The sequence below is a fragment of the Pseudophryne corroboree genome, chromosome 3, assembly GCF_028390025.1.
Source record: "Pseudophryne corroboree isolate aPseCor3 chromosome 3, aPseCor3.hap2, whole genome shotgun sequence".
NCBI lineage: Eukaryota > Metazoa > Chordata > Amphibia > Anura > Myobatrachidae > Pseudophryne > Pseudophryne corroboree.
In genome coordinates, this window is record NC_086446.1 from 253,033,311 (window position 1) to 253,105,399 (window position 72,089).

General features: G+C 44.4%; 1 long non-coding RNA gene and 1 pseudogene across 1 annotated transcript; both read right to left on the reverse strand.

Annotated features, from left to right (window-relative positions):
- Window positions 1-20,489: 20,489 nt before the first annotated feature.
- LOC135057667 (uncharacterized) lies at window positions 20,490-56,121 on the reverse strand. The gene is made up of 3 exons (XR_010244285.1): window positions 56,042-56,121; window positions 52,615-52,666; window positions 20,490-20,528 (listed from the first exon to the last, which is right to left on the reverse strand). It is a non-coding gene; the product is annotated as an uncharacterized LOC135057667 (long non-coding RNA).
- On the reverse strand, window positions 32,315-32,433 carry LOC134896220 (5S ribosomal RNA; annotated as a pseudogene).
- Window positions 56,122-72,089: the final 15,968 nt, after the last annotated feature.

Sequence of the window (72,089 nt, forward strand, 5' to 3'; positions counted from 1 at the left end):
TGGGTCTTTATAGAACTGAACTACGTCCTCCAATCAATCAGTAATTGTGACAGTCGTGGCTCACAGATTGCACACAGAGGGCCCTTGATGGCTCATTTCCATTACCCGTTAACACTAGTATACATTACTCATTTCCCCCTTCCTAGAGGTGCCAATGCAATCTGATAAAGTATGTTTGCATGTTTATGACTTTTTCAGGAATAGCCTAGAGTACCATAATTATCCAGCTGAAAAGATTTTTACCACTACATTTTTATGAGTTTTATGGACTAGAGGTCTCATAGTTGCTTATGTCAACTCTAAATTTGACTTTAGTGCTAAAATATTCAGCAGTTTATTTAAATAAAAAATAATAAACCCTGAAAACTCCAGCTGTGATGTGTGCCTTTGGCTTTTGCACAGAGTTCACCACTTATGGCGTCATTTATATTTCATTGTCACTCGTCCCTGCCAGAATGAAATCTTTGCAAAGAAAAAAAAATAGTAAAGTTTCATACCTTGCAAATGAAACAGTGAGCCTCATATACAAAGTACAAATGGTGCAGCTCCAATATTCTTTGCAGTGACATGGTGGGTGGGGTGGAGGCATGATTACAGTATATGAATTGTGTCATGGCGGCAATTGGTGGGTCTATAGCTGCAATTTGTGGCCATGATTATGTGATTCATATCCAATAGCAGAGGCGTAACTATGGTTTTTGGAGCCCAGGGCAAGATGTAAAATGGCGCGCGCGGTGAAAAACGGGCGTGGTCACACACCAGAAGGGGTGTGGCCACGCTCCAGAAGGGGTGTGGCTGCTGAAAATGGTTCACAGTGCCAGTTACATTGCCCCACAGTGCCAGATACAATGCCCCACAGTGCCAGATACATTGCCCCACAGTGCCAGATACAATGCCCCACAGTGCCAGTTACATTGCCCCACAGTGCCAGATACAATGCCCCACAGTGCCAGTTACATTGCCCCCCAGTGCCAGATACAATGCCCCACAGTGCCAGTTACATTGCCCCCCAGTGCCAGATACAATGCCCCACAGTGCCAGTTACATTGCCCCACAGTGCCAGTTACATTGCCCAACAATGCCAGATACAATGCCCCACAGTGCCAGTTACATGCCCCACAGTGCCAGTTACATTGTCCCACAGTGCCAGATACATGCTCCACAATGCCAGTTACATTGCCCCACAGTGCCAGTTACATTGCCCCACAGTGCCAGTTACATGCCCCACAGTGCCAGTTACATGCCATACAATGCCAGTTACATTGCCCCACAGTGCCAGTTACATGCCCCACAGTGCCAGTTACATGCCCCACAGTGCCAGAGACATGCCCCACAATGCCAGTTACATTGCCCCACAGTGCCAGTTACATTGCCCCACAGTGCCAGTTACATGCCCCACAGTGCCAGTTACATGCCCCACAATGCCAGTTACATTGCCCCACAGTGCCAGATACATTGCCCCACAGTGCCAGTTACATGCCCCCCCAGTGCCAGTTACATGCCCCACAGTGCCAGTTACATGCCCCACAGTGCCAAATACATGCCCCACAATGCCAGTTACAATGCCCCACAGTGCCAATTACATTGCCCCACAGTGCCAGTTACATGCCCCACAGTGCCAGTTACATGCCCCACAATGCTATTTACATTGACCCACAGTGCCAGTTACATGCCCCACAATGCCAGTTACATTGCCCCACAGTGCCAGTTACATTGCCCCACAGTGCCAGTTACATTGCCCCACAGTGCCAGTTACATGCCCCACAATGCCAGTTACATTGCCCCACAGTGCCAGTTACATGCCCCACAGTGCCAGTTACATGCCCCCCGTGCCAGTTACATTGCCCCACAGTGCCAGTTACATGCCCCACAGTGCCAGATACATGCCCCACAATGCCAGTTACATTGCCCCACAGTGCCAGTTACATTGCCCCACAGTGCCAGTTACATGCCCCACAGTGCCAGTTACATGCCCCACAATGCCAGTTACATTGCCCCACAGTGCCAGTTACATGCCCCACAGTGCCAGTTACATAGCCCCACAGTGCCAGTTACATAGCCCCACAGTGCCAGTTACATTGCCCCACAGTGCCAGTTACATGCCCCACAATGCCAGTGTCAAAGTCAGAAAAATAACTCTATGCACACTACCATATTTGCACCTCACACAGGTCCGTGCTGCGCATGCGTACGCTCTCCCGTACGTGCGCATACTCACAGTTGCGGGCACCCGCAGGCGCACGGTATGCGTATTTACGGTAGAGTTTATGTGATCGTAGCGTGCGACTCAATCGTTACATATTTTCACTATATAATGTATTTTGTAGATCATGGTCCCTTTGATAGATTCTGAAAGTTTAGTTAACATAGCATGTTCCTGAACAGAGAGATCCCTCTTTGTATTGTACGAAGGGTCTAACAGGGGTCATACAGTGGTGTTTGGTACCCATCGGAAGAGTATTTAAATAGCAATATTCCGGTGTTGGTTTGGAGCGGATTAATCGCTCGTGCGAATAGTTATGGACATAAGAAGTTTATGTCCATTTACTATTATTTGTTCTTATTTAGTCATGCGGCAGGAAACTCAGTGTCCCACCCACCTGAACAGTTGGAAGCAGTCACAGCCCACCTGTATGAATCAACCTATGACCTTTGGTTATAATGCGAAGCCGAATTCCTGTGTCCAATGAACAATGAGATTGTAGGGACCATTGAATTGCATTGTGTGTGGGGCATAAATAGGCAGGCCGACCATATCCAGTTCACTCTCTTCAACGGTTCTCATTGCTGATAATCGGGAGCTGGATATCGAGGCGCATGCGATCGTTTCCCCTTGTGCGTAAGTGTTTCTCCGCAACTATATTGATCTTCTTGTTATTGTGGGACAATTTCTCTCTCTCTCTCTCCCCTCCTCTTTCTCTCTTATTTTCTCTTAAATAGTAATTGTATTATATTTCCTGTGTAGTTATCTGGTTAGGTAGTCTATGTTATATTGTAGTGTATGATTTGTATTTGTATTAATTCTTTTGCAAGTATATCATTCAAAATATATATATTAGGCGTTGGACCCTAAGCCCAGGTATCTGTGTAATTCTTATAGTGTTTAGTATTCTCAGAGCGTTGGTGACGCTCAAACAGCTTGTAAGTTAATAAGGTTACACTAGGTTGCATCTACACCCTATCTCTACACTAAGGTTTTACAGCATACTGCATTGTTTATGGTTTAGATACAAAGGTTTAACATTGTGAGCGTCAGCGCCTCTGGTGATCTCCTCGTGGTCCCGAGCGTCCGCTACGCTATAGCGAATCATTACGTTAGTCAGCAGCCAATAGCGTGCCTGCCAGTGATCTCTTGGCCGTGAGCGAACGTGACGCTTGAGCGTCTCGACTACGGCTAAGCGATTGTTACGCAACGTGCGTACCCTTACGGTACTTCATACGTAGATAGCGTACAGTGTTCTTAGACCTCATAAAGGGTATTATATAAGATAAATATTTAGCTTTATCAATTGCGGGCTCGTCCTGTCCTTCACATATCTGCACTAGGTAATTTCAGCAGACATTATCCAGCAGCAAAGGGCGGGAGATCATATTCCTCGTAGTGCTGTTTGGATAAGCGTCTGCTTCTCTTAGTAAAGGGTGCTGAAGGAATCCGGGAACCGGAGGTAAGAACAACACGCTAGTCTTTTTTAAAACTGTTTATTTTTCTGCCTTGCGTACACACGCACGCATATCTGCATTTCTTTTTTTCATTTGTGTATTTTCGTATATCACTCTCCTGTTTGCCAGTTTTATAGTTGATAAACGTGCTAAGAGAGATTTGCCGCTATTTCATAGTTTAAGAGTAAAGGTAATATAGTTAAAGTATAGACAAACACACAGCTGTGCCTGAGAGACAAGGCGAAGTCAGTGTGGTGCGTGGTAGATGATAAAGGATCATCTACATTGATAAACGTATAAATTGTGTTACGGTGGATCTTTGCTTTGCATACACGTGTCTCTAACAAAGGACTGAGATTTGTGTACGCAATCCAAGGGCTGACGCACGCAGCGTATATTACGCAACGGAGCGTACGGGTACGCCCACGTAACTCAAATCACAAGCGTTAATTTTTTTTCAACGCGATAAATAGCGCAACGCGGTAAATAACGCAAGGCGATAAATCGCGCAAATCTATTTTAAAATTCGAAATTTAAATTAATAGATCCTTCTCCTAATTTGTAACACATCTGGTCTAAAGAGAAATTTCTGCGCAGAAATAGAAATAGAAACAAAAGTGTATATGTGGTGAGTGAGTGTTTGTTTTTACAATTTTTGAGGTTGAACCACAAGAAAAGTCGAGTTCTCGTGAGGTACATGCGTGTAAGTGACGTACATGGTGGCTAGGGAGGCATCCCTGGTTAAAACATACAATTTGAGCATTAGAGTGTAGCAGACCAGGAGGTTATACTGTAACAGACCAGGAGGTCATAGCAGACCAGCAGGTTCAGGTACAGCAGACAAGGAAGTCCGCTATACAGTCCACAGGCACAACACCAAGAAAGGGTTGGTGCAACACCCATATAGGCCATACAAGCTCTGGCTGAAGGAATTCGCAGCCGCAATTTTCGATTCCACTGGTCGCTCCGTACATAAGATTAGTTGCTTATGTGCTGAACGATTGTACCGCACGTAATTGTGTGCATTAGTAAACCTGACCGGTACTATTTGTGTACGAAGGTCATAAACGCTATTTGTACATTCTAACGTGATTTGTGTAATTTTTTTTATTTTAAGGGAGGTTCGCTGCTCACTCAGGTACTATCCAACAACCAATAGTTACTGGAAAGAGTAAGTGTTCTTCGGATCACCCTCACAGGTTCCAGTAAATAGAGGTTCAGGTCACAGGGGCCCTAGGTCGAGTACGCCAGCACCATATCGGTGTGATCAGGTCGTATTGGTCGGCGTGGGCGAGTGAGTGGGGTACTCGGTAAACCGCCACCGTCAGCCTATTTTGAACATTTTGGTTTGCGTAAGGGTTGGTTGAATAAAGCAACACCTTCGAACTATGGGGGCCACTTGTTCAGGTAGGGGGCGATCAACCTCGGTTCGGGTTGATTCAGTGAACCGACCAGTCGGGTCGGCAAGATACGTAATGTGTGAGAAATACGGAAGTCACACAGAAGCTTTATGTGATGAATGGGAGAGAATGACGGTACATGACGGGGAGAAATTCCCAAGAGTAGGTAGCTTCAGCACAGAAGTGTTAACGAATTTAAGGAGAAGGATATGTCTCATTAAATCAGCCAAGAGACGAATCAAACATTATGATTATTTACAGTTGTGGCAACAGGAGGGTGACATACAGAGAGGATTGGCTCAGGCGGCGGGATCTGGCTCGATCAGAAAACTGATAGCCACGGCCCCACCGCCACCATATATATCGGGAGAAAAATTGGTTGCGGAGAATGACGCACTAAGGTGTAACACACAAACACTTAGCAACTGTGTAAATGTTAAAGATAATGTTAACCAATTAACCAATGCAAGTATTAACCCGTGCAAGTTGTACCCTGTTTTGAACTTTCCTCAGGAGTGTGATCAAGAGGACGAATCGGCAACAATTTCAGCGCTCTCTCTAGCAGCCACCATAGCAGAGACCACAGTAGGCACAGCTCAACCCCCGAGATTAGTAACAAAGGCCCCTAGCGGAGGGATAGGTGAGGTCGTATCAACGGGTAAGTACGGCACCATACACTATGCTGAAACTATTTCACCACAGCCTGTAGAATCTACACAGGATGAGGTTGTTAGAGTTAATCCTGTTAAGGTAATAGTAGTTCCAAATGGGAAAACAGACACTTCAGGAGTCACTCCTGTTAGGAACATTGCCATGTACAGCCCATTTTCCCGAATGGAATTAAGGACCATAGTGTCGGAATTCCCTGACCCTAGAAAAGACTTAGTTGCCAGCCAAAAATACATCAGAGACCTAGGTAACACGTTAGAGCCCAACAACAAAGACTGGCAGATATTGCTGAGAGCATGTTTACCCTCCAATGTCGACGCAGCTCAATTTTTAGCTGACTGTGGATTAGATCAGGATGTACCTCTTACAGATGTGTACAACAAAGACAATGTAAAAAGAATAAGCTTACAGTTAAAAGAGTATTTCCCAGCCGTAGTTAAATGGAACAAAATATTCTCCATTAAACAGAAGGAGTCAGAAACAGCTGCAGAGTATTTTCACAGAGCATTATCAGAAATGGCAAAATACACAGGCATAGAGGACATTAAAACAAACATAAACCATCGAGAAGTAGCAGTATCGGTACTGATGGATGGTTTAAAAGAGTCATTGAAGACTAGGGTACAGACCACACAACCATGTTGGCGAGGTCTGTCTGTGGCTACTTTGAGAGAGGCTGCTATTGATCACGATAGGAACATCACCAGACACAGGGAACAACAAGGTGATAAGTTAATGGCAGTAAGTATACAGGCCCTGACCACAAGGCAGCCTTTGTTTATATCACCAAACCCTGTGGGTAAGTCAAATGTGGTTACTTGTTATTCTTGTCATAAACAGGGACACATGGCACGAGATTGTAGAATGAAGAATTCATGAAACTCATACCAACCCCCTAGACAACGACACGACACACGACATTGGGAGCAAGGTCCGCAGAAACGGAGTTATGAGCCACATACAGGGGAAACAAAAAGATACCCCCCGAACAGAGACTGGCAAGCCTCTGGTAGCTCCCAATTAACTCCATCACAAGTAGTTGCTGCCAGCGGGATTCAGGGAGGTCACTATACCCAATAGGGGTGTGGCCATACCTGTAATCTGCAGCCAGTAAAATTGATTGCAAGTCTTGAAAGTGAGCCAGAAATTGCAATCAATGTAGCTGGTAAATCATTAAACTTTCTTGTAGACACAGGGGCGGCCAAATCAGTGATAAATTCGACAGTGGGCATGAGAACCACTGGTAAGACAATTCCAGCCATAGGGGTAACGGGAGTAGTCCAGTAGGGCCTTTACATACCAAGCATTCCTTTTTGCTGGCTGCATCGGCACCGACTAATCTCCTGGGAAGAGACTTACTGTGTAAAATGGGGTGCGTCATTTATTGTACTCCTGAAGGTGTATTCTTGGACATACCTGAGAATCACGCTCAGGAAGTGCGAGACATGTTAGACTCCCCGTCAAAATTAATGTCACATACCATTATGACAAATAGGACTCCCTCCCAAGTAGAAGAAATGACATCTCAGATACCAGAGTCACTTTGGACTAAAGATGGACAGGACACTGGATTAATGGCAAATGTAGCTCCGGTAGTTGTACAAGTAAAAGATGGTAGGATAGCTCCAAAAATCCCACAGTACCCTCTGAAGCCAGAGGTGGAGTTAGGAGTGTATCCCGTAATAGAGCGCTTGCTACAACAGGGCATTCTGGTAAGAACGTCCAGCACTGCCAATAGTCCCATCTTCCCTGTTAAAAAGAGTGGGGGGAGGGGTTACCGGCTAGTGCAGGATCTAAGGGGGATTAACAAAATAGTTGAGAGTCAGTTCCCCGTAGTGCCAAATCCAGCTGTCATCCTAATGCAAATCCCTCCCACTGCGAAATTTTTCACTGTTATTGACCTCTGCTCCGCTTTCTTTTCGGTACCTCTGCACCCTGACAGTCAATATTTGTTTGCATTTACATACAGAGGAGTCCAATACACATGGACTCGATTACCACAAGGATTCATAGATAGCCCAAGTATATTTTCTCAGGCTTTGCATGATTGTTTACAGTCTTTCCAACCAGTGAGTGGATCAGTATTAATACAGTACGTGGATGATCTACTACTGTGTTCTGATTCATTGGAAGCATCCCTGAAGGATACGAAACAGCTCCTGTTTCATCTTTCAGACACAGGACACAAGGTTTCCAAAGACAAGTTGCAATTATGCCAAACTAAGGTAAAATATTTGGGACACTGTTTAACACAAGGACTGAGACACCTGACCGCTGATAGAATTCAAGCAATTAGAGACATGACTCTGCCACAAACCCAGCAACAGATCAGAACATTTTTAGGAATGTGTGGGTATTGCCGTAACTGGATCCCAGGGTTTTCCATCCTAGCGTTACCCTTGCAGGAGATGGTCTCCTCAAACAAACCTGATCGGATTTCGCATACAGACGAGTCTGAGACAGCATTTGAGAGACTTAAACAGTGCCTAACGCAGGCACCAGCATTAGGTATGCCTGACTATGGGAAACCCTTTGAACTATACGGAACAGAAAGTGCTGGTTGCGCGGCAGGCGTACTAACCCAAAAGCACGGTGATGCCAGCAGGCCGGTAGCATATTACAGCGCTCAGCTAGATACGGTAGCGCGATCCCTCCCCACATGCTTGCGAAGCGTTGCTGCGATAGCATTGCTAGTAACGAAAAGCGAAGACGTCGTGCTAGGTCACAACCTCACAATTCATACACCACATGCAGTGTCAGCCTTGTTGAATTCTGCCCAAACCAGACACGTCTCATCAGCGCGGTTTACAAGATGGGAATTGGCACTAATGGCCCCCGTAAACATCACCATAAGGAGATGCAGTGCATTAAATCCTGCAACATATCTCCCAGGTGTGCCTGGACAGGCACAAAGGGTGGAGGATGAGAGTGGTGGGGAAGGAGGATTTAATACAAAGGAAGACACTCATGATTGTATGGAATATTTGACCCAAAATTTTACCGCAAGGCCTGACATCAGTGACAACCCACTGGAAGATGTAGAACTTACGTTCTACACGGACGGTAGTTGTCATAGACAGTCAGACTCGGGAGACTTGTGTACTGGATACGCAGTCGTAGATGACCAAGGCACCATAGAAGCGGAACCGCTAGGCCCACCTCACTCAGCCCAGGTTGCTGAACTGGTCGCCCTAACCAGAGCATGTGAATTGGCTAAGGGCAAATCAGCCAATATCTACACCGACTCTAGATACGCATTCGGGGTAGTCCATGATTTCGGAGCCCTATGGCGCCTCAGAAATTTCATGACGGCAGCTGGTACACCGGTAGCGCATGCAGCTCACATAAAAAGGCTTCTAACAGCGATACAGGAACCCGATAGAGTGGCTGTTATCAAATGTAAAGCACACACATATAGCCAAGACCCAGTATCACTTGGTAACAGCCGTGCAGACGAAGCTGCTAAATTAGCAGCTGCTACCCCCAGACAGACAGACACCACACAACTGATGGTATTTAATACCATCAACACACAGAAGTTGTGTGAGATGCAAAATTTGTGTTCCACACAGGAAAAGGCAGTCTGGAAGGCAAAGGGATATGGTCAGGAGTCCTCAGGACTCTGGACGGATGGACACGGTAAACCAGTGGCCCCCAAAGCATACCTTCCATGCTTAGCTGAGGCAGCTCACGGGCTGACTCATCTGGGCAAGGAAGGGATGTGCAAGTTGGTAAGAGCATATTGGTGTGCCCCAGGATTTTCTTCTCATGCGAGTAAAAGGGCAATGTCATGCCTTACCTGTCTGAGAAAGAACATCGGAAAGGCAATACCTACAGAACCATCTCATATCCCACCTGCCGGCGGCCCTTTCCAGGTAATACAGATTGACTTTATTCAATTACCCCCTTGTCGAAATTTGAAATATGTACTTGTTTGTATAGATGTTTTCTCAAATTGGGTCGAAGCATTTCCAGCGGCCACAAATACCGCTATGTTTACTGCTAAGAAAATTGTGCAGGAATTTGTATGTAGATATGGTATCCCTAGAATTATCGAAAGTGATAGGGGTACCCATTTTACAGGTGATGTCTTTCAAGGAATGTGTAAATTGATGGGAATTGATAGCAAGCTGCACACTCCATACCGTCCACAGGCGAGTGCGAAAGTGGAAAGAGTGAACAGCACTATTAAAAATAAACTGAGTAAAGTGATGGCAGAGACAGGATTGACATGGCCAGAAGCTTTACCCATTGTACTGTACAGCATCAGAACCACTCCCAGGTCCCCTCTTAATCTGTCTCCCTTTGAAATCTTGTTTGGTCGACAACCGCATGTTATGATTAACCCTCAGGATGATTTGAAGTGTAACAATGAAGTGACTGTAAAATACTTGATTAACATGAGTAAACAGTTGAGGAATCAAAATGATAATCTGAAGTTAGTGATTCCTGATTTACCAGATAGTAATTGTCATGACATTGAACCTGGGGATTATGTAATGATACGGAATTTTCTACGCTCAGGTTGCCTTATTGACAGATGGGAAGGACCATACCAGGTCTTATTGACTAGCACTACAGCATTGAAGGTTGCTGAGAGAGAGACTTGGGTTCATTCGTCCCACTGTAAAAAGGTTGCTGATCCAGAGAGGCCCCGTGATAAGGAACAGACGGTAGAGGTTGTATCACTGGAGTGTCTGTTCCAGGAGGACTGAGGCGGCACCTGAGCATTGAAAATCACAAGACCAAAAGCAGTTGTCGATCCCCTGTTCCCTTTTATTGTTTTTCTCCAACTCCCCATCCCCTCTCCCTCAAATTATTTTTTTTCCCCCTTCTCATTCTTCTCCGTTTCCTCCTACAAGATGGACTTGCCCCAAGAGACTGTGATCCGGATTTTCCTGTTGACCATGATGTTGACCAGAGCAGTCTGTTCCGGCGAGAGTACCATGGAGGTCGAGAGAGGTTCTGGAATGGGTTCTGATGACAGAGATGGAGGCGTAGTTTTCCAAGAACAACATAATCAACAAGCAAAGGCGAGTATCAGAAAACGATCCGATAACATTGACCATAGAAGGAATTGTGAAGGATTGCTAGCTGAAGAAAACTGTATCTGTCGGCTCTGTAACAATGTCATTGAGGATGGGTGCATAAAGAAATGCCAATCCAGTTTTAATATCCATATGGACCGGCATCCATTGAGTGACTATCACTCCTTAGTGGGTAGTGTGTTAAATAAAACAGATTGTTGGGTATGCTCTCAAGTACCTCAAGGTCATAGCAAATCAGGGCTAGTACCATTTCCTTTAACGTTAGGGGAGGTACTTGAGTTAAGTGGTGGGAGACCGGTGGACAGGAGGTTTAATATCTCCAGCCCTCCTAGTTTGAAGCTCCACCAATACCATGTGGATAGGTCCCTATTATGTTTTAACATCTCCAATCCCCGAAAGCCGGGAAATTGGGAAGTGTCATGGAGTAATCAAACCATGACCTTTTCACATAGAGCAGATAGAATGCCTACAGATACAGAGCTTATACGCCACATAGCCAGTAGAGGAAAATCTTTCCGGTATAGGTATACCTTAGGAAATAGGATTACGAGAGTTGGAGAGGTATCACCAGGATACTGTGCACATATCGTACAACCTGATACGTGTACTAAGCAGATGGAAGAATTAGGGTTAGGAGATTTCACATGGAAGGTGTGTAATATGGTTATGTCCTACTCCGTCCCATATGTTCTCCCCGATGATGCATATTTCATATGCGGGAGAAAGGCGTATAAGTGGCTTGCCCCAAACTCTGAAGGATTGTGTTATATTGGAAAAGTACTGCCTGAAGTAATGACTGTATCACATGACAAAATGAAAGACATACACCGTGTTGCCCAAACTCCTTATACTCACACCCATTACGAGCACGTAGTTAAACGGCACCTGATAGAAAGAACAGAGCATCCGGCCTCTGACATGATCCATGAATCCACCGGATTCAGTTTCTAATCGCGTTAGATATCACTCGCACCGCTAGAGGAGTGTTGAATTATAAATACATATCTGCGCTCGCCAATTTGTTAGATAATATCACTGAAATGTATGATGACACGTTTAGGTATACTGGAAGGGAACTTCAAGCTTATAAAACAGAACTGGTACAGCATAGAATGGTTCTTAATTACCTCACAGCAGTGACAGGCGGATATTGTGTCACACTGGCAACACAATACGGCGTGAAATGTTGCACATATATTACGAATAGCACCGAGGACCCGGTCGAGGTCATAGACCAAAAGATGGACGATATTCTCCAACTGAAGTGGGAATTTCGCAGGAGACACAATCTCACTCTTGCTGCTGTAGGTAATGAGCTGACTGGTTGGGTGTCATGGTTGAACCCGCGAAATTGGTTCTCTGGTTTAGGAGACTGGGCTCAAGGAGTCATAATGGATGTTGGGAAGTTTCTCCTATGTATCTTAGGTGTTATCATAACGATAGGTTTGATATTTAGATGCGGTCAGGCTTTAATGAGGTGCAATCGTCGTACTAAGGTAATGAGTTTAAGGAGTGAGGAAACTGTAATTCCAATGGACTTGATTTATGACCCAAATGTAGAAACAATGATGTGATGAAAATGCGATTTCTACGGTCCATTTCTTTCACCTGTTTTTCCGTTTCCTCCAAGGTAAAAAGACCCACTTGGACGAGGAATTTGATGAGCCGATATACAGACAACAGAGGGATTAAAGAAGAAGTTTTGACAACCTGATACACAGATTTTTGATGAACTATGCCATGGATCCCCAGTTTCCCTAGAAATTTTAAAATTACGCTAGCCCAACACTTTTGTAAATCTATGGACATTGACAGCTTTTGCTCGCACCTTATGGGCAAAAGCACAAAGAAGACTGCATTCAACAGACACCAAACAAGACCTCAATCGACGAATGTACATTTACCTGACATAGAATACCACCGCATTTACCGTAATTATGTCTTTTCTTCATTTCTACAACCCTCAGGTAATGACACACATAGTCGATAGGGAATACAGGCACAGATATCAGCAGTCACATATCTCCCCCATTCATGTATCATCAACTAAAATGTGCTCCCCCATTTTGTTACAACCAAAGCCGAAAAGAGCTCGGTAAAGTTTGACAGCCCATCCACAGACCCGTACCACGGGATAAGAAGGAATTCAAATGTATACTTCGCAATACCTCGAAGCTTGATTTAAAACACGTACGGCACGATGATACATGACCCCCAAGCACGGATTCATACACACATGCTTCTGCTATCTCACTAGGTCATACCCTTTTCCTACCTTATCCTCTCCTCCCCTACCCAACCATGTAAATGTATTAACCCCTGACATATATTTTTCTCTTTTTGAAATGTTTTAGAAGGTGGCAGTCATTGTTGACTGCCAAAGGGTGGACTGTCAAAGTCAGAAAAATATCTCTATGCACACTACCATATTTGCACCTCACACAGGTCCGTGCTGCGCATGCGTACGCTCTCCCGTACGTGCGCATACTCACAGTTGCGGGCACCCGCAGGCGCACGGTATGCGTATTTACGGTAGAGTTTATGTGATCGTAGCGTGCGACTCAATCGTTACATATTTTCACTATATAATGTATTTTGTAGATCATGGTCCCTTTGATAGATTCTGAAAGTTTAGTTAACATAGCATGTTCCTGAACAGAGAGATCCCTCTTTGTATTGTACGAAGGGTCTAACAGGGGTCATACAGTGGTGTTTGGTACCCATCGGAAGAGTATTTAAATAGCAATATTCCGGTGTTGGTTTGGAGCGGATTAATCGCTCGTGCGAATAGTTATGGACATAAGAAGTTTATGTCCATTTACTATTATTTGTTCTTATTTAGTCATGCGGCGGGAAACTCAGTGTCCCACCCACCTGAACAGTTGGAAGCAGTCACAGCCCACCTGTATGAATCAACCTATGACCTTTGGTTATAATGCGAAGCCGAATTCCTGTGTCCAATGAACAATGAGATTGTAGGGACCATTGAATTGCATTGTGTGTGGGGCATAAATAGGCAGGCCGACCATATCCAGTTCACTCTCTTCAACGGTTCTCATTGCTGATAATCGGGAGCTGGATATCGAGGCGCATGCGATCGTTTCCCCTTGTGCGTAAGTATTTCTCCGCAACTATATTGATCTTCTTGTTATTGTGGGACAATTTCTCTCTCTCTCTCTCCCCTCCTCTTTCTCTCTTATTTTCTCTTAAATAGTAATTGTATTATATTTCCTGTGTAGTTATCTGGTTAGGTAGTCTATGTTATATTGTAGTGTATGATTTGTATTTGTATTAATTCTTTTGCAAGTATATCATTCAAAATATATATATTAGGCGTTGGACCCTAAGCCCAGGTATCTGTGTAATTCTTATAGTGTTTAGTATTCTCAGAGCGTCGGTGACGCTCAAACAGCTTGTAAGTTAATAAGGTTACACTAGGTTGCATCTACACCCTATCTCTACACTAAGGTTTTACAGCATACTGCATTGTTTATGGTTTAGATACAAAGGTTTAACATTGTGAGCGTCAGCGCCGCTGGTGATCTCCTCGTGGTCCCGAGCGTCCGCTACGCTATAGCGAATCATTACGTTAGTCAGCAGCCAATAGCGTGCCTGCCAGTGATCTCTTGGCCGTGAGCGAACGTGACGCTTGAGCGTCTCGACTACGGCTAAGCGATTGTTACGCAACGTGCGTACCCTTACGGTACTTCATATGTAGATAGCGTACAGTGTTCTTAGACCTCATAAAGGGTATTATATAAGATAAATATTTAGCTTTATCACCAGTTACACTGCCCCACAATGCCAGTTACATGCCCCACAGTGCCAAATACATTGCCCCACAGTGCCAGTTACATGCCCCACAGTGTCAGTTACATGCCCCACAGTGCCAGGCCCCACTCAGTGCCAGTTACATATGCCCCATTTGGTGCCAGATACATGCCCCACTGTGCCGCCAAGCCTGCCGCCCCGCCCCCATCACTTACCGCTTGCTCTATGTGAGGGGAGGAGAGCGCAGCGCAGTGCCTCTCCTTCCCCTCACCACTCCAGGTCTCCGGCGGCTGTCTGGCGCCGGTTCGCTAGCCAATCAGAGCTCGCGGACCGGCAGCCAATCAGGAGCAGGTCCGCAAGCTCTGATTGGCTAGCGCCGGAGACCGGACACAGCAGCGCTGCTGGCAGCGGTGGTGAGGGGAGGGAGAGACGCTTCGCTCTCCTCCCCTCACATTTAGGGTTGACGGGGGCGAGTGGGGCATGATGCCCTGGTCGCCGGCGGCACCCCCCTCTCCTGGGCCTGCCAAGGCGCCCACGGCACGTGCCCCACTCGCCCTACCCTAGATACGCCTCTGTCCAATAGCATCATCATGCGAGAAGTGGTGGGGTGCAGTAAGATAGACCAGTCTCATGGAAGACAGAATTGCTCCAAAGACAGGAGTCTAGTCCTAGGAGAGCAGGAAAGCATGGTGCACAGCAAAATGGAGGTATTTGGGGAGCACCCTGTTGTTTGCATAGACTGATGGGAGGAGTTGGGCAGAGTGAGGCTTTATCATTACTACATGTAGAATAGTCACACCAGCAATATATATAGTGAGCAAGACTTAGGGATCTATTTATTAAGCCTTGGATGGAGATAAAGTCGCTGGAGATAAAGCATCAGCCAATTGGCTCCCAACTACCATGTCACAGGCTGTGTTTGAAAAATGATAGTTAGGAGCAGATTGGCTGGTACTTTATCTCCTGTGACTTTATCTTCATCCAAGGCTTAGTAAATAGACCCCTTAATTCTCAAAACAAGATTATTAAAATGAAATGTTTAGGTGTTTTGTTGATTGGTGTACAATACTGTGTGGGCACTGCTGACCATCCATGCTTACAATTACTTTCCCAGCTAGCCCTCCCAAGGAGAACTAGACAGCAAAAAATGCACTAGCGCGACCAAGGACTGAGCAGTAGAGGTATTTTGTCATGAATGATAAATCCAGATTAATTTAGCAAAATTCAGTACTTTAAGGCTGATTAAAATTTTGGCTGATCTAGGACTGCAAAAAAGACTCCAAGAGATATATGGAGTAAGTGTAAATATATGTCGCTCTTTGGTGTGTACTGGTGCCTGGTGACAGCTCCAGTGATGGTGCAATCCATAATGGGTCTGACATCTCTGTTCTCAAAGTTTCTACCAGCAAGACCTTACAATTATGTTGCCAATGGAGGTCGGACACATGTCCTGTATGGCCACAAAACCCACCTCAGTTGGCATTCAGTCTTGTGGAACTCCTTAACTGAGAGAGCCTGCCAAACATCAGGTCTACTGCAGCTGCCCCTGACATCCGCTGCTTCACCAATCTGCTACCCTTTAAAATGGTTCTTTATTTGGGATCCTGACTTTGCCCACTCCCCTCTAGCCCCTGACGAGGCCTGCATCCACTTATCTAGGATGCATCTATGACCTAGTCCATTTATGATCTACCTCCTGCTGGCATCTATTTAGATGTACAGCCTTGCGAACCTGTTTCCTGGATACCCATGCTGTACACCTACAATAGAAACCTCTATCTTATCAGCCACCAGTTACTTTGCACTGGATACTCTCCCAGCTTGCCATTGCTGCTAAATGCCCTGCCTAGTACCCTCTGTTGGTTTGGATGTTCCTTCTTACTTCAAACTGAGTACCTGGCATATCCTTAACCTGAAAAAATTTGGACTCCAAAGTTTCTATCTTTCCTATGCTGCCTTGGGACAACAGCTTACAGTTGACAACGGCGCCACTGTCTCCTCAGCTCATCATCCTTCAAACTGCACCTCTCCATTGGACCCCATAAATTGCAAGTAGCCACCTCAATCACCTGTCTGCTCATCACCATCACCATGTCCACCGACTACAGTATTTACTTGTATGTCATTTGTCCTATGACTATTTGGCTCATATGTGTGATGCTGTCCTATATCATATTGGATGCTGATTTTTTTTATGACATTTGTCATTTCTGCAATTCTGTCATTTGTTTCCCCACTGTGTAACTTATTTCTGACAGTATTCGTCCTGTCCATTGCACCTACCATGGTGTCTGCCTCACCTCACACAAACGGCTGCTTTCGCCAGCCAGCCCCCTTCTGACTCTTTACAGCCCTGCTGTGTCTCTCTAGCCCCAGGCAGCACCCATCTCTCTCTCCAGCCCTGCGGTGTCTCTCTAGCCCCAGCCAGCCTCCTTCTGTCTCTTCAGACCTGGGGTTTCTCTCAAACCCCAGCCAGCCCACTTCTGTCTTTCCAGCCCTGCGTTGTCTCTCTAACCCCAACCAACTTTCTTCTGTCTCTCCAGTCCAGCAAAATATTAAGATTCCTGCATTCATACAAAAATTGCTGTACCTGCACTTATTTTTTGCAAACATGATTAAATAAAAGTGAATTAAGCAGGTATAGCTGGACCCACACTTTTATGACCTTTATGTTGTAGTAAAGAATGAATTATAATGGGCCTAATTTAGGGTTGATCGCAAAAGCAAAATCTTTCTCTAGATTCAGACCTGATCGCTGGTCTGCTAAAATTGTTGTCCTGCGATCAGATAGTCGCCGCCCAAGGGGAGTGTATAGTCGCCGTGCAAGTGTGCAATCGCAAGTGTTCGCCAAGCTGCTAAAAATCCCTCAGTCATTGGACAGCTGCAAATCCGTTCGCACCTCTCTCACCATTGAATGATTTCTCTATTGTGTGCAGTCTGTGCGCAGCCCAGGACTTACTCCTACAGTACGATGAGAACAGGCTAATTGGGTCCGGAGCTGACGTCACACACCCTCTCTGAAAATGCTTGGGAACACCTGTGTTTTCCCTAACACTCCCTGAAAATGGTCAGTTACCACCCACAAACAGCCTCTTCCTGTCAATCAGCATGTGAATGGCTGTGCGATTGTAATTTTCGGACCAGCCTGTAACTGACCGTCGATGCCTGTTGTTGTTTGCTGACACGTGTGCGCATTGCGATGCATACGCGTGTGCAGCATACTTGCCTACCTGACCCTCTCCATGAGGGAGAAAATACTCTGTTCCTGGACTTTCCTGGTAATGTACGATTGCCATCACCTGTGGTGAGCTAGTTAATTGATAAGAAAGGTGTTTCACCACAGGTGATGGCAATCATACATTACCAGGAAAGTCCAGGAACAGAGCATTTTCTCCCTCATGGAGAGGGTCAGGTAGGCAAGTATGGTGTGCAGTTGATTGCTGATCGCCCGCTGTGCGAAAATGCACAGCAGCGATGAGATCTGAATCACACCCCATGTGCACTGCAGGTGGGGCACATTGAACATGTGCAGAGAGAGTTAGATTTGGGTGGGTTATATTGTTTCTGTGCAGGGTAAATACTGGCTGCTTTATTTTTACACTGCAATTTAGATTTCAGTTTGAACACACCCCACCCAAATCTAACTCTCTCTGTACATGTTATATCTGCCCCCCTGCAGTGCATATGGTTTTGCCCATTAGAGAAAGATTTAGCTTTTGCGATCAACCCCGATTTAGGCACAATTGGCACGATTCAGGTAGGATTGCAACAGGCAATCCAATCGCACAAATTACTAAAAGGATGCGGGCGCATGCGGAAATCCAAAAGTCTCTGCCTGTCAATGTAACCCTGATTTAGGGTTTAAACAACACTTATACTGAGGTAGTTATAATATGGTGACTAAAATGGAGTATAAGCATATATATTATTCATATAAAAGTTAATGGATGTTGTAATACTGTATGCATGTTTTGAGGTAAATAATACAGTTCACATATATGTAATTGTATGTACATTGATGTAAATGTAGTGGTGAATACAATGAAGGCTTATTTTATGGTTTCACAGTGTATCTAAAGGGTTAATGTCCTTGTGCTCCTAACTGTCAATCACCTAGTGGGGTGATTGCCAGTGGGCGGGGCATCACCTCAGAGTGGGTCATGTGACTACTAGAGAGGGGTGGAGAGGTGCTGTGAGTGTAGCTGAGGGAGAGACTGCATATCCCTTGGTGAGAGGACATAGTTTTTTGCTGCTCCGGCCGTCGCCCGCATTAGAGCTGAGCGGTATACATTGCGGCGGCCGGAGGGTGCTTAGTGTGTGTAGCCAGAACAGGGCTTCCTTACTGTAAAGGTGGTGACAGCAGCATTGAGACTCAGAACTGTTCATAGAACCCAAGATCAGCGCTAGTCAACTCACCCAGCAGTATTGGAAGGGCACATCTGTGACAGGGAGACAGAGAGGGTTCCTTCCTACCTATTACCGGCACAGACTCTGACAGCCACAACAAAGAAGCCAGGACCAGCAGCAGAGGCTCCATTCTGTGTGGCTGTAAGTGTAAGGGAGGAGTCGGGGGAGCATCCTGCAGCAGCATCACTAGATGGTAGAAGTGTGAGTGCATAATCCAGCCATTTATATTACCCCTACACTAAGCACAGCAAGCCATAGGTGACTATTGTACATAGTCAATTTCATATTGGGACTAAGGACTCCAGGGCTAGGCCGCAATAATGGCTATTAAGCAGGAGGATAGTAATGGGTCACAGTAGTCAGAGTGACCTATAATTACAGTTCCATGTATGGCTTAATCATAGTGCTAAGGAGAAGGTAGAAAGCACTGGGTATATATATGTAACAGGAGGAGTGGAGTGAAACTTGAACTATTTAACGCTTCATAAATAGTTTTAAAACTCCCCCATATATCAGCATCACATCAGTCAAAGGAGAGCCAGAGACATTGTTCCGCAGCGCTAAATAGAAAGTAACACCCTAAAGCTGCCACCTAATGTGTGTATTTATGCCCCTGAATTAGCAGAATTAGAGTCAAGGACATTAAAGGTAGCCATACTACAGTGACATTGGATGAATGTTAAAGCCTCTTAGCCACAAAGGATTAGACTATCATCCCGATTCAAGGACTAGCTTGTGGCACTTTAATACAACTGTGTTATATGTATATTCGTGAACCCGTAAGAAGGACTGACACGTAAGAGACTATTAGTTTTAAAGTTAAAGGATTTGAGCTCGCTGTGACTATGATAAGAGAAACCATCTCTTGCAGATATATTTAATATAGACTCATCCTAAGAGACAACAATAATTTGAGGCATACAGGAATCGAAAAGCTATATATGCTCTGAACTATAGAAAGCATCAGCTACTTCAAATGGACACAAGGACGCAGCATAACAAAGGTTTATCATACCAGCTTCTTAGGAGTTTAGTTTAATACTGGACAACTACAGTAACATTTTTACTGAGGAAAGGATACAGATTCCTTGGTAATCAACTGTTGATGTTACTATCTATGAGCTAAATAGATACTTTCTGTTATCTGCCAAGGAGGAACTATAAGTAACCTTATAGGAGAAAGTAATCGCTACCATAAGTAGACTGAGCCAAACATCTTTCTCTTTAACTGAAGGGAGAACTGATAGTTGATACTAAAACATAGTGTCAGACATTCTGTATTAACTGCTGTTATTTTTAGGAAGTTTATGGGCCCTTATAGTGCACTATCATATTAAGAGTACCCGGGTCACTCTAACACCTAAGGGTGTGTTGAAAAGAAAAAGGATTTGTTGTATTGCATGCAGGTACTGTGTATAGGCCTAATTGACCGGGGGTTAGCATGGATTAATGACTTAAAGGGGAATGTGTAATTGATGAAATGTTAATGTATACTTAATCCATTTGGTACTGGTCATTAAAGTGTTATACTTGCCATGTGTGTCTGGTCCGTCTGGAAGTTGATCTGAAGATCCTGGAAGAAAGAGACAGGTATATTAGATAATATATCTATGATATAAGGGAATCATCCCCTAAGGATAGAGATCAGGCTTACTCAAGCAAGCCTTAACGGTAGTTAAATACTACACATAGCTTGAGTGGAGGCACAGCTATTAGGTAACCATCCCTTAATAGAATACATAGACAGCTCTCGTTCAAGGTATTGAGGGTAGGGTTACATCAATAAGACAGACGTGCTTGCGGGGCGGGAGGGGATTGCAGCAGCGCCATGTTTCCTAGACAGAGACGGAGAGTTGCGGGGGTGGAGGTGGGGAGACAGGGGCAGCTTCATCCAAATGGTAGGTGTGGCGTGGGCATGATCGCGGATCAGAGAGATGGCGGCGGGCCTCCTGCGGACACAGCCACGCTGCGCAGGCAGGAGGCAACCCTAATTTCTGCGATCAAGCAGGAATTGTGGTGCGATCACAATTTCTGTTTGGTCAAGGGAGAGGGGGGGTCTACCCCCAGCATGTGATCACAAGGATTTCAAATTCTGCTACTTAGCAGAATTTACAATCCTTACTGAAATAGGCCCAATATAGAGTACAGTATATATCACTTTTATTGGACAATGTGATATAATTATAAAATTCAATTTAATGGAGCAAATATTCTTCATTTTTGTCTGAATTGTTCAATTTTACTTTAGACATAAATTGTTGGTTACTACTTTTTGTGAAAATTCCATCTATACAGTAAGTCACACTGATCCTTAGGTGTTTAAAAAATGTCATGAATGTGTAAAAATGGGTACACGTTGCCTTGGTTTGCAAATCTATGCATTTCCTAATAAAATTGAGTGAATCTGCATAAACATGCCAAAAGCAGAAGCCCTGCGGTGTCTCTATAGCCCCAGTCATCCCCCTCTGCCTCTCCCTACCTGTAGAGTTTGTCCTTCCCCAACAACCTCCTGCTGTCTCTCCTGCCCTGCAGTGTCTCTCTAACCCCAGCCAGTCCTGCGGTGTCTCTCCAGTCCTGCAGTGTCTGTCCAGCCAAAGCCAGCACCCTTCTGTCTCACCTGTCCTGTGGTATCTCTCTAGCAGCCCCCCACACACACTCTCTCCAGTCCTGCAGTGTCTGTTCAGCCCAGGGGTGATTTAACCACTCAACTGACAATTCCTTCACCACACCCCCCCCCCTCCCCCCCAGGGAAAAAAAAACGCTCTGGAATTGTCGGTTTTTGTATGAGTGAATAAGGTGAAGAACATTAATTTAACCCTATCTAAAATGATTTTAGTTAAAAAAAAATAAGACAAAATATTTTTTTAGTTGTTTTCATGTTTTTTTTAAACATCGAAACATTGATCGGGAACATCGGGAACATTGTAACATTGGAAACATCGCAACCATCGCAGCTTTCATTTTGAAAGCCAGGATAGCCTCCAGGTACACAGAGGGGGGAGAGGTCTGGCTGGGAAAGGGGTTAATTTACACTCCCCAGCAGCGCTGCTATTGTCTTCAGCCGCTGAATAATGGGGGTTCTGCCGTGCTGACCAATCAGCAGTGATCGGCAGCACGTCAATCAGTAGGGGAGAGTGCGACCATGCCAGGCAAGTGGTTAAGAGTAGAGGGGGCCCATGTGCAGACTCCGGGTGGGCCCCTTCCTCTACACAGTGCCGCAGGCAACAGCATTGTGATGGAGTCTACTGCGCATGCGCAGTTCTCGGGAAACATGGCGTCCACTCCACTATGGTCTGGAGGCTAGTTACCTACTATGCATGCGCGGCGACCATTTTGGGAGTGATTTTTGCCATGGCTGCTGCAGCGCCTGTCGCTGGACTCCAATGTGGACCGCACACATTGCATCTGTGATAGAAATGCCAATAGTCCAGCCCCAGCCACATGTAACTTATCCCACATGAAAAATGAAAAGTGTTTACAAGAGCAAAACATTAACATTTCTGCACTCATACAGAAATTACTGTACCTGTACTTATTTTATTGACATGACTAAATAAAAATGGTTAAAGCAGGTATAGCTGGGCCCACAATTTCATGACCTTTCAATGTATATTGCATTAAAGAATGACCTATATATATAGGGCCGGCCTGAACTTAATTTTTTTGGGAAGCAAATATAGATTTTGGCCCTCTCCCATACTTTATAAAGGGACAGTTCAAAACGTTCCTACAAAAAAGGGGTGTTGTCTCACAAGGAAGGGTTGTGGCTACGCAAAAGTACCCCCACTTCAAATGAAACCAAACAGTAGCACAATCAAAATGACCACAGTAGTTGTGCTTCTTACACATAATGCACACAGTAATGCCGCTTACACATTTAATGCCCACAGTAGTTGTGATTATTACACATAATGCCCACAGTAATGGTGCTTACACATAATGCCCACAGTAGTATTGCCCCTAACACATAATTCCCACAGTTGTTGTGCACCTTGCATATAATGCCCACAGTAGTAGTGCTACTTATACACATAATGCCCACAGTAGTATTGGCACTTACACACATAATGCCCACAGTAGTTGTGCCCCTTGCACATACTGTCCACAGTAGTAATGCCCCTTACACAGTTCCCAAAGTTGCAGTGCCCCTGACACAATGCCCACAGCAGTTGTGCCCCTTACACAATGCCCATAGTAGTTGTGTCCCTTACACAATGCCCAGAGTAGTAATGCCCCTTACACAATACCCACTGTAGTTGTTTACCTTACACAAAACCCACAGTGGTTGTGCCCCATACACTATGTCCACAGTCCAGACTGAGCTATATACTTACCTGAAGCCCCGCTCCTACACCCATTGCTGTCCGACAGTTCTCATGCTTGACACTATGAGAGACGTCATGACGTTATGATGTCTCTCCCTTCACACACTGTGGGAGACAGAAGGCGGAGTATTGGCGTGAGCCTCAGCCTCCAGCTGCAAGAAAGAGCGTCCGGCAAATGGATAACATACTGTACTGTCATTGTAGGGCTGCATTTCAGCAGCGCCCTCTTGCAGCATCTCCTGGGAGAGATGACATCTATCCCAGCCCAACCACAGTGCCCTGCGCTGCGAAGAGCCGGTGCATTTGGGGTTGGAGGGCAGGACAGACACTGAGGCTGAGCCACAGCCACTGACAGTCACCGATCAGAAGGATACAGCAGGACTCGAGAGGTGCAGTAGCAAGACAGGTCAGTCAGAGATTGGGACACACACTCTCTCTCTCTGTCAGGGGCTCTACCTGGCATAATGTGGGCACTACCTGGCATAATGTGTATCCGGGGCTCTAACTGGCATAATGTGGGCTCTACCTGGTATAATGTGTATCAGGGGCTCCAACTGGCATAATGTGTATCCGGGGCTCTAACTGGCATAATGTGGGCTCTACCTGGTATAATGTGTATCAGGGGCTTCAACTGGCATAATGTGGGCTCTACCTGGCATAATGTGTATCAGGGGCACTACCTGGCATAATGTGGGCTCTACCTGGAATAATGTGTATCAGGAGCTCTACCTGGCATAATGTGGGCTCTGCCTGGCATAATGTGTATAAGAGCCTCTACTGTGGTTTAATGTGTGCAAGGGGTACTACTGTGTGGTATAATGTGAATGATGGACACTACTGTGCTGTGTAATATGAATTGGTAACATTCTGTGACCATGCCCCTTCCCCGTAAAGCCAAGATCCTATATTTTTGGTGTGCACCCTTAGATTTACACTGTCCCTTGTCTTAAATATGGTGGGAGAGGGAGCACCAATTCTTTTTCTGGCACAAGGCACCAAAATGTCTAGTTACGGCACTGACATTGAATGACAGAGCAAATTTTTTGCCCTTCTGCAGATACCATCATCTTCGCTTGCAAATCTATGCATTTCCTCATAAAATTGAGTCAATCTGCATAAACATGGTAAAAACAGAGGCCAAAGTCACTATAGTCCTGCTAGCCCCCTTCTGTCGCTCCAGCAAAATCACTTACATTCTTGTTGCTGCTCCTCACATGCCGCAGCTCCAGTCTTCAAAGCTTCACTCACTCCCCTCCCACTTCCCCCCCCAAAAAAAACTTTATTGCACGATGACAGCAGCAATGGGTGATAGGAGCCAGCGGCAGGCAGTAGGAGCCAGTGGCAGCAGCAGGCAGTAGGACTGAAGCTGGCTGCAGGAGCCAGCGGCGAGCCCCCCTTCTTTGTCCAAGTTTCCAGACCTGGGCCTACAGACCCAGTAGTCCCCCCTGATGATGGCCCTTCTTCCTTATAAGAGTATTTCTGAAGTCTCTGGGACTGATTTGCATGCAATCTGGCTATATCTGAGGTGAAATTATGCAACTTTGTGGATCTGTGGGATCTTCAGAGTAGCACAGTAATCTGCCAGATCTTTGCTTATGGATAAATGTAACTGGGCAGCAATGGGTCGTTTGTGCATAGCACAAATTTGTTGTGGGCATGCAGACGGAATTTCAGACTATTCAGATGTGAGTGTACACATACACGGATGAGTCACATTATTATGACTACGTGTCATGCATTGGCTTGGTGGGTATATAAGTTGTGCGATAGGTCGTCTGCGCACATATCACTTATTGCTGTCATGGGTTAACGGGGCGTTTTATAAGAGTGGCAAAAAGGCATGATTATCGGCTTTCAGGCCAAGGGTGGCAGTATTTCTAAAACTGCGCGGTTTGTGAACTATTTGTGTGCTGCTGTGGCATACCCTTCAACTGTACCTTTTTGGCAGGTACAGTACCGTTTTTATCATCTGTACCGATATTTGGCTCTTAAAACTTCCATTGAAAGTATAGGAAAAGGGGGGTGGCCATGCCACTATACCCATGACCTTGCCCCCTTTTCGAATTTGTACCGATTTTTATGTGTAAATTGTTGGAGGGTATGCTGTAGTGAAGGTGTATTGTGACTGGACAGATGGCACCATTGCAAATAACCGACATGGTAACTGTGGAGCACCCCGTGCCATTGATGTGAGAGGTGAACGTCGGCTATGAAGGTACGTGAGGACCGACCGACGCCCTACAGTGGAGCAGCTCACCATCAAATTGAACCTGGGGACTACCAGACGTGTCTAAAACGACAGTTTGGCAAACTCTGCTGCGTCTGGGTCTCCAAAGCAGTTCTATGAAAACTGTTCTTACTGTGAAAAGGATTCTTCACAGTAAGAACAGTAAAGATTTGGAATTCTTTGACAGAGAAGGTAGTAATGGTGGTCTCAATCAATAAGTTTAAAAATGGATTAGATAAATTCCTAGCGGAAAAAAATATCCAAGGATACAGCATTTAATTAAGATAAAAAAAACAGAACAAAAAAACCCCCATTTATTATACAGGTTGAACTCGATGGACATCTGTCTATTTTCAACCTCAACAACTATGTAACTATGTAACTCTGGCTATTAGCTGGTGGTCATAATAATGTGACTCGACCATGTACATCCTGCGATTTCAGACAGATTTTCTGCAACAAGTATGGGGCTGGTGTAAATGATGTCTGGGGTCAAAGTATCCTAATAGAAAGTCCTTCAAAGAAATCTTTATATTTTACTTATTTTTTTAAATGAAACTGAGACAAAAAACTTGCTTTTAAAATATTCTGAAACTTCCCATGGTACCAAGATTTTAAGCTTTCAATGCCACTAATGTGGGGAAAAGTTTCAAAATAAATTACATTTGTGTATTTAAAAACCTTTAGTGTTTAGGGATTTCCAAACTTGGTCCTCAAGACAGTGCAATGGTCCAGGTTTTAAGCATATTCATGCTTGTGCACAATGAAACTGACTGAGGTACTAATTCATACCTCACAACTCTTGAAATAGGTCAAATGGGATCTTTGCGCGCCTGAGGTACGCCCCCGCACGAAAAGGATGTGTGGCTGCGAGTGTACGGGGCATGGAATCTGGTGGAGGAGCCTGGCCTCACCATACAACCACCATGATCATCATTTTGGGGGCGTGCCCATCGCTCCCCAAGAAGCCCATGAATCACGTGTCATGAGCAGGCTTGGTGGGTATATAAGGTGTGCAGTAGACTTTGCATGTCAAAGGCACGCCCACACATGAAAAAGGGTGTGTGGCCATGAGCGCAGGAGGCGTGGTATCTGGTGGAGGGGCCGTGGTCTCACCACACAACTCCCGTGATTGTCATTTTTGTGGCGTACCCAGAGCTTCCCGAGAAGCTGGGTAGTCCTCTGCTCATCTCCCAGCACTGTTAGATGCCGAGCACATGCACACGGCATCAATTCAGTGATCACCGGCAGCTTCATGGAGCCTGCAGGGACACTGCGGCCCGTGAGTGGGACAGCAGGACAGTGCCACTGGAATCAGGACAGTTGAGAGGTATGCTCATTGCTAATTAAGGGGTCTATTTAATAAGCCTTGGATGGAGATAAAGTGGTTGGAGATAAAATAATACCAACCAACCAGCTCCTAACAGTCATTTTTCAAACACAGCCTGTAATATGGCAGTTAGGATCTGATTGGCTAGTGCTTTATGTACAACAACTTTATCTCTGTACAAGACTTGGCAAATAGACCCCTATGTCACCTGTGCTTAAAGATGGTTAGTGATGTGCACCAGAATTTTTTTGGGTTTTGTGTTTTGGTTTCGGATTCGGTTCCGCGGCCATGTTTTGGATTCGGACGCGTTTTGGCAAAACCTCCCTGAAAATTTTTTGGTCGGATTCGGGTGTGTTTTGGATTTGGGTGTTTTTTTACAAAAAACCCTCAAAAACAGCTTAAATCATAGAATTTGGGGGTCATTTTGATCCCATAGTATTATTAACCTCAATAACCATAATTTCCACTCATTTCCAGTCTATTCTAAACACCTCACAATATTATTTTTAGTCCTAAAATTTGCACCGAGGTCGCTGGATGACTAAGCTAAGCGACCCAAGTGGCCGACACAAACACCTGGCCCATCTAGTAGTGGCACTGCAGTGTCAGACAGGATGGCACTTCAAAAAATAGTCCCCAAACAACACATGATGCAAAGATAAATGAAAGAAAAAAGAGGTGCAAGATGGAATTGTCCTTGGGCCCTCCCACCCACCCTTATGTTGTATAAACATGACATGCACACTTTAACAAACTCATCATTTCAGCGACAGGGTCTGCCACACGACTGTGACTGAAATGACTGGTTGGTTTGGGCCCCCACCAAAAAAGAAGCAATCAATCTCTCCTTGCACAAACTGGCTCTACAGAGGCAAGATGTCCACCTCATCATCATCCTCCGATTCCTCACCCCTTTCACTGTGTACATCCCCCTCCTCACAGATTATTAATTCGTCCCCACTGGAATCCACCATCTCAGGTCCCTGTGTACTTTCTGGAGGCAATTGCTGGCGAATGTCTCCACGGAGGAATTGATTATAATTCATTTTGATGAACATCATCTTCTCCACATTTTCTGGAAGTAACCTCGTACACCGATTGCTGACAAGGTGAGCGGCTGCACTAAACACTCTTTCGGAGTACACACTGGAGGGGGGGGGGGCAACTTAGGTAAAATAAAGCCAGTTTCTGCAAGGGCCTCCAAATTGCCTCTTTTTCCTGCCAGTATACGTACGGACTGTCTGATGTGCCTACTTGGATGCGGTCACTCATATAATCCTCCACCATTCTTTCAATGGTGACAGAACCAAATGCAGTGACAGTAGACGACATGTCAGTAATCGTTGGCAGGTCCTTCAGTCCGGACCAGATGTCATAACTCGCTCCAGACTGCCCTGCATCACGGCCAGCGGGTGGGCTTGGAATTCTTAGCCTTTTCCTCGCAGCCCAAGTTGCGGGAGAATGTGAAGGAGGAGCTGTTGACGGGTCACGTTCCAATTGACTTGACAAATGTCTGACCAGCAGGTCTTTGAACCTCTGCAGACTTGTGTCTGCAAGAAAGAGAGATACAATGTAGGTTTTAAATCTAGGATCGAGCATGGTGGCCAAAATGTAGTGCACTGATTTCAACAGCTTGACCACCCGTGAATCCTGGTTAAGCGAATTAAGGGCTCCATCCACAAGTCCCACATGCCTAGCGGAATCGTTCTGTTTTAGCTCCTGCCTCAATCTCTCCAGATTCTTCTGCAAAAGCCTGATGAGGGGAATGACCTGACTCAGGCTGGCAGTGTCTGAACTGACTTCACGTGTGGCAAGTTCAAAGGGTTGCAGAACCTTGCACAATGTTGAAATCATTCTCCACTGCGCTTGAGTCAGGTGCATTCCCCCTCCTTTGCCTATAATGTAGGTAGCTGTATAGGCTTGAATGGCTTTTTGCTGCTCCTCCATCCTCTGAAGCATACAGAGGGTTGAATTCCACCTCGTTACCAACTCTTGCTTCAGATGATGGCGGGGCAGGTTTAGGAGTGTTTGCTGGTGCTCCAGTCTTCGGCATGCGGTGGATGAATGCCGAAAGTGGCCCGCAATTCTTCGGGCCACCGACAGCATCTCTTGCACGCCCCTGTCGTTTTTTAAATAATTCTGCACCACCAAATTCAATGTATGTGCAAAACATGGGACGGGCTGCAATTTGCCCACATGTAATGCACGCACAATATTGGTGGCGTTGTCCGATGTCACAATTCCCCAGGAGAGTCCAATTGGGGTAAGCCATTCTGCGATAATGTTCCTCAGTTTCCATAAGAGGTTGTCAGCTGTATGCCTCTTATGGAAAGCGGTGATACAAAGCATAGCCTGCCTAGGAACGAGTTGGCGTTTGCGAGATGCTGCTACTGGTGCCGCCACTGCTGTTCTTGCTGCGGGAGGCAATACATCTACCCAGTGGGCTGTCACAGTCATATAGTCCTGAGTCTGCCCTGCTCCACTTGTCCACATGTCCGTGGTTAAGTGGACATTGGATACAACTGCATTTTTTAGGACACTGGTGACTCTTTTTCTGAGGTCTGTGTACATTCTCGGTATCGCCTGCCTAGAGAAGTGGAACCTAGATGGTATTTGGTACCGGGGAAACACTAACTCAATAAATTCTCTAATTCCCTGTGAATTAACAGTGGATACCGAACACACGTTTACAGAGCCGGCCTTAGCTATAGGCAGGCTAGGCATTTGCCTAGGGCATTCAAGCATGTCTAGGGGCATCCAAGCATGTCCCTGCAGTATCTCATGCTGAGAGGGACAGTCCGCAATCTAACTGTTACTTTCCAAATGTATTCAATCAGTACTTGTATACACTGCTGTTTACATTTGTCAAAAAAAATGCACACTGTGCCTTAAACTTCCTCCGACATGCTTGAATGCCCCTGACTTGAGAGACCTCAGACAGACAGCAGAAGCCCAGTAAATGCAATTCCTGGACCTGTGACATTTTTACTGACTATATAAGGTTATTACTGGATGGCTTCTTATGATAACACATGTGCATTTTGGAAGACTGCTTCACAGAAACCTGACATCACCTATACTGCTTGTGCACATGGGGGAGGTGGACCCTGCCATCCTGTGTGTGTCCCTTATCCCTGTGCAAACTCCAGGTGTCTGCAGGGACATAACATGGGCAGTGTTCTCCCCACACTTTATTTCCTAGTCAGTCCATACCGTAAAATTCCCCTGCCATCTAGCACTGTAACGTGGTCAGTAAGTTGCGTTGTGCTATTTCTATATGAAACATCAGTGCAGCGTGACTTTCGGACACATCAGACTGGAGGGCAGAGCATTTAGCTCCCACAGTATAAAGTAAAGGGCATGCAGTTAACGGTAGTAACAGACACCAGCAAACACACTGAATAGTGAAGAGAATGGACAGTTTCTACATGTTTGATACTGATCTTTTTGTATAACCAGCAAGTGTGGCAGTATCTGTGGCAGTATATGTGTATTATGGGCATTACTAATGTGGGGCATATGTGTAAGGTGCATTACTGTGTGGCATTATGTGTATTATGGGCATTACTAATGTGGGGCATATGTGTAAGGTTCCTTTACTGTGTGGAATTATATGTATTATGGTCATTACTGTGTGGCATTGTGCAGAGTTGAACTGGCCCACAGGGAAACCCCCCGGTGGGACCCACTACCTGAGCGTTGCAGGTACAGATGCAGAACTAGCGGCGGAGCTAGGGGGCACCAGACAAAATTTTGCCTAGGGCATCAAATTAGTTAGGGCCGGCTCTGCACGTTTAACACCACCCAGGCTGCCAAGGCCTCAGTTATCTGCTTTGCAGCAGGATGACTGCTGTGATATTTCATCTTCCTCGCAAAGGACTGTTGGACAGTCAATTGCTTACTGGAAGTAGTACAAGTGGTCTTCCGACTTCCCCTCTGGGATGACGATCGACTCCCAGCAGCAACAACAGCAGCACCAGCAGCAGTAGGCATTACACTCAAGAATGCATCGGAGGTATCCCAGGCAGGAGAGGACTCGTCAGACTTGACAGTGACATGGCCTGCAGGACTATTGGCTTTCCTGTCTAAGGAGAAAATTGACACTGAGGGAGTTGGTGGTGTGGTTTGCAGGAGCTTGGTTACAAGAGGAAGGGATTTAGTTGTCAGTGGACTGCTTCCGCTGTCACCCAAAGTTTTTGAACTTGTCAATGACTTCTGATGAATGCGCTCCAGGTGACGTATAAGGGAGGATGTTCCTAGGTGGTTAACGTCCTTACCCCTACTTATTACAGCTTGACAAAGGCAACACACGGCTAGACAAATGTTGTCCGCATTTCTGTTAAAATAATACCACACCGACGAGGTGATTTTTTTTGTAATTTGACCAGGCATGTCAATGGCCATATTCGTCCCACGGACAACAGGTGTCTCCCCGGGTGCCTGACTTAAACAAACCACCTCACCATCAGAATCCTCCTTGTCAATTTTCTCCTCAGCGCTAGCAACACCCATATCCTCATCCTGGTGTACTTCAACAGTGACATCTTCAATTTGACTATCAGGAACAGGACTGCGGATGCTCCTTCCAGCACGTGCAAATGGTGGATGGCGCCACCTCTTCCCGTCCAGAGTTGGGAAGGTCAGGCATCACAACCGACACAATTGGACTCTCCTTGGGGATTTGTGATTTAGAAGAACGCACAGTTCTTTGCTGTGCTTTTGCCAGCTTAAGTCTTTTCATTTTTCTAGCGAGAGGATGAGTGCTTCCATCCTCATGTGAATCTGAACCACTAGCCATGAACATAGGCAAAGGCCTCAGCCGTTCCTTGCCACTACGTGTCGTAAATGGCATATTGGCAAGTTTACGCTTCTCATCAGACGCTTTTAATTTTGATTTTTGGGTCATTTTACTGAACTTTTGTTTTTTGGATTTTACATGCTCTCTACTATGACATTGGGCATCGGCCTTGGCAGACGACGTTGATGGCATTTCATCGTCTCGGCCATGACTAGTGGCAGCAGCTTCAGCACGAGGTGGAAGTGGATCTTGATCTTTCCCTATTTTACCCTCCACATTTTTGTTCTCCATTTTTTAATGTGTGGAATTATATGCCAGTAATATATCAATAGCAATGGCCTACTGTACCGTACTGCTATATATTATATACTGGTGGTCAGCAAAATTCTGCACTGTCCTCCTACTATATATACTGCGCACAACTAAAATGCACCACAGGTATTGATGGATAGTATACTTTACAACACAGAGGTAGGTAGAGCAGTGGACTACTGTACCGTACTGCTATATATTATATACTGGTGGTCAGCAAAATTCTGCACTGGTGGTCAGCAAAACGTCTATTAAGTCAGACAATCAGGGTCGTCAAAAGGAGGTGATAAGTGGTAAGAATACCAGCAGGAAAAATTAGAAAGGTGTGAATCTGCTGTCAGTGTTAAACACTGCACAAGATAATCATACTCTACTACACTGGATCTTCCTCAGGAGTCTCCTACCTGAGTACTGATTCAGCCCAACACTGATTAGCTTCCAAGATCGGATGGATTCGGGCGTTTCCAGTGTGGTATGATAGTAGGGTAATATAAGGTGATTTGTGTCACTACGGAGTCACTGATGAGAGTTCACGGAGAAGATGAAAAAGACAAAAACAGAAAGGTGAAGTAAAAAGGAAATGGATGGATCTGCTGCCAACGTTTAGACAGAGACGGATGACTCTGAATCGTTGGTGAGAGTCCGGAAAAATAGAAAAGACATAGAATAAAGTGTTGTTAATATAGGAATTGGGCACTGGTACTGAAGAAAATCCCAATGAGAGTTGTTATGAATGGTATCAGTGTATAATGAACACAAAAAACAACTTGAAGGATTAGAAGGTACCGCTGTAATAGGTATTTCGAAAGATGAAAAAGGTACTTAATTAACCATTAATAGCTACAGAGACTATAGCTGATAGAGAGAAAGTGACAATGAATCACATGAAAAAGGAGACAAGGTGTGCATATTACATATATACACTCAAATGAGCTCCTAATGTCACACAGAAATATAGTTTCAATGGGTGTAGAAAACACAATGAAGAAAAAAAGAGATTTTATAATATAATATCAATTGGGACTGCAATGAAGTACTGTTGCAAGATGCTTAGGGTAGGCTAAGATAGCATGGATAGTATACTTCACAACATAGCGGTAAGTAGAGCAGTGGCCTACTGTACCGTACTGCTATATATTATATACTGGTGGTCAGCAAAATTCTGCACTGTCATCCTACTATATATACTGTGCACAACTAAAATGCACCACAGGTATGGATGGATAGTATACTTGACGACACAGAGGTCGGTAGAGCAGTGGCCTACTGTACCGTACTGCTATATATTATATACTGGTGGTCAGCAAAATTCTGCACTGTCCTCCTACTATATATACTGTGCACAACTAAAATGCACCACAGGTATGGATGGATAGTATACTTGACGACACAGAGGTAGGTAGAGCAGTGGCCTACTGTACCGTACTGCCATATATGATACACTGGTGGTCAGCAAAATTCTGCACTGTCCTCCTACTATATATACTGCGCGCAACTAAAATGCACCACAGGTATGGATGGATAGTATACTTGACGACACAGAGGTAGGTAGAGCAGTGGCCTACTGTACCGTACTGCTATATATTATATACTGGTGGTCAGCAAAATTCTGCACTGTCCTCCTACTATATATACTGCGCACAACTAAAATGCACCACAGGTATGGATGGATAGTATACTTGATGACACAGAGGTAGGTAGAGCAGTGGACTACTGTACCGTACTGCTATATAGTACTGGTGGTCACTGGTCAGCAAAATTCTGCACTGTCCTCCTACTATATACTACAATGCACCACAGATATGGAGCGTTTCTCAGGCAGAGAACGTAGATCTTTTCAGCACACTGAGCACAGATATTTGCAAGCACACCAAGCACAGATATTTGCAGCACACTGAACACAGAAACTGAGAGAACGCTGCACGTCCTCTCCTTATCATATCCAATACACGAGTGAAAATGGCGGCGATGCGCGGCTCCTTATATAGAATACGAATCTCCCGAGAATCCGACAGCGGGATGATGACGTTCGGGCGCGCTCGGGTTAACCGAGCAAGGCGGGAGGATCCGAGTCTGCCTCGGAACCGTGTAAAATGGGTGAAGTTCGGGGGGGTTCGGATTCCGAGGAACCGAACCCGCTCATCACTAATAAATAGTAAGGTCTCCTGCAGACAACTGTGATCTGATTGCTGCGTCTGAAGAAAGAGCATTGGTAGCATTGGTCATTTGAGTAAGCAGAAGCAAACCATTGAGTTTGCGTACATCTATGACTCAGGCCATGAGTTTGGCAGCCACTGCTTTATTCATTAAGAAATGATTCATTCAAGAGCATTGGAATTCCTATGCAAGACATAGCCCCTCTACTCCACACCAGGTTTACTGTATATCCTCCTTAGGCTTGCCCTAGGGCACCAGCATTATAATTTGGCAGGCATATCGCTCCAGTCGACCTTCATCTCACTACTGCACTCAGAGTTTATCAAAGCCGGTGAAATTCAGCAAAGCTTACTGTAATGCTGGTGGCAGCTATTGCCACTAAAAGCAGTGTTTTTCTCTGATGTTAACCCTTGGATGTATTGGTTGAAAGGAAAATATTCTTTTGCCCAACACAATCTTCCATTTTTACCAGTAGTAGGTAGTGATGAGCGGGTTCGGTTCCTCGGAATCCGAACCCGCCCGAACTTCAGTTTTTTTTACACGGGGCCGAGCGACTCGGATCTTCCCGCCTTGCTCGGTTAACCCGAGCGCGCCCGAACGTCATCATCCCGCTGTCGGATTCTCGCAAGGCTCGGATTCTATCGCGAGACTCGGATTCTATATAAGGAGCCGCGCGTCGCCGCCATTTTCACACGTGCATTGAGATTGATAGGGAGAGGACGTGGCTGGCGTCCTCTCCGTTTAGACTAGAGTACTAGAGAGAGACACTAATTTTGGGGAGCATATTATTAGGAGGAGTACTACTTGCTGCTGATAGTGTGACCAGTGACCACCAGTTTAATTAATCCGTTCTCTGCCTGAAAAAAAAACGATACACAGTGTGACACAGCCACATACCATATCTGTGCTCAGCCCAGTGTGCTGCATCATATGTAATACTGTATATCATTATCTGACTGTGCTGAGTGCTCACTGCTCACACAGCTTAATTGTGGGGGAGACTGGGGAGCAGTTATAGCAGGAGTACATATTTTAAGTACAGTGCACACTTTTGCTGCCAGAGTGCCACTGCCAGTGTGACTGACCAGTGACCACTGACCACCAGTATTGTGATTGTCTGCTGACCACCAGTATATTGTGATTGTCTGCCTGAAAAAGTTAAACACTCGTCGTGTGGTGTTTTTATAAACGCATTCTGCAGACAGTGTCCAGCAGGTCCGTCATTACATAATATATACCTGTCCGGCTGCAGTACTAGTGTGATATATATATATTTTAATTCTATCTCATTATCATCCAGTCTATATTAGCAGCAGACACAGTACAGTAGTCCACGGCTGCAGCTACCTCTGTGTCGGCAGTCGCTCGTCCATCCATAATTGTATACCACCTACCCGTGGTTTTTTTTTTCTTTTCTTTCTTCTTGATACTAGTAGCTTACTTTAGGAGTCTGCAGTGCTGACAGACAGTGTCCAGCAGGTCCGTCATTACATAATATATACCTGTCCGGCTGCAGTACTAGTGTGATATATATATATATATATATATTAATTTTATCTCATTATCATCCAGTCTATATTAGCAGCAGACACAGTACGGTAGTCCACGGCTGTAGCTACCTCTGTGTCGGCAGTCGCTCGTCATCCATAAGTATACTAGTATCCATCCATCTCCATTGTTTACCTGAGGTGCCTTTTAGTTGTGCCTATTAAAATATGGAGAACAAAAATGTTGAGGTTCCAAAAATAGGGAAAGATCAAGATCGACTTCCACCTCGTGCTGAAGCTGCTGCCACTAGTCATGGCCGAGACGATGAAATGCCATCAACGTCGTCTGCCAAGGCCGATGCCCAATGTCATAGTACAGAGCATGTAAAATCCAAAACACCAAATATCAGTAAAAAAAGGACTCAAAAATCTAAAATAAAATTGTCGGAGGAGAAGCGTAAACTTGCCAATATGCCATTTACCACACGGAGTGGCAAGGAACGGCTGAGGCCCTGGCCTATGTTCATGGCTAGTGGTTCAGCTTCACATGAGGATGGAAGCACTCAGCCTCTCGCTAGAAAAATGAAAAGACTCAAGCTGGCAAAAGCACAGCAAAGAACTGTGCGTTCTTCGAAATCCCAAATCCACAAGGAGAGTCCAATTGTGTCGGTTGCGATGCCTGACCATCCCAACACTGGACGTGAAGAGCATGCGCCTTCCACCATTTGCACGCCCCCTGCAAGTGCTGGAAGGAGCACCCGCAGTCCAGTTCCTGATAGTCAGATTGAAGATGTCAGTGTTGAAGTACACCAGGATGAGGAGGATATGGGTGTTGCTGGCGCTGGGGAGGAAATTGACAAGGAGGATTCTGATGGTGAGGTGGTTTGTTTAAGTCAGGCACCCGGGGAGACACCTGTTGTCCGTGGGAGGAATATGGCCATTGACATGCCTGGTGAAAATACCAAAAAAATCAGCTCTTCGGTGTGGAAGTATTTCAACAGAAATGCGGACAACATTTGTCAAGCCGTGTGTTGCCTTTGTCAAGCTGTAATAAGTAGGGGTAAGGACGTTAACCACCTCGGAACATCCTCCCTTATACGTCACCTGCAGCGCATTCATAATAAGTCAGTGACAAGTTCAAAAACTTTGGGCGACAGCGGAAGCAGTCCACTGACCAGTAAATCCCTTCCTCTTGTAACCAAGCTCACGCAAACCACCCCACCAACTCCCTCAGTGTCAATTTCCTCCTTCCCCAGGAATGCCAATAGTCCTGCAGGCCATGTCACTGGCAATTCTGACGAGTCCTCTCCTGCCTGGGATTCCTCCGATGCATCCTTGCGTGTAACGCCTACTGCTGCTGGCGCTGCTGTTGTTGCTGCTGGGAGTCGATGGTCATCCCAGAGGGGAAGTCGTAAGACCACTTTTACTACTTCCACCAAGCAATTGACTGTCCAACAGTACTTTGCGAGGAAGATGAAATATCACAGCAGTCATCCTGCTGCAAAGCGGATAACTGAGGCCTTGGCATCCTGGGTGGTGAGAAACGTGGTTCCGGTATCCATCATTACTGCAGAGCCAACTAGAGACTTGTTGGAGGTACTGTGTCCCCGGTACCAAATACCATCTAGGTTCCATTTCTCTAGGCAGGCGATACCGAAAATGTACACAGACCTCAGAAAAAGAGTCACCAGTGTCCTAAAAAATGCAGCTGTACCCAATGTCCACTTAACCACGGACATGTGGACAAGTGGAGCAGGGCAGGGTCAGGACTATATGACTGTGACAGCCCACTGGGTAGATGTATGGACTCCCGCCGCAAGAACAGCAGCGGTGGCACCAGTAGCAGCATCTCGCAAACGCCAACTCTTTCCTAGGCAGGCTACGCTTTGTATCACCGCTTTCCAGAATACGCACACAGCTGAAAACCTCTTACGGCAACTGAGGAAGATCATCGCGGAATGGCTTACCCCAATTGGACTCTCCTGTGGATTTGTGGCATCGGACAACGCCTGCAATATTGTGTGTGCATTAAATATGGGCAAATTCCAGCACGTCCCATGTTTTGCACATACCTTGAATTTGGTGGTGCAGAATTATTTAAAAAACGAGAGGGGCGTGCAAGAGATGCTGTCGGTGGCCAGAAGAATTGCGGGACACTTTCGGCGTACAGGCACCACGTACAGAAGACTGGAGCACCACCAAAAACGCCTGAACCTGCCCTGCCATCATCTGAAGCAAGAAGTGGTAACGAGGTGGAATTCAACCCTATATATGCTTCAGAGGTTGGAGGAGCAGCAAAAGGCCATTCAAGCCTATACAATTGAGCACGATATAGGAGGTGGAATGCACCTGTCTCAAGCGCAGTGGAGAATGATTTCAACGTTGTGCAAGGTTCTGCTGCCCTTTGAACTTGCCACACGTGAAGTCAGTTCAGACACTGCCAGCCTGAGTCAGGTCATTCCCCTCATCAGGCTTTTGCAGAAGAAGCTGGAGACATTGAAGGAGGAGCTAACACAGAGCGATTCCGCTAGGCATGTGGGACTTGTGGATGGAGCCCTTAATTCGCTTAACAAGGATTCACGGGTGGTCAATCTGTTGAAATCAGAGCACTACATTTTGGCCACCGTGCTCGATCCTAGATTTAAAACCTACCTTGGATCTCTCTTTCCGGCACACACAAGTCTGCTGGGGTTCAAAGACCTGCTGGTGAGAAAATTGTCAAGTCAAGCGGAACGCGACCTGTCAACATCTCCTCCTTCACATTCTCCCGCAACTGGGGGTGCGAGGAAAAGGCTCAGAATTCCGAGTCCACCCGCTGGCGGTGATGCAGGGCAGTCTGGAGCGACTGCTGATGCTGACATCTGGTCCGGACTGAAGGACCTGCCAACGATTACGGCCATGTCGTCTACTGGCACTGCATATGATTCTCTCCCCATTGAAAGAATGGTGGAGGATTATATGAGTGACCGCATCCAAGTAGGCACGTCAGACAGTCCGTACTTATACTGGCAGGAAAAAGAGGCAATTTGGAGGCCCTTGCACAAACTGGCTTTATTCTACCTAAGTTGCCCTCCCACAAGTGTGTACTCCGAAAGAGTGTTTAGTGCCGCCGCTCACCTTGTCAGCAATCGGCGTACGAGGTTACTTCCAGAAAATGTGGAGAAGATGATGTTCATTAAAATTAATTATAATCAATTCCTCCGTGGAGACATTGACCAGCAGCAATTGCCTCCACAAAGTACACAGGGAGCTGAGATGGTGGATTCCAGTGGGGACGAATTGATAATCTGTGAGGAGCGGGATGTACACGGTGATATATCGGAGGATGATGATGAGGTGGACATCTTGCCTCTGTAGAGCCAGTTTGTGCAAGGAGAGATTAATTGCTTCTTTTTCAGTGGGGGTCCAAACCAACCCGTCATTTCAGTCACAGTCGTGTGGCAGACCCTGTCACTGAAATGATGGGTTGGTTAAAGTGTGCATGTCCTGTTTATACAACATAAGGGTGGGTGGGAGGGCCCAAGGACAATTCCATCTTGCACCTCTTTTTTCTTTCATTTTTCTTTGCGTCATGTGCTGTTTGGGGAGTGTTTTTTGGAAGGGCCTTCCTGCGTGACACTGCAGTGCCACTCCTAGATGGGCCAGGTGTTTGTGTCGGCCACTAGGGTCGCTTAGCTTACTCACACAGCTACCTCATTGCGCCTCTTTTTTTCTTTGCGTCATGTGCTGTTTGGGGAGTGTTTTCTGGAAGGGCCATCCTGCGTGACACTGCAGTGCCACTCCTAGATGGGCCAGGTGTTTGTGTCGGCCACTAGGGTCGCTTATCTTACTCACACAGCTACCTCATTGCGCCTCTTTTTTTCTTTGCGTCATGTGCTGTTTGGGGAGTGTTTTTTGGAAGGGCCATCCTGCGTGACACTGCAGTGACACTCCTAGATGGGCCAGGTGTTTGTGTCGGCCACTAGGGTCGCTTAGCTTAGTCATCCAGCGACCTCAGTGCAAATTTTAGGACTAAAAATAATATTGTGAGGTGTGAGGTGTTCAGAATAGACTAAAAATGAGTGGAAATTATGGTTTTTGAGGTTAATAATACTTTGGGATCAAAATGACCCCCAAATTCTATGATTTAAGCTGTTTTTTAGGGTTTTTTGAAAAAAACACCCGAATCCAAAACACACCCGAATCCGACAAAAAAAATTCGGTGAGGTTTTGCCAAAACGCGGTCGAACCCAAAACACGGCCGCGGAACCGAACCCAAAACCAAAACCCGAAAAATTTCAAGTGCACATCTCTAGTAGTAGGGCCTTTCACTGTTTGATAAATCAGCCCATTTGGAAGAAATATTTCATCTAGAGTACCTATGGTTCCAATTCATAGATCTTAAGAAAGGATTACACCAAGAACATATTTTTTAGTGTTTGAAGCTTGATAAAGTAAATAAAAAATATTCAGACATTTAAAAAATTGTTTTTTCAGCTGCTCCAGCATTCCATTTGCATCCGATTCAACTTATTTTGAACCTAGTTCAGCCACCTGTAATATATGCTGCATTGTGCAAATAGTCGCACCATCGAACAGACATCAACTGCACCCTATGGTTGCTCAGAACATCCTACAGTTTATGAACACCTGTGCCAGTAGAACTGCAGTCCCTGACACCGGAATGCCCCAACATGCATGATGATGAAAGCCATCCCTCAGTCACTACCCAGGAAACCTGCCGGAACTGCATGGTTCTCCGATTTCAATATGTGTCCTTCAGTGGTAAGCATCAGGACATACATTATGCGCAGTGCATCTTGCGCCTGATGATTTAAATGTGTCCGTGGGGGACCTTGGACTACACACCCTAATTCCAAACATAATAAAAGGTGCTATCATGCTGAGACTTGTAGTTACACACAGAAAAAAGAAAATGCAGATGCACACGCTACAGTGATAAGCACTGCTAATCAGAATAATTATAATAAGTTCTGCAATTTAAAATACTATAGAGCAAAACTGAGGTGCTTAGCATGATTTGTGGGCAAAAATATATGAGCCCACCAACCACGACCAGGTTACCTCTACTGGTGGGCCCACTACACTAAGGTTCAAGTCCAGGGCTCTAGAGGCGTAAGTTTATCCCACTCGCCTGGAGGCAAATTGGAGCATAGTGCCCCCCCCCTTAATAAATGGGAAAACAAGCATGGTATCATATATATATATATATATATATATGTGATGAAGTCCTTTGCATTGGGACGATATGCGTCGGGAGTTACCCTGGACCCTCTTTTGATGGACAGATAAGCTTTTATATCTATTGTTTCTTGTACGTGTGATACCTGCTCATTTTAAACCGTGGTTTAATTTATGTACTAAAGTAAATGTGAAGGGAGATATCCTGGACCCTATTTTTATGGACAGATAAGCTTCTATATCATTTGTTTCGTGTACGTGCGATACCTGCTCGTTTTAAACCGTGGATATATTTTATGTACTTAATTAAATGTGAAAAATTATCTTTCTACTACGCAATTGTGGAGTGTGATATTCTGGGAGCATTTCCAATTAACACTCACTAAGTAGAAAAATGCTATAAGTACATATAGGTTTAAACGGTACACACTATTGGTTTCTTTTTCTCTTTTGCATATTACTGTGATGATATTGGTCTGAGGACCGAAGATTCCTATCTGAGATAAGTGCTTGTCCCATTTTTTTCACTAAATTTCATTCTATGTCCTCACCGTCATTTTCTAGGCATTACTAGGCGCTGGTTACTTCTATTTTTTACACATTCTAATCGCCATAATTTGTTATCAGTTGCCACCCACGTTTGTGAGGAATGCATGTGAAAATATTTTAATTATAAGAAACTATTTTAATATTTTACTACAGATTATGTTTGATCCACATGAGAGTACACTTAGACATTTTGACGATATATATATATATATATATATATGACTTACAGAGTTATATAGATAGCGCTCTCAGCCGGTCTACAGGAAGCAAGGAATTGTCAGGGCTCCAGCTACACTGTGCGACAATGGTCGGTGGATCAGGGACAGACTCACAATATTCAGCCATCTGCACCAGAATTAGTAATCACTGGTGGCTCCCATCTCACAGTCCAGCAGCAGGGGCGGGTACATCATTGCTTGCTGCGCTGTAGGCTGAACGGTACCAGGCAGGAGCTAGCAGGGCTCCTGGGACAGAGCAGAGGGTGTACCGCAGAGCTCTGCTGGAAGAGCAGTGATCACACTTGGATCCCATTGTGAACCACACAGGTGATACTGTACATGCAGATGACCCTTTATTGCTTGGAGCCTGGAGGCAGGCGCCTCTATTGTCTCAGGGAGTTACGCCCCTGCAGGGCACGGGACCCCCAAAGCTAGCATCACACTAGTGAAAGTTAAAGTGTTAGCAAGTATTACATAAGTAAGAAGCAGAAGCTATGTATTTTACATGTGTCCACCTCTGAATCTGACTCTTTGTCCTGATTTTCTCTGGATAAATATTATGACATATGAACACACCAGCCACATATTCTCTTTTCCGTGACAGGCTCACTGTAGCAAAAAGGTTTTTTATTTATGATGCACTGACATTGAGAGGATCATGGCTCTAACTAAATTATTACATACAGGAACATGAAGCAGAAGGTAAAGATGTGGAGAACACTTGATACGTAAGGCGGCAGAATAACAACTGCAGAGGCTGTTGGGGAAAGTACAGTATGTGTGACTATTGCAATGCAGCAGCATAATCAGTGGGCAATAATAAATCACTTTGGGCCAGATGCGTCATCGTTTGGAAAGTGATAAAATGGAGAGTGAAAAAGTACCAGCCAATCAGCTCCTAAATGCCATTTCTCTATCGTCCTAAGTGGATGCTGGGGTTCCTGAAAGGACCATGGGGAATAGCGGCTCCGCAGGAGACAGGGCACAAAAGTAAAGCTTTTACAGGTCAGGTGGTGTGTACTGGCTCCTCCCCCTATGACCCTCCTCCAGACTCCAGTTAGATTTTTGTGCCCGGCCGAGAAGGGTGCAATTCTAGGTGGCTCTCATAAAGAGCTGCTTAGAGAGTTTAGCTTAGGTTTTTTATTTTACAGTGATTCCTGCTGGCAACAGGATCACTGCAACGAGGGACAGAGGGGAGAAGAAGTGAACTCACCTGCGTGCAGGATGGATTGGCTTCTTGGCTACTGGACATGAAGCTCCAGAGGGACGATCACAGGTACAGCCTGGATGGTCACCGGAGCCACGCCGCCGGCCCCCTCACAGATGCTGAAGCAAGAAGAGGTCCAGAATCGGCGGCTGAAGACTCCTGCAGTCTTCTTAAGGTAGCGCACAGCACTGCAGCTGTGCGCCATTTTCCTCTCAGCACACTTCACACGGCAGTCACTGAGGGTGCAGGGCGCTGGGGGGGGGCGCCCTGGGAGGCAAATGAAAACCTTTAAAAAGGCTAAAAATACCTCACATATAGCCCCAGAGGCTATATGGAGATATTTACCCCTGCCTAAATGTACTAAATAGCGGGAGACGAGCCCGCCGAAAAAGGGGCGGGGCCTATCTCCTCAGCACACGGCGCCATTTTCTGTCACAGCTCCGCTGGTCAGGAAGGCTCCCAGGTCTCTCCCCTGCACTGCACTACAGAAACAGGGTATAACAGAGAGGGGGGGCAGAATAAATGGCAATATATTAATATAAAAGCAGCTATAAGGGAGCACTTAATCATAAGGCTATCCCTGTCATATATAGCGCTTTTTGGTGTGTGCTGGCAGACTCTCCCTCTGTCTCCCCAAAGGGCTAGTGGGTCCTGTCTTCGTATAGAGCATTCCCTGTGTGTCTGCTGTGTGTCGGTACGTGTGTGTCGACATGTATGAGGACGTTATTGGTGTGGAGGCGGAGCAATTGCCAAATATGAGGATGTCACCTCCTAGGGGGTCGACACCAGAATGGATGCCTTTATTTGTGGAATTACGGGATAGCGTCAACTCGCTTAAGCAGTCGTTTGCCGACATGAGGCGGCCGGACACTCAATTAGTGTCTGTCCAGGCGCCTCAAACACCTTCAGGGGCTGTAAAACGTCCCTTGCCTCAGTCGGTCGACACAGACCCAGACACAGGCACTGATTCCGGTGGTGAAGGTGACGAATCAACCGTATTTTCCAGTAGGGCCACACGTTATATGATTTTGGCAATAAAGGAGATGTTACATTTAGCTGATACTACAGGTACCACTAAACAGGGTATTATGTGGGGTGTGAAAAAACTACCAGTAGTTTTTACCGAATCAGAAGAATTAAATGACGTGTGTGATGAAGCGTGGGGTGCCCCGATAAAAAACTGCTAATTTCAAAGAAGTTATTGGCTTTATACCCTTTCCCGCCAGAGGTTAGGGAGCGCTGGGAAACACCTCCTAGGGTGGACAAAGCGCTAACACGCTTATCAAAACAAGTGGCGTTACCCTCTCCTGAGACGGACGCACTTAAAGATCCATCAGATAGGAGGATGGAAAATATCCAAAAAGGTATATACACACATGCAGGTGTTATACTACGACCAGCTATTGCGACTGCCTGGATGTGCAGTGCTGGGGTAGTTTGGTCAGAGTCCCTGATCGAAAATATTGATACCCTGGACAGGGACAATATTTTACTGTCGTTAGAACAAATAAAGGATGCATTTCTTTATATGCGTGATGCACAGAGAGATATCTGCACACTGGCATCACGGGTAAGTGCTATGTCCATTTCGGCCAGAAGAGCTTTATGGACACGACAGTGGACAGGCGATGCGTAGAGGAGTTATCTGAGGTCGGTCTATCGGATTTGGTGGCCACGGCTACGGCCGGGAAATCCACCTTTCTACCTCAAGTCACTCCCCAACAGAAAAAGGCACCGACCTTTCAACCGCAGCCCTTTCGTTCCTTTAAAAATAAGAGAGCAAAGGGCTATTCATATCTGCCACGAGGCAGAGGACGAGGGAAGAGACAGCAACAGGCAGCTCCTTCCCAGGAACAGAAGCCCTCCCCGGCTTCTACAAAAGCCTCAGCATGACGCTGGGGCTTCGCAAGCGGACTCGGGGGCGGTAGGCGGTCGTCTCAAAAATTACAGCGCGCAGTGGGCTCACTCGCAGGTAAATCCCTGGATCCTGCAGATAATATCTCAGGGGTACAGGTTGAAATTAGAGACAGAGCCACCTCGCCGTTTCCTGAAGTCTGCTTTACCAACGTCCCCCTCAGAAAGGGAGACGGTTTTGGAAGCCATTCACAAGCTGTATTCTCAGCAGGTGATAGTCAAGGTACCTCTTCTACAACAAGGGAAGGGGTATTATTCCACTCTATTTGTGGTACCGAAGCCGGATGGCTCGGTAAGGCCTATTCTAAATCTGAAGTCCTTGAACCTATACATAAAGAAGTTCAAGTTCAAGATGGAGTCACTCAGAGCAGTGATAGCGAACCTGGAAGAAGGGGACTTTATGGTATCCTTGGACATCAAGGATGCGTATCTCCACGTTCCAATTACCCCTCACACCAGGGGTACCTCAGGTTCGTTGTACAAAACTGTCACTATCAGTTTCAGACGCTGCCGTTTGGTTTGTCCACGGCACCTCGGGTCTTTACAAAGGTAATGGCCGAGATAATATTTCTTCTTCGAAGAAAAGGCGTATTAATTATCCCATACTTGGACGATCTCCTAATAAGGGCAAGGTCCAGAGAACAGCTAGAGATGGGTTTAGCACTATCTCAAGAGGTGCTAAAGCAGCACGGATGGATTCTGAATATTCCAAAATCCCAATTAATGCCGACAACTCGTCTGCTGTTCCTGGGGATGATTCTGGACACAGTTCAGAAAAAGGTTTTTCTTCCCGAAGAAAAAGCCAAGGAGTTATCTGACCTGGTCAGGAACCTCCTAAAACCAGGAAAGGTGTCTGTACATCAATGCACAAGAGTCCTGGGAAAAAAAAATGGTAGCTTCTTACGAAGCAATCCCTTTCGGCAGATTCCATGCAAAGGGATCTGTTGGACAAATGGTCAGGGTCGCATCTTCAGATGCACCTGCGGATAACCCTGTCGCCGAGGACAAGGGTATCCCTTCTGTGGTGGTTGCAGGAGGCTCATCTATTGGAGGGCCGCAGATTCGGCATACAGGATTGGATCCTGGTGACCACGGATGCCAGCCTGAGAGGCTGGGGAGCAGTCACACAGGGAAGAAATTTCCAGGGAGTGTGGTCGAGCCTGAAAAAGTCTCTTCACATAAGCATTCTGGAACTAAGAGCAATCTACAATGCTCTAAGCCAGGCGGAACCTCTGCTTCAAGGAAGACCGGTGTTGATCCAGTCGGACAACATCACGGCAGTCGCCCATGTAAACAGACAGGGCGGCACAAGAAGCAGGAGGGCAATGGCAGAAGCTGCCAGGATCCTTCGCTGGGCGGAGAATCACGTGATAGCACTGTCAGCAGTATTCATCCCGGGCGTGGACAACTGGGAAGCAGACTTCCTCAGCAGACACGACCTTCACCCGGGAGAGTGGGGACTTCATCCAGAAGTTTTCCACATGCTATTAAACCGTTGGGTAAAACCAATGGTGGACATGATGGCGTCTCGCCTCAACAAAACACTGGACAGGTATTGCGCCAGGTCAAGAGATCCGCAGGCAATAGCTGTGGACGCGCTGGTAACACCTTGGGTGTACCAGTCGGTATATGTGTTTCCTCCTCTGCCTCTCATACCAAAGGTATTGAGGATTATACGGCAAAGAGGAGTAAGACTAGTGGCTCCGGATTGGCCAAGAAGGACTTGGTACCCGGAACTTCAAGAGATGGTCACGGACGATCCGTGGCCTCTACTTCTGAGAAGGGACCTGCTTCAGCAGGGTCCTTGTCTTTTTCAAGACTTACCGCGGCTGCGTTTGACGGCATGGCGTTGAATGCCAGATCCTAAAAGGAAAAGGCATTCCAGAAGAAGTCATTCCTACCTTGATAAAGGCAAGGAAGGAAGTCACCGCGAAGCATTATCGCCGTATTTGGCGAAAATATGTTGCGTGGTGCGAGCAGCGGAGTGCTCCGATGGAGGAATTTCAACTGGGTCGTTTTCCTACATTTCCTGCAATCAGGATTGTCTATGGGTCTCAAATTGGGATCTATTAAGGTTCAAATTTCGGCCCTATCAATATTCTTCCACAAAGAATTGGCCTCAGTCCCTGAGGTCCAGATTTTTATCAAAGGAGTACTGCATATACAGCCTCCTGTGGTGCCTAAGGTGGCACCGTGGGATCTAAATGTAGTTTTAGATTTCCTCAAATCCAATTGGTTTGAACCACTAAAGAATGTGGATTTGAAATATCTCACATGGAAAGTGACTATGTTACTGGCCCTGGCTTCGGCCGGGAGAGTATCTGAACTGGCGGCTTTGTCTTATAAAAGCCCTTATTTAATTTTCCATTCGACATAGGGCAGAGCTGCGGACGCGTCCGCATTTTCTCCCTAAGGTGGTATCAGCGTTTCACCTGAACCAGCCTATTGTAGTGCCTGCGGCTACAGACGACTTGAAGGACTCCAAGTTGTTGGACGTTGTCAGAGCCTTAAAAATATACATTTAAAGGACGGCTGGAGTCAGAAAATCTGACTCGCTGTTTATACTGTATGCACCCAACAAGTTGGGTGCACCTGCTTCTAAGCAGTCGATTGCTCGTTGGTTTTGTAACAAAATTCAACTTGTACATTCTGTGGCAGGCCTGCCACAGCCTAAATCTGTTAAGGCCCATTCCGCAAGGAAGGTGGGCTCATCTTGGGCGGCTGCCCGAGGGGTCTCGGCATTACAACTCTGCCGAGCAGCTACGTGGTCAGGGGAGAACACGTTTGTAAATTTTTACAAATTTGATACCCTGGCAAAGGAGGACCTGGAGTTCTCTCATTCGGTGCTGCAGAGTCATCCGCACTCTCCCGCCCGTTTGGGAGCTTTGGTATAATCCCCATGGTCCTTTCAGGAACCCCAGCATCCACTTAGGACGATAGAGAAAATAAGAATTTACTTACCGATAATTCTATTTCTCGGAGTCCGTAGTGGATGCTGGGCGCCCATCCCAAGTGCGGATTATCTGCAATACTTGTACATAGTTATTGTTAACTAATTCGGGTTATTGTTTAGGAAGCCATCTTTCAGAGGCTCCTCTGTTATCATACTGTTAACTGGGTTTAGATCACAAGTTGTACGGTGTGATTGGTGTGGCTGGTATGAGTCTTACCCGGGATTCAAAATCCTCCCTTATTGTGTACGCTCGTCCGGGCACAGTACCTAACTGGAGTCTGGAGGAGGGTCATAGGGGGAGGAGCCAGTACACACCACCTGACCTGTAAAAGCTTTACTTTTGTGCCCTGTCTCCTGCGGAGCCGCTATTCCCCATGGTCCTTTCAGGAACCCCAGCATCCACTACGGACTCCGAGAAATAGAATTATCGGTAAGTAAATTCTTATTTTTTCAAACACAGCCTGTGACATGGCAGTTAGGACATGATTGGCTGGTACTTTTTCTTTCTCCATTTTATCACTCTCCAAGGGATGATGCATCTAGCCCCATACCTTCCATACATTTAGGCGTGTGAAATCAGGAAATAATAAGCACTTTCCCAATCTACTCAGAAATACCCAGATTTGGTTAGAGCCCTGCAACTTAGAGGTCCATGAATCAGGATATCCTGCTAAAATTGGTACAGTCCCGTTAACATCAGGACAATCGGAGGTATAACTCAGCCTTTGTATTACTATGCAGCTACCTATGGTTTTGTACAGTATGAAAATGAAGGAAGTATTGTAGAATTTTCAGCAGGTGGTAACCATTACTGTCCTTCACTATTTATTACAACTGAACCTTCTTACAATTCTGATTCTGAGAAAACTGCCACTTTTATGCTGCACGAACATGAATATTTTATGTATCCCGTACCTGAAATTGAAGATATTTTGACAGAAAAACATTATTAATAAGATGTGAAATTGACAATAGCATTGCAATTGTTATTGCAATGGGGGTCATTCCGAGTTGTTCGCTCGGTAATTTTTTTCGCATCGCAGCGATTTTCCGCTTAGTGCGCATGCGCAATGTCCGCAGTGCGACTGCGCAAAGTAAATTTGCTATGCAGTTAGGTTTTTTACTCACGTTTTTTTCTTCGTTCTGGTGATCGTAATGTGATTGACAGGAAGTGGGTGTTTCTGGGCGGAAACTGGCCGTTTTATGGGTGTGTGCGAAAAAACGCTACCGTTTCTGGGAAAAACGCGGGAGTGGCTGGAGAAACGGAGGAGTGTCTGGGCGAACGCTGGGTGTGTTTGTGACGTCAAACCAGGAACGACAAGCACTGAACTGATCGCAGATGCCGAGTAAGTCTCGAGCTACTCAGAAACTGCACAGAAATGTCTTTTCGCTATATTGCCGTATTGCAAATCTTTCGTTCGCAATTTTAAGAAGCTAAGATTCACTCCCAGTAGGCGGCGGCTTAGCGTGTGTAAAGCTGCTAAAAGCAGCTTGCGAGCGAACAACTCGGAATGAGGGCCAATATTGCCTGAGTAGTATTAGGATGTACACTGCAGAAAACAGTGTGCCATAGTAGCATGCAGATACGCGTCATATGGTCAGCTCACATCCTACCTTGATATCACCTCTGTAGCTAAGTACTTCCTACTGCTGATACTAATACTGAATCCCATGACTACATTACATTTATTGTGACCTGGTGGCTTCCATCCTCATCCATAATGAAATATACTCTTATATTTTGAATGGTATGTTTTTCACTGAACAACACAAATAAATTGCCAAATATTAATCTCTAGCTTACTTTTACTGCCATATTTACTTAAACTTAGTTAAAATGTAAAATGCATGATAATGTAATGGGGGAAAACGACATTCATAAATCCGTCAATCTGGATCTCTAGAATGGATTCTGGAAGTTCCAGCTGGGTTGTTTTGTATAAAACATGATTATTCATAATGCTCTTTCATCATGGACTGGCTGCTTCTCTGAACACCAAATGAGCTTGTAGTTATCACCCGGTACATTAACTGCTTGCACGACAGCAAGCCAAGCTTCTGAGCAGAAAGATGCTTCTATCTGTGTGCAAGCCTGGGAGCTGGGATGGAGAATTAGCAGGATCATTATCATAAATCTGACCATTGAAGCTGAAGACAACCCAGAGAGGAAGAGAGAGCAGGCTATGTGCTATAACAGACTTTCTGTGATAAATTGTATTTCTATTTGTTATGCAGAACTTCAATAGAAAACTTAGATATTGAAATATTTGCAAAAGAAAAAAAAATTTAAAAAGTACTAGTAACCAGCTTTAAAAACTGCTTATAAAAAGGCATAGGCCCTCATTCCGAGTTGATCGGTCGCAAGGCGATTTTAGCAGAGTTACACACGCTAAGCCGCCGCCTACTGGGAGTGAATCTTAGCTTCTTAAAATTGCGACCGATGTATTCGCAATATTGCGATTACTAACTACTTAGCAGTTTCTGAGTAGCTCCAGACTTACTCTGCCTGTGCGATCATTTCAGTGCTTGTCGTTCCTGGTTGACGTCACAAACACACCCAGCGTTCGCCCAGGCACTCCCACCGTTTCCCCGGCCACTCCTGCGTTTTTTCCGGAAACGGTAGCGTTTTCAGCCACACGCCCCTGAAACGCCGTGTTTCCGCCCAGTAACACCCATTTCCTGTCAATCACATTACGATCGCCGGAGCGAAGAAAAAGCCGTGAGTAAAAATACTTTCATCATAGTAAAGTTACTTGGCGCAGTCGCAGTGCGAACATTGCGCATGCGTACTAAGCGGATTTTCACTGCGATGCGATGAAAAATACCGAGCGAACAACTCGGAATGAGGGCCATAGTTTCAATACAACAGTAAAATAACTGACACTAAAGAAATCATTTCTGCTTGTCAATTACAAAAAATATGACACCACTGAACTACATGTAATGGCTCATTTACCAACATTTAGGTACACAATTTAGCAACTAGACGCTTGCTTACATTGTTAACCTGCGCAAGACAGATACTGTACTTCTATGATTATTTGCTGAGACTGTTTGCAAATTTGGCACCTAAATTATACTGTATGTTAATAAAATGAATCAGAATCACACATATTAAATACAAGCTGGCTTTTTTCCCCCCGGAATACATGTTAATGTCTTTGGATTTCTCCAGACAGTTTGTAAATTGTGAGATCCGTCTGCAAGCTTGGCAATCCTGAACAATATTCACGGACCTTTCTGCTGCTCTGCCTGAGGAGTCTCTAAGGCATACCGTATAAAGGTATATGTGGGGCTCTGAGGCATTTAAAGCTGCTTGAGAAGGCATTGTGGAACATAGAGGGGCATAAATCCCTCTAAAGGCATTTAAGGTGCATGTGGAGCATATGGCACATAGAAGTGCATGTAAATTAAATTGTGTCAATAGTAGGCAAGGGACTTTACATTGGTGGTCATTCCGAGTTGTTCGCTTGCTAGCAGTTTTTACCAGCCGTGCAAATGCTATGCCGCCTCCCACTGGGTGTGTATTTTAGCTTAGCAGAAGTGATCGCAGAGCGGCTACAACGTTTTTTATGTGCAGTTTTAGAGTAGCTCAAAACCTACTCAGCGCTTGCGATCACTTCAGACTGTTCAGTTCCTGTTTTGACATCACAAACATGCCCTGCGTTCGCCCAGCCACGCCTGCGTTTTTTTACTGGCACGCCTGCGTTTTTTCAAACACTTCCTGAAAACGGTCAGTTCACACCCAGAAACGCCCACTTCATGTCAATCACTCTGCAGCCAGGAGTGCGACTGAAAAGCTTTGCTAGACCCTGTGTGAAACTACATCGTTGGTTGTAATAGTACGTCGCGCGTGCGCATTGCGCCACATATACGCATGCGCGGAAGTGTCGTTTTTTGCCTCATCGCTGCACAGCGAACGAATGCAGCTAGCGAACAACTCGGAATGACCACCATTGTCTTATGGATGAGTAGATATTGGCCATGCCCAATCAATCAAGCTACATATTTATCAATGCCACCCCCCCCTCCCCCCCAACTGTTTTAACTGTTTATTAACTTTTTTTATGCTACATTACTCATACCTGTGGGCCTGGGTGCCAGGAAATGGTAGGATCATGGGGATCCATGCAACAATTTTAATCCCCCTTTGTCTTCTGAAGGGAACAACAGACTAATAAAAGTAGATTTCTCTCTGTTAAGTGGCCTAACATTTGAGTCTCAGCTAGTGTCAGGAGTGTTAGAGAAGCATCTAAAATTAATTAATTAATTACTACAGCTACTGGTGGCCTGGACAGCTTCCAGGCCCTTGGCCATTCAGTTAAAATCTCCATTCCACAACAGTGTGTCTGTGCTTGAGCACATGGTTTTCTTCATTTATTTTGATGTTTTGCCTTGCTCTCATGCTTCCCTTTCCAATATCAATATAACAAGTTTAAAGAATCGTATTCAAGAGGGTGTAATTATTTTTATTTTATTTGCCCTGGTGCCCTGATATTGATGTTAATAAAAAAATAAAACCAGGGGCCAGATGTAATGAAGTCCGAGTTGGCTGGAGGTGCGGGTTTCCAGTCGAACGCAGACGTTTTTTTAAAGCGGCAATCATGTACAAGGCAAAGCAATGCCATGTAAATTTTGACAGTTTAAAAAAACGTCCTAGTTCGTCCAGAAACCCGCACCTCCAGCCAACTCGGACTTCATTACATTACATCTGGCCCTAGTAGTCATAAAGCATGACGGGTCTGAAGCTAGAAAACTTTACTGTCTAACTAAGGGTGACAGAGTGTCAAACTATGGTGTCATACCATGGGCAATACCAACACCTTACATTTTAGAAGCTGGGGTGTAGTATATGGTCATAACCTTGACTGAGTAAAATGTGTGAGGCAGGTTATTGCTGATTATTGTATAAACATGAGCTCTACCGACTAGTGGAGCTGTATGACAAATCTCCCCTTTGTCCCCAAACAGCAGTGTCAGGTGCCATTTTGTTATACTCACATCTAGTTGACAGATGAAAGGAACACGCATAATTGCTCGGTTACACATTTTCCTGAAAAAAAAAGCATTACTAATGGTTCCGAAATGCCATGTTTACAAAAGTTCCTTATAACTGTTCCCAACATCACTATAAATCTGTCAATTAATATTGGTTCCGGAATTGCTTTTGAGTTGCACCAAAATTCAGCCTATTAATAAAAAGACGGGACAATACATTGTTCAGTCTAATATTTCTTAACAAAGCCATAATATATAATAACTATTACAAGTAGTAGTAACTTTAATGTCTATACAAGTGGGGGCCATTAACAAGCCCATGACACAAACTACAAACCTCTCCTTCAAACCACACATTCAGCACCCTCACAATCCTGTTGTTTTCATCTCAAAAATATTTCCAGAACCAGACCCTTTCTTGCCCAGGATGCTACTCCTATGGACTCACTGGTCATCTCCAGATTGTACTATTATAATTTCCTCCTCTCTGGCATTCCTGACAAATGCCTCTCTCCATTCCAATCTACCCTCAGTGCTGCAGCCTGGCTCATCTTCCTCTCCAAACGTATTACATCCACCTCCCCTCTCCTACAAGCTCTTCACTGGCTCCCCTTCCCTTTCAGAATCCAATTCAAACTTCTCACACACTTAGAAAGTCCTCAACCACTCCTCTCCTATTTACATCTCTGACCTTATCCACCTGTACTCTCCCACCTGTCCTCTTTGTTCTGCTAATGCACGACGACTCTCCTGCCTACTGATTACTGTCTCCCACTCCCACCTCCAAGATATTTCAGTGCTACCCCCTTTCTCTGGAATTCTCTCTCTCCCCCTCAGACTTTCCACCTCTCTATAAAACTTCACACAGACTCTTAAGACCCACTTCTTCACCAAACCCAGCCAAATCTCATCCTAACCCTCGGTTCCACGCTTACTGTCTATCCTATCTGTGTCACACCTGTCTATTTGCCCTCCCCTTTAGACTATAAGTTCTCACAAGCAGGGCCCTCTTCCATCATGTGCTTTTCCTTCTCTTAATTAAACCATCTTTTACTCCATACTTCCTTCGACGGCACAAAATTCCAAGTTTTCTTCCATGCTTATACTTATTAGAGTGCCATCTACTGATGCAGCTATGTTTATGTACCCTGTACAGTACTTGTCCTACATTGTCCTACATTGTCATTGTATAGTCACTGTTTTCCTGTTTTGCTTATATGTTTATGTACTTTGTAATTGGACTCTATGGATCCCTTGTGGCGTCATGTAAATAAAGGATTATGATAATAAAAGTTGGACATCATTTGAAAGTGTGGACTCCAGCCTTTCATGTGAGGGTGCCCTGAGGGAACATTTAGAAAATAATTTTTCATAGTGCAGGTTGATTTTATCTCTTGATCCCGTTATAATAGCTACTTGGGGGGCACATCAATTGAAAAAAAAAGAGATCCCCCCTCTTTCAAATGCCGGTTCAACACTTGTGCAGGTGTCATTGTGGGGTAATAGGGTATGTAGTGTCCTACCACCCATATACAGTATATGTATGTTTTTTTTATATCACAGGGTAATATTTTCTAGTAATACTGTAACTCTGTAAATGTTGGCACCCCTTACTTATTAGAAGCCAGGTTTGAAGATATTTTCGCCCACTCCCTTTCCTCTAGTGTAAAGGATATTGAATGTCAATCACACTGATCACTGGGCAATATCTTATAGGGGGCACTTAGTTTGAAAAGGGGGATTCCCCAGGGATGTCCCATCTTTTCAATCTCCCCTCAATTCTTAATCTTAACATCTTTTGATTTTTTCAGTAGTGACAATCAGCCCCTGCCAAAATCCCACCACAACTGCATTCGGGGAAAGCTAGAAAGCCAGAAAACAACTACAGGGATCTGGCCAGAAAAATAACCCCTGTCACCGTCCTGGACACAAAAACTAAATAAATCAAGATGTGGGAATTCTATGGTAATGATAATGTTCTTAATCTAAATGTAACAAATATACATTTACCTCCACATGTCTCTTTTGAGGATGAAAATACTTTCCCCACTAGTTTTATAGTTTTATTTTAATTTAAAGGCCCATACACACTGGGCGATTTTGAGCTCAAACTCTGTAGATCACTTTTGGTGTTTTGAGCTACTTTGAGCTCAAACTCGGCCAGTGTGTATGGGTGGGCGATGAGCAATGAGCGCTGATGCACGCTCCCGCATCATTTGTGGATGCCACCGTCCATCGGCTTGTTTTATAAGCTGAGTGAACCACTTTCCCCGGTCTCCTACTGTGGAAAGTGGTTCATCCCTGTAAACATCACTGGGCCGGGGGGGAAAATCGCTCAGTGTTTATGCACTGAGCGACTTTCCGTCCCGCGATGTTCACATCATCGCTGTGCATACACACTGGGCAAAAACGACCAGTGTGTATGTATCTGAACTGTGGGTTCATCGGATCTAAGGTTGACAGCGGTAATTTTTTTTTATCAGAGCGACTGCGTGTGACGTAAACTATCAAATACTCCTCTTTTATAATTTTTGCCCCATAAACAGGTGTTTGCTGCATTTATTAGCTTGATCACAAATAGTATGTAAAGATACAGTAGATTTACACATTAAAATGACAACAAGCTTACGTTATCAGTTGTTTGTTCATGTGGTATTAGTAGACGGACAAATAATTCTAACACACAAGTGTCTCTTAACTCTTAAGACACTTTTACATATGTACTTCCGAAATTATTATACCCACAAGCAAGAGGTTCTCTCCGGTGTGTTTATCGGAACTTGTAATATAATTGAGATCTTTCCATGCATACATGTGTGATAATAAATATCCTAAAAGGGGCCATTAACATCATTAGCTTAAGAGACCACCATTCAGGCAAAGAAATAGCTTTAGTATTGATTATTGGGCTGTTAGGCACTAGTGAGGGAATTTTAGATCTTCTCTAATAATGTCCTTTAGAGAAGCAGCTAATACACAGAAAATCAAGCACATTCCTTAATATGTATTTATATTTCATGATGATTTGGGACCTGATAGGCTAGACCACAGCACTAAGCTACATGGAAAGAATATCAAGCGTTATAGCTGGCACCTCTAAACCTTCCCCCGCCCGGCTGACCACCACAGTGCACTGTCCACAGCAAAATAAATGAACAGGGCAATGTAGCGTTGGATGTTAGCAAAGATAGAAGGGGACAGATGGAACAGCAGAAGGACTAATGTAACAACGTCCATTAACTCTTGGATATATCTTCCAATTGGCAACAGCCTACATTGTGTAACTGATGTAGTTGCCACTGCAAATTTATTCAATATAAACGACTCTGCTTATAGCTTTCCTCCTCTCCTTGTAAATTCATATTTAAAGAACTGTACTGAATTAATACTGACAGTTATACATTTCTCCCTCCCACCTCCCCCTACTCACCAAACAACGTCTCTGGCAGCTTATACTGTATTTACTCCACATGACACGTCAAGACACAAAGGAGTAGAAGAGGAAATATAATAGCTAAAGGCAAGTGTATTACATGTCTACATTTTTCCTAACTGATGTGAACATGTTATTTCTGAAGGAAGGATGAGAGCGTAATTTAGCCAAAAATAAAACGAAGACAAACTGGGGCATGCCGGCTGCTGCGATCTTTGTGCTGATCAGTTTCTCGTCCCAGTTGTGTAACCTGATGTCTACTGGCTTAGAGTGGCACATTGTGCTATCCAGCCTGCCATATTGATCTTAAAGATGATATACACTTTTAAAAATGATGGCTGGTCAATTATAGTCCAGTCTGTCAAATCATAATACCAAATATGTATCATTCCTGTTCAATAACTTTAAATAGCACTGTCACAAAATGTATCATTGATGGTCAGTGACTAGCTACAGATTTCAAGATTTTAAAATAAAGAATTTTTAGTGCTAAATCAGTCAGTGTATGAGTATTTCTAATTCTATCTATCTATATATATATATAAATGTGAATGCCCTCTCTCACTGACTGACTGACTGAATGACTTACTCATCACTAATTCTCTTACTTCCCGATATGTTAGGAAGATGAAATGTAACACAGGTATTCTGCAGGTGGGAAATAGGAAAACTACGTAATTAGAATTTTAAAAACCTCCCCTAAGGGGATGAAAAGGGGGTTGACACAATCATTACCAATGCGTGGCTTGCGTCACGTGAAAGATAATGCCCAAACGGACAATCGGATCAAAATTTGAATTGCACCTCCAGTGTCTAGAATTTAATACACTACAAAAATGCGAAAGCCCTCACTTACTCCCTAACTGACGGACTGACTGACTCATCACTAATTCTCTTACTTCCCTATATGTTGGATGAAAATCAAAGGGGACTGGGGATAGGGGAGTTTCTTCTGCACCAGTAAAGATTTTTTATTATTATTATTATTATTATTATTATCCTTTATTTATATGGCGCCACATGGGATCCGCATTGCCCAATTACAGAGTTAACAAATAAGCCAAACATGAAGACAGTGACTTACAATTCAATAAAATACAGGACAAGTACAGGTTATATAAACATAGCTGCGTCAGTAAACAGCACTGAAATAAGTAACAGAGTGACAGAAAACCGAAGGATTTGGTGCCATCAAAGGGAGTATTGAAAAGATGATAGGTTAAGTAAGAGACGTACAGAAAAAGCACATGAGGAAAGAGGACCCTGCTCGTGAGAGCTTACATTCTAAAGGGGAGAGGCACCCAGACAGGGGTGACACAGATGGGGTAGAACGTGAACGTAGGCCACAGAAGGCCTAGGATGAGAGACGGCTGGTTTTGGTGTAGAAGTGTGTCTTGAGAGCCCGTTTAAAGTTTTATAGAGAGGTGAAGAGTCTGAGGGGGAGAGGTTTTTCCTTATCTATTTAGTAGAGATGTGCGGCAGGCACTTTTCGTGTTTTGTGTTTTAGTTCTGGTTCAATACTCATGTTTTGGATCTGGATTGGTTTTGCCAAAACCACCCTTTCGTGTTTTGGTTTTGATTTTGGTTTTGAATCTGGATGATTTTTGAAAAAAAAACATAAAAACAGCTACAATCACAGAATTGGGGGTAATTTTGATCCTATGGTATTATTAACCTCAATAACATTAATTTCCATGCATTTCCAGTCTATTCTGAACACCTTACACCTCACAATATTGTTTTTAGGCCAAAAGGTTGTACCAAGATCACTGGATGACTAGGCTAAGCAACACAAGTGGGCGGCACAAACACCTGTCCCATCTAGTAGTGGCACTGCAGTGGCAGACAGGATGGCAGATTTAAAAAATAAGCCCAAAACAGCACATGATGCAAAGAAGAAAAAGAGGTGCAATGAGGTAGCTGGATGGCTAAGCTAAGCGACACAAGTGTGCGGCACAAACACATGGCCCATCTAGGAGTGGCACTGCAATGGCAGACAGTATGGCACTTAAAAAAACTTGGCCCCAAACAGCACATCATGCAAAGAAGAAAAAGAGGTGCAATGAGGTACAGTAGCTGTATAACTAAGCTAAGCGACACAAGTGTGTGGCACAAACAACATGGTACATGCTGGAATTTGCCCAGATGTAATACACGCACAATATTGGTGGCACAGGAGAGCATACCCCTAAACCACACACACACACACACACACACACACACACACACATACACAGCAAAGCCTGTAAAATTAATTTGGATAATAATAACAACCCTTTCATTTGGAGCTATTATAATGATATGCAGCACAGGCGAGCTTACCCCTACACCACACAGGGCGAACCCTGTAAAAATTATTTGGATAATAATATAAGTAATGTATATAACCCTTTTATTTGTAGTAATTAATATACAGCACAGGACACCACCACTGGACTTATGGCAGCACAAGACACCACTACTGGACTGATGCAGCAGAAGACAGCACCACTGGACTGGACTTATATGGCAGTACCCCTGGACTTATACGGCAGTAAACCTGGAGTTGTACGGAAGTGTCAGACAGGATAGCACTTTAAAAAACTAGTCCCCAAACAGCCCATGATGCAAAGAAGAAAAGGAGGTGCAAGATGGAATTGTCCCTGGGCCCTCCCACCCTTATGTTGTATAAACAGGACATGCACACTTTAACAAACCAATAATTTCAGCGACAGGGTCTGCCACATGACTGTGGCTAAAATGACTGGTTTGTTTGGGCACCCACCAAAGAAGAAGAAATCAATCTCTCCTTGCACAAACTGGCTCTACAGAGGCAAGATGTCGACCTCATCCTCCGATTCCTCACCCCTTCCAGTGTGTACATCCTCCTCCTCACAGAGTATTAATTCGTCCCCACTGGAATCCACCATTCTCAGGTCCCTGTGTTCTTTCTGGAGGCAATTGCTGGTAAAGGTCTTCCCTGAGGAATTTATAATTCATTTTGATGAACATCATCATCTCCATATTTTGTGGAAGTAACCTGCTATGCCTATCGCTGACAAGGTTACTGGCTGCACTAAACACTCTTTCATAGTACACACTGGAAGGAGGGCAACTTAGGTAAAATAAAGCCAGTTTGTGCAAGGGCCTCCAAATTGCCTATTGTTCCTGCCAGTATACATACGGAATGTCTGACATGCCTACTTGGTTGCTGTTACTCATATAATCCTCCACCATTCTTTCAATGGTGACAGCATCATATGTAGTGACAGTAGACATGTTAGTAATCGTTGCCAGGTCCTTCAGTCCGGACCAGATGTCAGTACTCCCTCCTGACTGCCCTGCATCACCGCCAGTGGGTGGGCTAGTAAATATTATCCTTTTCCTCGCATCCCCAGTTGTGGAAGAAAATGAAAGAGGAGCTGCTGATAGGTCACTTTCCGCTTGAGTTGACAATTGTCTTACCAGCAGGCCTTTAAACCTCTGCAGACTTGTGTCTGCCAGAAAGAGAGATACAATGTAGACTTTAAACATAGGATCGAGCACAGTGGCCAAAATGTAGTGCTCTGATTTCAACAGATTGACCACCCTTGAATCCTGGCAAAGTGAATGAAGGGCTCCATCCACAAGTCCCACATACTTAGCGTAATCGCTCCATATTAGCTCCTCCTTCAATTTCTCCAGCTGCTTCTGCAAAAGCTTGATGAGGGGAATGACCTGTCTCAAGCTGGCAGTGTCTGAACTGACTTCACATGTGGCAAGTTCAAAGGGTTGTATAGGCTTGAATGGCCTTTTGCTGCTCCTCCATCCTCTGAAGTATTTAGAGTGTTGAATTCCACCTCGTTATCACCTCTTGCTTCAGGTGATGGCAGGGCAGGTTCAGAGTGTTTGCTAGCACTCCAGTTTTCAGCACACAGTGGCTGAATGTCGAAAGTGGCCCGTAATCTTTCAGGCCACCGACAGCATCTCCTGCATGCCCCTGTCATTTTTTAAAAAATTCTGCATCACCAAATTAACTGCCTAGGAACGAGTTGGCGTTTGCGAGATGCTGCTACTGGTGCCGCTGCTGTTGTTGATGCTGTGGGAGATCATACATCTACTCAGTGGGCTGTCACAGTCATATAGTCCTTAGTCTGCCCTATTCCACTTTTCCACATGTCCGTGGTTAAGTGGACAGTGGGTAGAAATTATTTTTTTAGGACACTGAGGACACTATTTCTGACGTCTCTGTACATCCTCGGTATTGCCTGCCTAGTGAAGTGTAACCTAGATGGGATTTGGTACCGGGGACACACTACCTCAATCAATTCTCTAAGTCCCACTGAACTAATAGCGGATACCGGACGCACGTCTAACACCAACATAGCTGTCAAGGCCTCAGTTATCCACTTTGCAACAGGATGACTGCTGTCATATTTCATCTTCCTTACAAAAGACTGTTGGACAGTCAATTGCTTAGTTGAAGTAGTACAAGTGGTCTTCCGACTTCCCCTCTGGGATGACGATCGACTTCCAGCAGCAACAACAGCAGCGGCAGCAACAGAAGAAGTAGCCGTATGACTCAAGGATCCTCTGGAGGAATCCCGGTTAGGAGAGGATTCCTGAGTCTTGCCAGTGACATGGCCTGCAGGACTACTGATGTTCCTGACTGAGGAGGAAGTTAACATTGAGTGAGTTGGTGGTGTGGCTCGCAGAAGCTTGAGTACAAGAGGAAGAAGGGATTTAGGTGTCAGTGGACTGCTTACGCTCTTACCGAAAGTTTCACAACTTGACGCTGACTTCTGATGAATGTGCAGCAGGTGACGTATAAGGGAGGATGTTCTTAGGTGGTTAACTTCCTTACCCCTATTTATTACAGATTGACAGAGGCAACACACTGCTTGACACCTGTTGTCTGGATTTGTGGAGAAATAATTCCACACCAAAGAGGTGGCTTTGTTGGTATTTTGCCCAGGCATCACAATGGGCTTATTCATCCCACAGACAACAGGTGTCTCCCCTGGTGCCTGACTTAAACAAACCACATCACCCTCAGAATCCTCATCGTCAACTTCCTCCTCAGCGACAGCAACACCCATATCCTCACCCTGGTGTACTTCAACAGTGACATCTTCAATTTAAATATCAGAAACTGGACTGTGGGTGCTGTTTTCAGAGGGTGTGCAAATGGTGGAAGGAGCCACCTCTTCCCATCTAGTGTTGGGAAGGTCAGGCATCGCAACCGCGACACACTTGGACTCTCCTTGGGGATTTGTGATACCATCTTAGAACGCACAGTTCTTTGCTGCGCTTTTGCCAGCCTAACTCTTATCATTTTTATAGCATGAGGATGAGGGCTTCCATCGTCATGTGAAGCTTAAACACAAGTCATGAACATAGGCCAGGTCTTAGCCGTTCCTTGCCACTCTGTGTCGTAAATGGCATATTGGAAAGTTTACGTTTCTTCTCAGACCATTTACATTTATTTTTTGGGGGTCTTTTTACTGAACTTTTGCTTTTTGGATTTTACATGCCCTCTACTATCACATTGGGCATCGGCCTTGGCAGACGACGTTGATGGCATTTCATCGTCTATGTCATGACTAATGGCAGCAGCTTCAGCACTAGGAGGAAATGGTTCTTGATCTTTATCCTCCAAATTTTTGTACTCCATTATTTTTGTTGAGTTATATAACAATATGCGGTACAGTAGAGCATACCTCTATACCACACATGGAAAACCCTTTAAAAATTATTTGGATTACATAGTAATAACCCCTTTATATGGAATAAATAATATACAGCACAGGAAAGCACCACTGAACTTATATGGCCGCACCACTGGACTGGACGTATACAGCAGTACCACTGGAATTATATGGCAGTATCACTGGAATTATACAGCTGCATCACTGGAATTATACGGCAGTATCACTGGATTTATACGCCAATACCACTGGAATTATACGGCAGTACCACTGGACTTGATTTATATGGCAGTATCACTGGACTTATACGCCAGTATCACTGGAATTATACGGCAGTATCACTGGATTTATACGCCAGTACCACTCGAATTATACGGCAGTACCACTGGACTTGATTTATATGGCAGTATCACTGGATTTATACGCCAGTATCACTGGAATTACACAGCAGTATCACTGAAATGATATGGCAGTATCACTGGACTTATATGGCAGTACCACTGGACTGGATTTATACGGCAGTATCACTGGATTTATAAGCCAGTACCACTGGAATTATATGGCAGTATCACTGGAATTACAAGGCAGTATAACTGGAATTATATGGCAATACCACTGGACTAAATTTATACGGCAGTATCACTGGATTTATGCGCCAGCACCACTGGCATTATATGGCAGTATCACTGGAAATATACGGCAGTACCACTGGACTTATATGGCAGTACCACTGGACTGGATTTACACGGCAATATCACTAGACTTAACACCAGTAGCACTGGAATTATACGGCAGTATAACTAGAATTATACAGCAGTATCACTGGAATTATACGGCAGTATCACTGGAATTATATGGCAGTACCACTGGACTTAAATGGCAGTAGCACTGGACTGGATTTATACCACAGTATCACTGGATTTATACGCCAGTACCACTGGAATTATACGGCAGTATCACTGGATTTATACGCCAGTACCACTCGAATTATACGGCAGTACCACTGGACTTGATTTATATGGCAGTATCACTGGATTTATACGCCAGTATCACTGGAATTATACAGCAGTATCACTGAAATGATATGGCAGTATCACTGGACTTATATGGCAGTACCACTGGACTGGATTTATACGGCAGTATCACTGGATTTATAAGCCAGTACCACTGGAATTATATGGCAGTATCACTGGAATTACAAGGCAGTATAACTGGAATTATATGGCAATACCACTGGACTAAATTTATACGGCAGTATCACTGGATTTATGCGCCAGCACCACTGGCATTATATGGCAGTATCACTGGAAATATACGGCAGTACCACTGGACTTATATGGCAGTACCACTGGACTGGATTTACACGGCAATATCACTAGACTTAACACCAGTAGCACTGGAATTATACGGCAGTATAACTAGAATTATACAGCAGTATCACTGGAATTATACGGCAGTATCACTGGAATTATATGGCAGTACCACTGGACTTAAATGGCAGTAGCACTGGACTGGATTTATACCACAGTATCACTGGATTTATACGCCAGTACCACTGGAATTATACGGCAGTATCACTGATATTATACGGCAGTATCACTGGAATTATATGGCAGTACCACTGGACTGGATTTATACAGCAGTATCACTGGATTGATATGGTAGTACCACAGGAATTATATGGCAGTATCACTGGAATTATATCGCAGTATCACTGGAATTATATGGCAGTACCACTGGATTTATACGGCAGTACCACTGGACTGGATTTATATGGCAGTATCACTGGAGTTATACTCCAGTACTACTGGAATTACAGTGTACGGCATTATCACTGGAATTATACGGCAGTATCACTGGAATTATACGGCAGTACCACTGGATTTATACGGCAGTACCACTGGACTGGATTTATATGGCAGTATCATTGGACGAATACACCAGTATCACTTGAATCATACGGCAGTATCACTGGAAATATACAGCAGTATCACTGGAATTATATGGTAGTACCACTGGACATATACGGCAGTATCACTGGACTGGATTTATATGCCAGTACCACTGGATTTATAATAGATGAAAGGCTTATGCTAATAAACCTTGGTGCACCTAGGCGCAGCAGAGAAGCCTAGATGAGCGAGGCTCCATCTGTACATGCTTTTCTGTAGAGAAAGTAGTCATAATCCAAGAATAAACCTTTCTCTCATATGTTTGGTATCCCTAAAATTTGGAGAGATGGTAAGATTAGATAACTATATCCAATATATATATGCATATGCAATATATAAAAAAAACACAGAGTGAGGCACAAGATTTTAACTATCACTTTATTTCACATCACTTTATGTATGCTTTATTTCATGTCTTATTATTTTGTTTATGTATGTTTTATTTCATGTCTATTATACCATTTAGGTGGCCAGTCTGTGTATTAATAATAGAGATATTACAAACAGGGTGCCAACAGGTGAAAGTTCTATTTTTGCTTTTTAAACTACTGTATCTTTACAAAGGAAATAATGGGCTACTGTGACCTAACAAGACCACCATGCACTATTACATTTCTATGTGTCCTAATGTACAGGATTTAAGTAATTAGAATCACTGGGGTCTATACTTAAAATACAATAAGAAGAGCTTTGAAGACAATAATATTAAGCAGTATAACCTGTGTTTAAAACACGCTACCTGCTGGTTTATTAATTCCTCTATTACTGTAATTGCTGACAAAGCTTTTATTTAATCTTTGCAAATTTCCTCATTACCAGACTCACACAGAGAGATTTATCACGGACCCAGAGCAGAAGAAGAGTTTATCTCCAGTAATGCACTGCTGAATCTTTACAAAATAAAAGCATATATTCATATATCACAAGAAACACCCTGTGAGCATTTTGTGATATGTCCTAAAGAGGTTTTTCCAGGTCAGGGCTGGATTGCATTACATGCAGTGAATATACATATTAATTATACGCCTTATCATTTGTTTTGTAGCCAAATAAAAATAAATGATTCCAGATTCTCAAAAAGATTTAGTACATGCAATGAAGATGCATGAAAAGTCCAAACATTACTATTTAGCATATTTTCAGCTATAAAACAAAAACAGTAATCTTGACCAGAGTTTAGGAAGATAAGATAGCATATACAGTTAAGAGTTATCTTCAGGATTGATTGGTCGAACACTGTGAGCCCCTTCTTCTGTACGACTACTGTTCTGATTAAAACAGGGAGTGTTGTCAAATTCTCCTCACTAACATTAACAATCGATTTTTTGTGTGTGCAAACCCTGAATAGGTGAGTACCATGGCGGGAGGTAGCTTCTAACTCTCATTTTACAGACTGTGGGGTAAATGTATCATCCATTGCTTTGGAGGAGAAGTAGTATCAGCGCACGTTATATGTGCTATACCGCTTCCCCCCCATGTATGACTGTGCACTATGCGCCCCTTTCCATATCGGTGCCTATCTATAAGACAGCACGCCTATATGAATTGGCAATGTATGAACGGTCAGTAGCACTGACCATTCCAACATCTGCAGCTGATGTGCGCTAGTAGCGAGATTCTGCACATGCACAGTGGAGCTGGCCGGGCAGGGAGACGTATCGCATCAGCACTAAGCTGATGTGCTGTGTGCTCAGGGGGGCATCACGAGAGGGGGGAGTTTTCACTCCCCTGTTTCGGCAGACAAGATGTTAATACATATTGACGATGTCCCTTTCTGCTTTGCCTCGGTAATGAAGTGAAGCAGGAAGCTTTATAGCAGCATGATCCGTGCCGCTATAATACATTTACCCCTGTGTTTGAAAAACGAGTTAGCAGCTGATTGGTTGGTACTTTTTCTCTCTCCTCTTTATCTCTCTCCAAGCTTTGACAGATTCTGTAATCTTTAGTAGATTCACAACAGGTAGCAGTTGCCTTCTCATACATCAGGAGTTGACCCGGAAGATCTAACCAATAATACAAATGTGAAAGCAGGATAAATCAAAGCAGTACAATGATTTAGGTTAGAGGGCAGACTCTTTTGTAGCAGAGGCTCAGAATATTTATTCATTCTAAGTATTCCACCTAGAAGAAATACATTGAGAAACACCTCTTATTTCCATGTATGTCCGGAATAATAATAAGTAGCAATAAGGTAAGTCAATGGCTATAAATCAGAGTAACAGCAGCATGTTGGATTCAAGGTGATGGTGTAACAATAGCAGTAAATATTAGGCTAAGCTACTCCAACATTATAATGGCCGGACAGATAATTTAATGAAGAAAGCTAATAACATATAATAGTAGAATCTATTAGCATAATAGTAATCACACTCATATACAGGCTTTCTGTTCCTAAACTCTTTCCCTAGTGTATATACAGATCATAACTTAATGTTGCAAATGGTACAGTGCACATCATACATGCCCACTCTCCTGGAACTGTCTAGAGCCTCTTCATTTTTTTCTGCTGGGGAGAAGGCTCTCAATCTGCTGTTTCCTGGCTGGCTAGTGAAGTGGGTGAGAGATGGGTAGTTATCATGTGTTTCGCTACAGATCGCATTATCACAGATCTGCCCCCAGTGACACATAGCTGCCAATCCTGGAAAAACTTCACATGGAGCTGAGGATAGGTACTGTAGCACAAACCTACAGCCACTTAGGATAGATGTATGGTGCTGTAACCCTTCATAAAATGATACCTCCTATTTATAAGAAACCAATCTACTATTTGCTTATAAATATCTTCGATTCTATTTTATAATTTTTCACCTTTAGAAACAGTGGCGGCTCAAGAGGTGGGGCTGCAGCACAGACCAAAATTCAAATAGCGAGCTACGCCAACTGCCACTCCAAATGCTGCCAAACATCACCGGCCAGGACTCACTGGCAGTTGGTGTGGCTCCCCTATTTGAATTGTGGACTGTGCTGCAGCCCCACCTCTGGAGCCGAGACTGCTTAGAAATAAGTTTTGTGAAGGCTTTTGTAAATACTAGCAACAGTTTTCTACATTTGCATCTTTCTTTTTTAATGCTGTCATGAAAGGTGAAGGGATGCAATAGCGACATCACAGCTTTGTGAGAAATGACTGAGACAATACACTGCATGTACAATCTGGAGATGAGTGGTTCGGTTTTCACAAAAACAAACACACCCAAATTTAGGGGATTTGAATCCAACCAAATCCTGATTTAGGTCATCCGTAAGATCACATCTTGTGTCTTTGATGGCATGAAAATCCCTTTAAGGTACCATTTCACACTGGAAATAAATGTTACTGATGTTAATAATAGGTCCAAATTACATGATTTTAGCTGTTTTTTCAAAAACAATTTTAAAGAAATCCAAAACCAAAGCACGGAGTCTGCACACATCTCTAGTGCTGTCATGTATTCCTATATCTGTTTCTCCCCTATAATGCATACTAATCTACTCTCATGGAATGTCTGGTAGACTCTCAAATTTATGGAGGCTCTCCTAGACTTTGGGTAGAGTAGGCCAGTCTCCTGCAAGCTGTTCACTGTCGCTCGCTGTTGACAACTTACCTAGAGAAGTGGGTAGTTCGAGCGACTTGATGACACAATTTGTGTTGAAATCGCATTGTAGAAGTCCCAGTCCCACTTTCAATGGAGAGAATTTAGGATTTTGTATAGAGGGGCAAGGCAATTTGACAAGATTGTGGCACCACCACTCTGGCTGCAACATCCTAGAGAAGGCGGTGTGAATGTTGGCAAGTATGCCATAGTATCATCACTAATCTGCCTGCAGCATACTAGGAGCATCTTGCTATTTAATTCTGCTTGTATAAATCTGACAGCTATAGAAACGATTACACAAAAATTAGTCTGAAATGGGACGGAGTGGGCCAGACAGTCTTAAGGTGTGTAAAAAATCGCAAGGAAACTTAGTGCAAATTGCAAGGTTTTACAAACGATCCCGATGCGCACTCCTGCGGGGTCAGTATCGTAAGGCTAGACAGTCTGTGCAGGCAAGTCAATCTTCACTATATAGTGTACTATCTAGTACGAAGGCACTTAGTCAAAATCGTACATAGACAAAATCGAAAGTACAGATAGTCAATATCGGTGCTTCTAGGCTCTGGGGGAGCTCAAGGGAAATTGCATAGACAAAATCGGGAATAGCAAGGATCTCACCGTGTGTATGCACCTTTAATGCTGCATACCCATATCTGTTACTGAGAGCAAACTTCTGATTTGAACATGGGCATATCCTTTGAACCTATATACATAGATAACGGTTATAAAGATATCATACACATAAAATTACTTGCCTATGTTGTATCTATGGCAAGTGTTCACGTGAACTAATTAGCCCAGTGAACTTTATCCAAAGTTCTGCATTATTTTTAAATTCCCTATGTTGTGCACATTTAGTCCCAGTGTAGGAAATCTCCATGTTATATGGACTATTAACTTCACATTTTATACTAGAGATATGGAAACTCTTGTACAGTAATTTTTATAGTGTAATAAAAAAAAGTATCATGTTCTATGTCAGTGCGTGACTTATGTGATGGTCCGATAATGTGATTGTTTTTACTTTCTTTGCGGTAACCACCCGAGTCTAATTACCAGTTACTGGAAGACTCATTGCTGTTTATGTGAACCCTAGGGATGATTCACAATCACTCGACTCTTAATTACAGTTAATTGTGATATATTAGATTCAATTCTCTTTTGATTTCCCATTTATAATCTTTTCTTTCATGGGATGATATCAACCAACGTCTCTTAAGGCATCTGCTGTTCTTCAGCAAAATGATTTAATTATATATAGGAGGGAGGAGGGGTGAGGGATGGAAGAAGATATTATAGTTAATATGAACACCCAATGGGGGTCATTTACTACCACTATAATAGGGATGCATTGCAGGAACTCCATACTGTGACATCACATGACTGTACCAGCCCTAGTCATTTCTGCAGAAAGATGGAAACATTTGTGAAGTACTGAGGCATTTTTCCTTGATTTGAATGGTGAACAGATTGGGGAGGATTTGGGGATTCCAATCTAGGAATTGGGGATTCCTAGACATTTTTTTGTCTTATACCTGTTAAGACTTTTTTCATTCCGTACATGAGAAATTTTAATTCATTACAATGAGAAAGGAAATCCAGAGATTGCTAATTGACTGACACATAAGTGTATGTGTGTACATGTGTTTAGGGCAGGCTAGATCTATAACCTGTGCAATCTGGTGGACAAATATGCAATAGATAATGCCTTTCCTTGTGTATCAATACCTATTTCCCTATAGATTGTAAGCTTGCGAGCAGGGCCCTCCTACCTCTGACTGTTTGTTTATTACCCAGATTTGTTGTATCATTGTGTCCAATTGTAAAGCGCAACGGAATTTGCTGCGCTATAGAAGAAACTGTTAATAAATAAATAATAAATAAAATAGATGGGCCTTGTGTTTCTTATCTGCCTTCACATTCACATTCTACAACTGTCATGTGTTTGAAAAATGGCAGTTGGGAGCTGATTGGCTGGAGCACTATTTATCATACACAAATTTTATCATTCACAATGAGTTTTATCACTCGTTGATAAATGAGCCCTTTCTATACTAGGCCTGATTCAAAAAAAGGATGCAATGTTGTACGCTGTGGAGAGATTTCTTTTATTACTGTGCATGCATATAACACACTGCGCGTGTGCCGCAATGGTCTTGTGATGGTGGTGAGGCTTTATTTGCAAAGTGAGTGACAGACACCAACTGCCAGTGGTCCCTGGTAAGCGATGTTTGGCAGTGTTTAGTGTGTAAGTTGGTGTGGCTTCCCTATTTGAATTTTGGACTGCTCTGCAGCCCCACCTCTGGAGCTGTCACTGGCTGCAACCGTGGTCCAATATGAATGTAGATTATCGACCGATGTGTGTCCGATGTCTGTGACTTCATACACAAGCGGTGGATCTCACATTTGTGTAATAAGGCTCTGAATAAGGAATACTTTTGCTCATATTACAAGCACAAGATGTGGAGAGTGGGAAGATATATAACTTACTATGAAGGCCAGAGCCTAAGCATAGGCAAGCTAGGCAATTGCCTAGGGGCATTCAAGCCTGTCTGTGTTTGGCGAAGGTCATGCTATGGGCTGGCTAACACAATCAGAGCTCTCAGCTCTGATTGGGCAGCTCAACTGGGAGCCAGCAGCAGCGGGAGCTGACGGACTGGGAGCAGTCATTGAGGGCAGCGGGGAGCATCAAAAATGGCCATGGGAGGAGGGCTGGTGTACATGACCACCACCAGCAGCAGCTCCTTCTTCCATGGACCTTTGTGGATACACTGTCTATGCAGCCACAGCGCCACACAGCCTCCAACCACCACCCAACAAAGCACAGTCACAGATTCAGGGAACTGCAGGGGCAGACACACTGACTGCCAGCAAGCAAATGTAAGCAATATGGTGCGGTGTAACATCAAAAAGGAGCGATACGATGTGGTGTAACATCAACAAGGATTGATGCAGTGTGGTGTAATGTCAGCAAGGAGCTATACAGTGTTTGGGTTAATGCGAATAAGAGGCACCACTGTGAAGTGTAATGTGAATAAGGAACACTATTTTATGACGTAACGTGAATAAGGGGCACTTGTGTGAAATAATGTGAATTAAGTTACATCATTTTAATTGGGGGTACTATTGTTTGGCCATACCCCTTCCCAGCAAGCACACACCCCTTTTTGGCCCGTGCCAGGGTGGGGGCATCAATGCTCTTGCTGGCATAGGGCACCAAAATGAGGCTTGCTATGGGTGAGGGGTGTTGCTGGCTTCTACTGTGACCTGTGCTGCTAGGTGATGGGTGCTATGCTGGGAGAGAGGTGCTGAGTCAGAGACGGAACTAGCAGCGGTGCTATGGGGCACTAGCCCAAATCTTCCCTAGAGCATCTAATTGGTTAGGGCCGGCTCTGATCTAGGCAATGCAATAAACTAGCCACACTCTGCAACAACTGCTGTGGTATAAAATATTTCACCTGATATTTCAACATGTGTTAAACATTCCTTTTTTTCCAATAAATTTAAATCAAAACTGCCTGGTATTCAGAGCTGCTGGTAAATGCAGTCAGAAGATAGGTTCAGATAACTGCTACTGACTTACAGTATGTGTATTTGGTCATTTTCTGAGTGCAGTAATAGGTGCAATATGCACTTCAATATTAAATATGATTCTTTTACCTTTGCACCAACCCCTACTGCGCAAAAACTCCTTGACCCCTCAGATTATCAATGCCAATGAGTGCCAGAACAAATTGAATGTATGGCTGACCAGGGAGATAGCACAGCACACAAACAGCTTGCTGAATAAATTGCTCTCTACAAAAAAATTGGGTATTTAGGGGGTTAACTCATACAGAGCACTATATATTTTAGCCGAAGAAAAAAATAACATCACCAGGTTTTCTTTGAAGGCACATTACTTTGCAACTTTTTTGTTTTTAGAATAATGTTGCTGTTTCAGGGGGGGGTTACTATAAAGTACAAAACTGCCACCATGTCTGATATACTAGGGTATTCAATTATCCGCAAATTCACAGCAATTTTTCGCCCAAAATTATTTTGCGGCAATCGGCTGAAAATTGCTGCGAAAATGCTCTGTTTTTCGACCTATTTAATTCCAAACGGGTTTCACATGAAAATTCTTGCAGTGAAAAGTGCAAGTGAAAATGGGGAAATCAGCCTGTACCCCAAAAAATGCTAAACTAACATAGGAAAACAGAAGAGAAGTGTGTTAGAGAACACATTAGAGCGTTTTTGGGGACTTAAATTGTGTGAAATGGCTGTTATATGCATTTTTATTAAAATGCAAAAAAATGATAGAAAGCAAGTTTTTTTGAGCAAAATAAGGGTGTCCCAGGAGTTCTGTACCAGGGCCCTCATTCCGAGTTGTTCGCTCGGTATTTTTCATCGCATCGCAGTGAAAATCCGCTTAGTACGCATGCGCAATGTTCGCACTGCGACTGCGCCAAGTAACTTTACTATGATGAAAGTATTTTTACTCACGGCTTTTTCTTCGCTCCGGCGATCGTAATGTGATTGACAGGAAATGGGTGTTACTGGGCGGAAACACGGCGTTTCAGGGGCGTGTGGCTGAAAACGCTACCGTTTACGGAAAAAACGCAGGAGTGGCCGGGGAAACGGTGGGAGTGCCTGGGCGAACGCTGGGTGTGTTTGTGACGTCAACCAGGAACGACAAGCACTGAAATGATCGCACAGGCAGAGTAAGTCTGGAGCTACTCTGAAACTGCTAAGTAGTTAGTAATCGCAATATTGCGAATACATCGGTCGCAATTTTAAGAAGCTAAGATTCACTCCCAGTAGGCGGCGGCTTAGCGTGTGTAACTCTGCTAAATTCGCCTTGCGACCGATCAAC